At 37.2% G+C, this 72,089-nt stretch overlaps 2 protein-coding genes across 5 annotated transcripts; both read right to left on the bottom strand.

Annotated features, from left to right (window-relative positions):
- Positions 1 to 38,384: 38,384 nt before the first annotated feature.
- FBXO5 (F-box protein 5) lies at positions 38,385 to 48,100 on the bottom strand. 3 transcript variants are annotated; one of them, XM_082634380.1, is made up of 6 exons: positions 47,889 to 47,965; positions 44,836 to 44,995; positions 42,259 to 42,976; positions 40,963 to 41,053; positions 39,821 to 40,003; positions 38,385 to 39,109 (listed from the first exon to the last, which is right to left on the bottom strand). In XM_082634380.1, the coding sequence occupies exons 3-6, from the start codon at positions 42,939 to 42,941 to the stop codon at positions 38,858 to 38,860; spliced, it is 1,209 nt and encodes a 402-aa protein (XP_082490506.1). In that variant the 5' UTR covers positions 42,942 to 42,976; positions 44,836 to 44,995; positions 47,889 to 47,965; the 3' UTR covers positions 38,385 to 38,857. The 3 variants fall into 3 exon arrangements, with proteins under 3 accessions (XP_082490506.1, XP_082490505.1, XP_082490507.1); XM_082634379.1 differs by lacking the exon at positions 44,836 to 44,995 and having other exon boundaries at positions 47,889 to 48,094; XM_082634381.1 differs by lacking the exons at positions 39,821 to 40,003; positions 44,836 to 44,995 and having other exon boundaries at positions 47,889 to 48,100.
- Positions 48,101 to 52,995: 4,895 nt separating this feature from the next.
- MTRF1L (mitochondrial translation release factor 1 like) lies at positions 52,996 to 65,163 on the bottom strand. 2 transcript variants are annotated; one of them, XM_082634050.1, is made up of 7 exons: positions 64,827 to 65,118; positions 62,155 to 62,234; positions 60,129 to 60,312; positions 59,500 to 59,663; positions 57,852 to 57,969; positions 56,532 to 56,668; positions 52,996 to 55,764 (listed from the first exon to the last, which is right to left on the bottom strand). In XM_082634050.1, the coding sequence occupies exons 1-7, from the start codon at positions 65,077 to 65,079 to the stop codon at positions 55,564 to 55,566; spliced, it is 1,137 nt and encodes a 378-aa protein (XP_082490176.1). In that variant the 5' UTR covers positions 65,080 to 65,118; the 3' UTR covers positions 52,996 to 55,563. The 2 variants fall into 2 exon arrangements, with proteins under 2 accessions (XP_082490176.1, XP_082490177.1); XM_082634051.1 differs by lacking the exon at positions 52,996 to 55,764 and having other exon boundaries at positions 56,649 to 56,763; positions 64,827 to 65,163.
- Positions 65,164 to 72,089: the final 6,926 nt, after the last annotated feature.

Genomic DNA, 72,089 nt, shown 5'->3' with positions numbered 1-72,089 from the left:
CGTGAGCCATGGCCGCTGAGCCTGCGCGTCCAGAGCCTGTGCTCTGCAACAGGAGAGGCCACAACAGTGAGAGGCCCGCGTACCACAAAAAAAAAAAAAAAAAAAGATAATTTTATAACATAGGATAAGGGTCATCAAGCTGTTCCTGGGGCCAAATTTCTGCGGAGTAGCCAGCTATGCATTATGACAACACATTAATGGGAACTCTGGTTCCCCTGAAAAAAACCTTTTCCATGGCCCTCTAGAATCACAAGAGGAAACTTAAAACCTTGTTTAGTACTATTGTGGTCAGTACAAGGTTATTTTACAGTTTTGCCTTGTTTTATTTGTCAGTATTAAAATCAAGAACAGTCCTTGAAATACGTGCTTCTAATTCCTCTTATTTGTGTAGAAATACTGAGTACAAGAGAAAGAACTTCCAAAAACAGCAAGAGAAACCCTACAAAACAGTATTGTAAAGTAGGGGCAATGGGAGAATAACGTGCTCAGATGTCAAAGACCTAATAAGTAGTAGAAAAAATTCTCACCTTTAAAGGAAAAATGAGACACTATATCAGTGATTATGGGGGGCTGAAGGAAGGGGGAAATGCCTCAGAACCATCTGGGTAGTTTTACAAAACCACACCATAGGCATGCGTGTGCAAGCACGCATGAACCATGAATCAGATATCTTACTAGAGTGACACGTTCCCATGATTGTGCATCAGGGCCATGATGAACCACTATTATTGATGGGAATATATCTTATCCCTCAAGTGTGCTAGGGATGATAAAGACATTTAAATGATCATAAAGAGTGCAAGTAATAGAAGAAATTAAGGCAAACAGGGATGCTTGTGGAATATGCTAACATAGTGGGAGAATTAGTCCTTATCTACCTGAGAGTAGGGTGTAAGAAAGATGATACCCTAGTACTTAACCTCTAAATGTGCTACATGGAAAAATCTCCTTGAGCCAATTTAAAAGGAGCGCAAGAACAAGTCCTCAAAGTAAATTTCATATAATCATTTGTGAAAATACAGTCTCCAAATTACAGAAATTATAAATTTTTGGAATCAGTAAGAGAGATGATCAGAAAAAAAGTGAGAACAGAGAATTAGGAGAGGAAACAAACATTGTGCTTATGAGACACTGGAATATGCAATCTATTTAGTGTCTGAAGACATTTTATTTTATTTATTGCTGGAGAAAATACTGTGTATATTACTTTATAGCAAAGTTCTACATGATTGAATTATATAATAGAAGTAGGCATTAATTATTACGCACAAATGTTACTATTTCTCATTTGAGTTTGGTCATTTCCAGTTAGAAACTGCATAATGTCTGCTATCAGGACTAATCTTTATTCACTGATAGAAACAGTGAACTAGAGGAATTTTTCATTCTAGCCTATTTATACTATGGGCTTATTCCTTTACCCTCTGAAATATTCAAACTTGTATATTTTATTAGGTCCTGTTTCTTCAAAGTGAAAACAAACGTTCAAACACCAAAATTGTTAACAAACAGCATACTCATCTTTGGTCTTTGTTTACTGAAATCACCTGCATATATTTTTGTAATTGCCAACATTGTTTTTTGTTTTTTTCCCAACATTACATTTTTTTAAAAATAATTATTTATTTAATTTATTTTTTTGGCTGCGTCAGGTCTTAGTTGCGGCATGTGGGATCTTCATTGAGGCATGCGGGATCTTTCATTGCGGCATGAGCTCTTTGTTGCGGTGCGTGGGCTTCTCTCTAGTTGTGGTGTGTGGGTTTTTTTTCTACTCTAGTTGTGGCACACGGGTTCCAGGGTACATGGACTCTGTAGTTGCGGTGCATGGGCTCTCTCGTTGAGATGCACGAGCTCAGTAGTTGTGGCGCGAGGGCTTAGTTACCCCATGGCATGTGGGATCTTAGTTCCCCGCCCACAGATTGAACCCGTGTCCCCTGCATTGGAAGGCAAATTCTTTACCACTGGACCACCAGGGAAGTGCTCTCCAACATTGGTTTTGATTTTATTTTCTCAACTACTGTTTTCTTTTGGCCCCTTGAAGAAATTATTTAGGAGAATGGGTGACTTCATGATTAAATTTTTGCAGACCCTTTGATAACATATGATTATGGTAGAACCTAGCCTCCAGTTATCTTCTGAACCAGCAGCCTTCCCAAATTTGCACAAACACAGCCCTCAGTGACCTTTGGAATGCTGAAACTGCATGAATCATTACTATAGGAAAATTGGACTAAGGCATCTGTGCAGTCCAACGTTCAGAGGATGGATTCCATCTTGGTGCATACATAAGCAGTGAAGTTATGTATAGATCCAGCTATTTTATCAAGTCAAGTAAAATTTTCCTACGATTTAGTAGTTATGGTAAGTATACGACTTTATTTGAAACTCTATGTAGCTTACAAAGATCAAGAGGGTGACTTATTCAAAATTGCCTGTATAAAAAAAAAAAAAAACTAGTGTCCAAAATCTATTGTAGTTTTGCCACTCAAAATGAAGGTTCATATGATATATTGCACTTCACACAGAAGACTACTTCAAGATTGCTTTTCCATGCTTGCTATTTTAACCTCCATTACTAATAATGAATGACCTTTTCTAGATGCCATCTGTCCATTTGCATGCGAAGACAGATATTCCCTGACCTTTCATGAGAAATAACTGACTTAATTTGAATCATACTGAAGTTGGTAAAATAGGTTGGCTTTAAACAGATGAAGATGTTTTTCTGAAGAAAGTATGAAAAAAATGACTCCAATACTGGAGTATAGTTTATCCCATCTAAAGTAACAGTATAATATTATTTGTTTCTAAATAGTAGAGGAGTAATCTAAAGTTTTCCCAAATTATTGACGTATCAACTGATAAAAGATGTAATATGAATACCTTAAGACAGGGGTCCCCACCCCCTGGGCCGTGGACTGGTAGTGGTCTGTGGCCTGTTAAGAACCGGGCCACACAGCAGGAGGTGAGTGGCAGGCGAGAGAGCGAAGCTTCATCTGCCGCTCCCCATCTCTCCCCATTGCTCACATTACCACCTGAAATATCCACCACCCTTCCCATGGAAAAATTGTCTTCCACGAAGCAGGTCCCTGGTGCCAAAAATGTTGGGACCGCTGCCTTAAAAAGTCAGTTCAGAAATTGTATGTAGTTCTCTCTACGTATAAATCTCATCCCCCACGAATCATCTCAGATATCACCTATGTAACAGCTTTGCAAATTTCAAAGCATCCTTAGCATTTCCAGGGAGCTCTGTCCTCTATCTCTAAACCAAACTTGTTGCATTTTGTTTGTACTGATAGAATGGCATATTTAGGATCTGTGTCAGCAGCAAACACTGGAACCCTAAAACCTGGAGGGTGAAAGTTGTATCGGATCTATCACTTTACAGGTACTAGCATAGTACCTGGATATAGTAGGTAGTCTATATATTTTTTAAATAAATCAAAGTATATTAAATTTATGACAGCATTAGATACAATTGCTTACTTTTTACATGACATCCACTAATGATGAAGTTGAAGTTTTGAAATCTTAAATTTAGAAAATTATTCTAATGGATCTTTTATTGAATACAATATGGAGAATTTTATGAGAGTTTTTCATCAGTGTTCAAGTAGGAGAAAAGTCATGTGCCTGAGGAAAATGCCATTGAGAAGCTTCTTAAAAGCTTTGGATTTCTGAGTTGCTTTTCCCTTAGACTTCCCAGAATCCTTATGCCAATGAAATGTACACTCCACTAGTATCATCAGAGCTAATAGAACATTGTGCTGGAATTGATTTGTCAAGTACGTTCTAAACTGCCCTAAGTTTCAGTTATGTTAGGGGAAAAAAATGACTTCACAGAACACTGTGGACTATGGAGTAAAATTCAGAAGATTACTTCGCTCAATGAAATGTGAATTTTATGATTGTCCCTTTCCCTGAGCTTATCCTTGCTTATGACGCGTTGTATATCCCGATGTTGTATTCATGAGACTGTCAGCTGGTAACTCTTGCATGAGTTGTTTGCATCAAGTACAATGACAAAAGCGCTTTCATTGTCTTTTTGTTAAAAAGCTGATGCAAAGGCAATAAATCAAGCAAATCACTGCATTAGCATCATCAGTCCAAATTGTTCATATGTGGATGGAATAAATTCTTTCCTTATTCCAAATATTTTCCAAATATTTAATTCTGGATAGTAAAATAAAATTTGAATATTTTCAACCTCTTTTTCTTTTATTCTTATTCTTTCATTTTGACCAGGCTTAGGAAAGCAGAAAAGCAATTTTCTAATTTTACTTCAAATAGTCCCTCAGGACTCATTTCTCCAACAAAACTGTCCAAATCACTGTTAAACCTATAGCTAACAGAAACAAAGACAAAATTAGTGAGCGAAACAATAGCCAAACCTATAACACAATTTTTTTTTTTATTTTTAGGTACTTCCTTATTAAGTTCTGTTTGTGACATATTGATCTAGAAATTAAATCTATTTAGAAAGAAGCTTGAGATTTTACCTTGATTATTGGACTAATTAGATGTAAGGTAATACAATGGAAATTATTATAAACAGGGCCTCTGGAGACAATAAACATAACTTTGTAAGGATTTCTTACTTTGTGAGGGAGGTAAGGATGCCACAGTTGAGAGGAAAAAACTCCCCTCTCTGTTCTCTTTCTACTAGCAAATATATATATATATATATTTTTTATATATATTTATATGTATATATATATATTTATATGTATATATATATATATTTATATGTATATATATATATGTATATATATATATACACGGTATATGTGTGTATGTGTGTGTGTGTGTATATATATATATATATATATATATATATATATATATACAGTAAGAAGTAATGGTGAATAAAAGGAAGGGCTAAATGAAGGAATGATTACTTTAGCTTAATGGATTTGCATAATCTTCCTATAGGGTTAAAACTGTTAAATAAGTTGCTTCTTAAGAAACTGATTGGATAAACTTGTTTAATGTTAGACTTTCCTATGTAGTATTTTAACATATCTCAGAAACGCTGACTTTAAATCTGAATTCAACTGTGTTAATAAACATCATATTTATAAGTCACTACGTGGGAACCTTAAGTTGTCACATCCCATTCAATTTCTCTTTTTTTCTTCTGTTACCAAATGGAAAGACAGAACCTATGCCAAGATAATCTAGGCCAAAAAGAAGTTCTCTCTAGGAAACAAAGCTGAAGAGGGGAAAAATAGAGTTTCCAAACGAGCATCTGATTAAATGAAAGCAGCCAGTGCAAACAGAAGTACAGAGGATAACATAATGGTTATTTTGAACCAGGGAGTATTGACCACAGGGAGAAAAAGGATTTACTCTTATCTGCCAAAGTCTAAAGTTTTCTAGGTAACCGTATACCCAGTTTTAGCAAAGTGACTTTCAGATCTCGCAGAACTATATAATTTATCTTTTGGCTGAAGTTAATCAAATAAACTAGGAGGTCTTTGAGGACCAGGTTGACCCTGACCTGGATGTATTCATTCTCCATAGCTCGTTCAATGAGGAAACTATTTCCGTCTTAGGCAGCCTTAAAAATAACAGAAGGAACATTTTCACAAGAACCTATACATTCGGTGGGGGGGGGGGGGATAACCATTTTCAGATGGCTTTTCTCTCCAACACTTGACTACACTCATTATGTTTTGACGTTACTTTCAAGCTGGCCAGCATTTATAGGGACAAGGAAAGGAGGGCTAAAGGGACTGGTCACAAACACCACTGATTAGGAGGGAAGGATAGTATATAAAAATAAAGTGAGATTAACATATCTAGATTAAGGGATTAGGGATATCCAAGTCTGATCTGGAGGATCACAAGAAAAATTGTCCTGAGTTAGTGTCAAAATGTACAGGGAAGCACCTCACCGACTACAGCTAATGATGACATCTGGAAAAACCATGCCCTGAATAATCTGACCCCAAAAAAGGTGAATAACTTTAAAAAAAAAAGTTGTTCCTTTTTTAGTGTCATCTATGCATTATTAGTGATTCACCCTTAAATGACTCAGTTTAAGATGAATAGTGTTTGGATTCAATTATGTGAACTATAATGTATTCAACTACAATTATCCACCTATTTATCTTAGTTTGTGGTTAATCTCCTAAAACCTCACTTAGGCATGATCATAAATGTTTAATCATTCATAATAAATTGTTTATTTTTAATTTTTTAAGGTTTTATGAAAGCTGTATAGGCACATATTTAGTCAAACAGTTCTATAAAGTTATTCAAGCACATATTTTAAGGAGTCAAACAGTTCTTCATGACTTACCCCCCCCAAAAAAAACCCTAAAACATAAAAACCCCATAACTTCCTTACACCCCTCACCTCCATCACATCTTCCAGGCAACAATTTTAATTCTTTTGATTGCTTACCTCTGTATAACCTCCTTTGACTGCCACTCCCTGAGTTTTCAGTTTTAGGTGTAATCTATGGATTTGTCACTATGGAAGCTGAGAACTTACTTCTTTTTCTCCACCACTACCTACCCCATAGGCATGGTTCTTTTTCTTTCCATTCTCCCAATATTGTACATCAACGCTGTAATTGGTTAAATACTTAGTACCAAGCCATGTAGCATACTATGGTGACTTGTACATTTTTCTCCCAGGAGTCTTTTATTATTTGTCTCCTTGGTTTACTATGTACCTATAATTAGCAATAATTCACCTTCCATTTGTCCCCTATTGTGTAACCTGTCTCATTAAGTTGAAACATATTAGATATACTCTATTAGATTCAACTTTGAAAGTCAAGTTTCCTGAAGCTTCCTGACTTAGTCCCATGACAACTGCTTGCCCTCTGGGTCTGTTGCACAAATCATCATCCTGAGAGCTTCTGGACCATAATCCTGGGGACTCCATGAATGTCTCTTGTGCATTTCATGTCTTGTTTTCTTCTGCTTTAAATGTCCTCTCATCTTAGTGGAATGTATCTTTCAGTAGCTTCCAGATAAGGGATGCATGGACCTTGATTCATTGTTGTCTTGCTTCAAGTATTTCTAATGAGAAATTCAATTACATTTTGCTTCTTGATCCTTTTAAGTGTTTTTCTTCTTGGAAGTAATTAGAATCTTCTTGTTCCAAATGTTCTGAAATTCCACAATGATATATGTATGTGGTTCTGTTTCATTTATTTTACAGTGCATCTCTGTGGACATTTTCAATATGGAAACTTAGGTCATTCAGCTCTAGGAAATTTTCTTGAACTATGTTTGAAAATTTCTTCCTTTTGTTTTTTCTGTTCACTCTTCCTAGTTTTGTTTTACAGTTATGATTAATCATCTAGTTTTCATATCCATTTGCTCCTAGTTTATATATCTGGTTTTTTTAAATCTATTTTGTGGGATTTTACTTTATCTTTTAAAATGGTTTACTGTTTTCATTTCTGCTATTATATATTTAATTCCCATGGGCTCTTTCTCATTCTCTGACTACTCTTTGTATAGTATTCTGTTCTTATTTCATGGATATATTATCTGCCTTTTTGTTTTTTTCACCTTCTTTCATCATTTTTTTTCCCAACTCTCTTAGTTTATGGTTTGTTTTTATTGTTGATGTTGGTTTGGGCTAGCTGATGTGGTTTTATTATTGTTTATCTGTTCTTGTCTTTTATATAGGATGTCTTAAGATGTCTGATGAGTCTGGATCATCAGGTCATATATAAAAGTAGAATAAAAAGACCTGATTGGGAGTTTTGCACAAGAATGGGACTTTGACTTGTGAACTTCACTCTGAGTTCTGTGCTGTGGTGGAGGGGAGTCTTGAGGGGAATCAGGACTCCCTGCAATACAACTACTTCATGGAGACCATCATGGTTTCTACAGCCAAGGGGACACTAACACTGTAAGGCAGGAGAGAAAGGGATGCTTCTACTGGCAAAGGACTTCTTGGCAGAATTTAGGATTTGATTTGCTCAGTTTCATCAGAATCTGCTTGCATTTTATCACCCCAAATTTGTGGTATTCCAACCTTTTACAGTCAATGACCTAATTTTAACTTAAGAAACCCAATGAGAGTGGGGATTCATTTTGCATTATTCTTCAGCCAAGTGCAGGATTAGACCGTGTGTTTGCCTTTCAGAATTATCCATCCTGCAGCTTTAGGAAACAGGAATTTCTTTTAGGGAAGACATAGAAGTCCTGGCCTTTTACTAAGCCCTTGATCCTGAACACAAATTTTCTTTCTCCAAATTGGTTCTTCTTAGAAACCACCAACAAAACACTGTACTTCTTATGTTCACTAAAAAGTTCTATGGCAACAAGTACATGGTCAACCAAAACCTTATCTTCTATAAGCATTTGATCATAGATGACTCAAGGTGATAATTGAAGTAACTCTTACCCCTTAATGCCACAATCTTGAAAGAGGGATGTAAACAGTTTTGGGGGAAGGTGAACTCAATTAATTAGAGCCTCTTTCAAGTGGTATACTTTAAGGGATAATAGAGAAAGTGGGTGTATGGGAGATGACAGCAAAGATTGCAGGACTTTTGCTTCCTGGTTAAAATATTTATGACATTTATTTTTAAAACTCTTAGGGCTTCCCTGGTGACACATGGTTGAGAGTCCACCTGCCAATGCAGGGGACACGGGTTCATGCCCTGGTCTGGGAAGATCCCACATGCCGCGGAGCGGCTGGGCCGGTGAGCTATGGACACTGAGCCTGCGTCTCCGGAGCCTGTGCTCTGCAATGGGAGAGGCCACAACAGTGAGAGGCCCATGTACCACAAAAAAACAAAGAAAAAAAAAACTCTTAAAAGCATTCACATTTATATGAGTTTATATGTGGGTCATGTAGTCCTTATACAATTAATAATAATGCTTGAGTTAATATAAGAAGTGCATTTAAATTCTGAACAAATTTTGCCAAATTTTTATGAACTGCTGTATAGGTTACTCATTATTTCCAAAGACAATTTAAATTTCTTTTTACTAATGTTGCAACAACTTATTATTCTTCTGAAAATATTACTTCTGCTTGATTTAAACTTTGATTTTTTTCACTTGTTTTATCATTTCATATGTCTTATCTGTCAAAATTCTAGGAAGGACAAATTAACCTATTGATTTTTTTTCTGCTCCACCCCTGCCCACCACATTCTCCCATAATGTCTTCCAAAATCGTTTCTGTTTTTTAATTAATTAATTAATTTATTTATTTGTTTTTTGGCTGTGCACAGGCTTTCTCTAGTTGCAGTGAGCAGGAACTACTCTTTGCTGCAGTGTGCAGGCTTCTCATTGCAGTGGCCTCTCTTGTTGCTGAGCATGGGCTGTAGGTGCTCAGGCTCAGTAGTTGTGGCTCATGGGCTTAGTTGCTGCATGGCATGTGGGATCTTTACAGACCAGGGCTCGAACCCGTGTCCCCTGCATTGGCAGGTAGATTCTTAACCACTGTGCCACCAGGGAAGCCCCCAAAATAGGTTTTGAAGACAGTAAAATTATTTAGTTAAACACATCTGTAATAAAGTCATTGAGATGTGTTTATGAGTTTGAATCAAATACTGAAGTTTTCTATTCTGGCTAAACTAATATTTGGTGAGATGGGCAATAAGATCTGCATTTATTATAACCATCAAATAGCTTAATATTAAAATTTAAATTTGTTATTAATTAATTAGCTTTAATTAAGTTTGTTTAATTTTTTCTTCAGGAAAATAAAATGCAGAATTATCCACACCAGAACCATAATGGAATTCATTCAGTATCTATTACCACACTCTGTGTTTCCACTTGAAAGATCATTTAGAAGCTATGATAGATTGCTTTTCTGTTGATAATTTGCTTTTTAATCCATCTGTACTAAAATTAAAACTCAATGAGTTTTTAAGTTGTAGGTGACTATTAAAATATTTGTTCAGCTCTAGAGAGATTTTTTTTTGGTTTATTATTATGTATGGCTTCGGTTGGGATTATTATCCCTCGTGCTAAGGCCTTCACTGAACTTGCTTGCTGTTGTGTACTAAGGGCCTATAGACATGCCTGCACCAGATTCATCACTCAATACTTGTGAAAAAAAGAAGGTCAGAAGGTATTTCCCTTTTACGCAGATTTTTCTCAGAATATGGTAAACTCTTGCCAACCTAAGACTGTGTTTTCATAGAGTGTTTTTAAGTTTATCAATGTATTTCCAAATGCACTTTTTAAATATAAGTTTTACAGTAACTTTTTTTTTGATAAGCCTGGGAAGAGAACCAGGGGTGTGAGCTGGATGGTTGCCATTACTATTGTCAACTGGCTGGGACAGGAATTCACCCATCACCACTGGGGGGACAGAGCCAAACATGGGCGTCAGTTTGCAGGCACACTTTCCCCTGGTTTGTGCCTGGGTCATACCCCCTCCAGTATTCCTCTTTCAAAACTGACCACCCCCCTCTCTTGTCAGAATCTTTAGCACAGTCAACACCACCGCTTAGGCTGCAGTCCTAGTGATCTCTCCCTCCTTTTACCCTGGAAGACAATCTTTCTCTTGTGATAGTTGCCTACATCTGAGCTCATCCATTGAGTGTTGCCTTTATTAGTATAACTCAAATTTGTGCAGGGACCTCACTGCTCCTTCTAAGACCGCTTGCATTATAGTATCTGTGGTGATTTATACCTAAGAATACCTACATTTTAAATATATTAATATATATTGCAACCAGGACTTTTATGCCTGGAACTGTGCTGGGTACTTCATATGTATTTTCTCATACCAAACCATGTGGGGTACTCTGTACCTTAAAAGTAGTAATTAATCCTATATTTATTGAAAGAGGAAGGTGTTCAGAATTTTTTATTAAGTGAAAAATTCAAGTTTAATTCAGTATATGAAGTTGGATTTTCCCCCCAAATTTCTTGAGATATAACTGCCATATAAGATTGTGTAAGTATAAGGTATACAGAGGTATGATTTGATACCTGTCTATATTGCAGAATGATTACCACAGTAAGGTTAGTTAACACCTCCATCACCTCATATAATTACCTTTTTTTAAACCTATGCTCTTAACAACTTTGAAGTATAGAATATAGTATTGTTAACTATAGTCACCATGCTGTACATTATATCCCCTGGACTTATTCATCTTATACCTGGAAGGTTATGCCCTTTGATGAACATTTCCCCATTGATCACACACACACACACACACACACACACACAAATCCTGCCCACGGCCCCTGGCAACCACCATTCTGCTATCTATTTCTATGCGTTCAGCTTTTTGTAGATTCCACACATAAGTGAGATCATGCAGTATTTATTTTTCTGTCTGACTTATTTCACTTAGCATAATGTTCTCAAGGTTGATCCATGTTGTTACAAATGGCAGAATTTTCTTTTTATGGCTGAACAATATTCCGTTGCATCTATACCACATTTTCTTTATCTACTCATCCATCAATGGACACTTAGGTTGTTTCCGTGTCTTGGCTATTGTGAATAATGCTGCAATGAATGGGAGAGTGCAGAAATTTCTTCAAGATAGTGATTTTATGTTTTTCAGAAATACGCCCAGTGTGAGATTGCTATATCGTAACGTAGTTCTATTTTCAATTTATTGAGTAAAATCCATAATATTTTCCATAGTGGCTGCACCAATTTATATTCCCACCAACAGTGCACAAGGGCTCTCTTTTCTCCACATCCTCACCAACAGTTATCTTTTATCTTTTTTGATAATAACTATTCTAACAGGCATAAGGTGATATCTCATTGTGGTTTTGGTTTTTATTTACCTGATGATTAATGATGTTGAGCATATTTCACATACCTGTTGTCCATTTGTATGTCTCCTTTGGAAAAAATGTCTATTCAGGTCCTCTGCCCATTTTCTAATCAGATTATTTGTGGTTTTGATTTTTTGTTGTTGTTCTGTTTTGTTTGCTATTGAGTCATACAAGTCCCTTATACATTTTGGATATTAACCCCTTATCAGATATGAGGTTTGCAAGTCTTTTCTCTCATTCCATAGGTTTCCTTTTCATTTTATTGACTGTTTCTTTCTCTGCACAGGCTTTTAGTTTGGTATTGGCCCACTTGGGTTTTCTTGCTCTTGTTGCTTGTGCTTTTGGTGTCATATCCAAAAACACAAGATCACCAGCATCAATATCAAGGAGCTTCCCCCTTGTTTTCTTCTAGGAGTTTTACAGTTTCAGGTCTTACATTTAATTCTTTAACCCTGTTGAGTGAAATATCTTTGCAACAGGAAACTAATGGCACCATGAAACAGGGAAGGCAGCAAAGGCCTGTGGGCTTTGTGCTGCTGCCTTTACTGGATGCTACTGGTCTTTGTTCCCTAACCCAATGGGTCAATGAACATGAACATTGTTCTGGCACAGTGCTGCTAAAAAAAATTATGGAAAAATATAAATGTCCTGAATAAATTGTGCCAGTAACTCCTAAAACCCCTGAGGAGGTTCACCAACTCGTTGATAAATGCAAAACCCCTGTGGAGGCTTCCCGGGCGTTGCTTAGTGCTTAGTCATACCAACGTGTTAAGGCTCAGGCATTTTGCTCCAGAGGCCTAGGGGCTTCTCCAAAGACCCTATACATATGGCACTAGTGGGGGCAAACCTCCATCCTGGGATCGTCAACCAGGACATCCAGGGAAGATGTGGCCAATTATGAAGTGGACTTACAGGGACATCCATCGCAAACTTTCTTGGTAACAACACATAGGGTCAAGGAAATGGGAGAAAATCAGGAAGCAGAAACTGAGATAAACTTCCCACCTGGCTCTGCATTCCCAGTTGAGTTCTTGGCCATGTCTTGCTCTGCGTACTAGAGTCTCTGGACCAAACATGAGTTTACCTGAGTTTAACCACGGGGTTTTGGACTACATGCCTTCCCCCAGCAGCAGCACAATATATTTTCCTGGAGTGCCAACTTTTGACATCCTATTTGGCTCTTTTAGAAACCAAGGTCCTAACCAGACCGCACCCGGTACTGTTCTGTACCCAAGTTCCTAAAATGCCCTGGGTTAGACATGCCTCATGACAGTTCAGCACAGTCACTGATACCTCTTTTGTAAATGGAAATGGTACCTTCAGGGGAGGGTGAAACCTGACCTCAAAGCCTTTTCCAGATTACTGAAGGATGTGGCTTCCAACATGATCAGTCCCTTGCCTGAGAACCTTGTGGAACTGGTAGCAGTGCCTCCACTTCCTCCTCCTCTGGCTACTTGGGAAGTCCCTTGGGACCAACTGTCTGAGATGGACAGGGAGTTGCCATCCTTCATCAGTGGCAGTGCCACCACTGTAAAGGATACAGCTCACGGGAGGGTCACGGCATTTTACCCAGCCTCAGGCACGTCTCTATTGAGAAGGGTACTCCCAGCTCAGCCTAATTGGCAGAACTCATAGCTGTTCACCTATCCCTTAAGGAGGCCATAAAAAAGGGGTCTTTCTCAGACCCACATTTTAATAGGCTCCTGGGCTTTTGCTAACATCCTTGTGGTTCCACCTGGCCATTGCCTTCATTTTCAGAAATGAATAATTAAAACACAGACCAAATACCAATGCAGATGATATCTAGGCTGTCCATCACTCTGCTCTTCCAGGATACTTTTTTAAATGCTATGCTGAATCTTACATTCTACTGGCATTCCATCTATCTGCATTACACAACAATAAAATTTATGAATAGCTGAAAAAGAACCCCGAAGTCTTCTTTATTTGCATCACAGTTAAAATATGTAATTAGAACTCAGTGATCTGATACTACAATGAAGCTACATGGGAAATGACAAAATCCAGATGTGTGACTCCAAATGCTATCTTGGGGGTAAATAAGTCTGTCTTCAAGATTGTGGCAGAAATTATGAAGAATAAGTACAGCCCTGTTAATAACTATTTTACTCCCTTCAGCAGCTGCTCTTTAGAACTGCATGCTTCATGTTGCCAAAAGACAACAGGCACTGGAGTGGAGATAAACAATTCTATGTACATTTATTTTTCCTAGCACACAGAGTTAGGAAAAATGACCCAGAAAATCCTGGAATTAGCTATTTTTATTGTTTAAATGTTAATAAAATTATTGTCATAATTATTATATATGTTATTGTAAAAAATTTAGAAAACAAGGGATATTTTTTAAATTGTCCATAATCCCAGCAACAACTGACCACCACACTTTCTGTATTTTTTGCTACTCTTCTATGTATAATTCAAAACGTTTAAAAAAAATACTTCTTTGCACAAGTAACCTGATTCCAGGAAAAAAGTGGGTTTCTTACAACTTCTTGACATTCTTTGCTACTGTGACTAAAGTAGCATGATCTTTGGGGAATTCAGCACTTATCTGAGGCAGTTGTAGTTGTGATGTACCTTATCGGGGTGATTACTTATCTACATAATTCCTCATTTTCTCTTCTCTTGCCTTTACAGGAAAGAAAAGGTTAATAATGTACATTCTAAAGTGATTTTTAATGGTAAATACCACAACTTCTTCTTTTCCTCCTTTTATTTTACCTCTTTTCTAGTGGTTCTCAAATATGATGCCATGGCGTCATTTAAAAGGGCAAAGTGAACTTATTTACAAAACAGAAATAAAGTCACAGATGTAGAAAACAAACTTATGGTTACCAGGGGGGAAAGCGGGAGCCAGAGGTATAAATTGGCAGACTGGGATTGACAAATACACATTATTATATATAAAATAGATAACTAATAAGGACCTACTGTATAGCATGGGGAACTCTACTCAATACTCTGTAACGACGTATATGGGAAAAGAATCTAAAAAGGAGCAGATGTATGTATATGTATAACTTATACACTTGGCTGTACAGCAGAAACTAATGCAACATTGTAAATTAACTCTAATAAAAATCTTTTTAAAATGAATAAAAGGGCAAAGCATGTAAATTGTTACTATTAAGGGTTAAATTATGAATGCTTATAAATGACTCACATTTCAATAAGTGAAAGTGGATAAACTACACTTTCCATCAACTTAAGATTCTATGGTCCTTTCTGAATAGTACTGACAGGAGGGCTGGAGTTGAAAGGGACACAGTGGATTTGAACATATCCTTGGACAGACCCATGTCCTCCACCAGGAGTAACATCTCAGAGGGGAGACTGGCACACCTTCCCATTTGGTCTTTGTTAGGGCAAATACAAATTAAAAATAAAAGGCTGAAAATAAGGGAAGAGACTTCCCCTTCTCCCTATTTTTTCAGCATTTACTTTAGAAAACTTGTCATTGTAAATCTTTTTCTATCCTTTTGAGATGTACATAAATCCTTTTCAAAGGCTAAATAAGCCTCTGTCCAGTTTTATAGCCCAGGGATGTTTTCCTTTAGGACCTCTTCAAAATATAATCATCAAGGAAGATAATGCTCCCATCTCAGTTGCTGTGAGAAAGAAAAAGCCTAACTTCCCGTGGGATCCTCACTCCAAGTTGCAAAACTATGTCCTGTCATAAAGATCAGAGAAATGTATTTTTTTCTTTGGATGGAGCAATTAGCAAACACAGGTGTCCACCTCATCAAGTGAATTTAGGATGAGCTATGTGCCAAATGGTACTGTCAGCTCCTCTCACCTGAGGACTAGTTATTGTTTATCTTAAGATCATGTATGGAATGTGTTATATCTGCCTGACCGTGTAAAAGGATACAATTTCTTCCTGTCTTTGCAATCTCTTTAGTGGATTGTGTGTGATGTGCATCACGTTCTGATTTAATGCTTATTCGATAATTCAACTGCTTTCTTTCTCTCCTACCTTCATGGAGAGAACCAAGTGTTATTGGCTGAAGTATGTCCCCCTAAAATTTACATGTTGAAGTCCCAGCCCTCAGGACTTCAGGATGTGCCTGTATTTGGATATAGGGTCTTTAAAGTGGTAATTAATATAGAATAAGAACATTAGGATGGGCTGTAATCCAATTTGACTGGTGTCTTTATAAGAAGAGGAAATTTGGACACAGACACACACAGAGACAAGACCATGTAAAGACACAGGAAGAAGATAGCCATCTACAATCCAAGGAGAAAAGCCTCAGAAAGCACCAACCCTGCTGAAGCCTTGATCTCAAATTTCAGCCTCCAAGAACTGTGCGACAATAAATCTCTGTTGTTTAAGCTGCCCAGTCTTTGTTACAGCAGGCTTAACAAACTAATATAGCAGAATTTGTTTTTAATTCTATCTCCCCGACACCTGCCCATCTTACTTCCTTCTCTTATTTTTGCCTGCCACAAATATTTCCTGAACTCATAGTGTTTGTATACAGCATGTTCTGAGTTAGTTCTAGAGATGCAAAGATGAATAAAACACAGCTTTTCTCTCACAGAACTAAAGACTATAGGAAGGGGGGAGGAAATAAAGGAAGACCTGTGGCGTGTAATGGGTGAAGCTTCAATCTTCATTCATGTTGTTTTCCACCATATCTTCAGTGCCCAGCTCCCGACATAATCCAGAGTAGACACTGAATAAATATTGGTTGAATGTATGAGGGGATATGCAGAGAAGGAGCCTCCAAATTGGACTTGTGGGTCAGAAAGGACTTTTAAGAGAAGTCAGAAAGAGAAAGATAAATACCGTATGCTAACATATATATATGGAATTTAAGGGGGAAAAATGTCATAAAGAACCTATGGGTAAAACAGGAATAAAGACACAGACCTACTTGAGAATGGACTTGAGGATATGGGGAAGGGTAAGGATAAGCTGTGACAAAGCGAGAGAGAGGCATGGACATATACACACTACCAAACGTAAGGTAGATAACTAGTGGGAAGCAGCCACATAGCACAGGGAGATCAGCTCAGTGCTTTGTGACTGCCTGGAGGAATGGGATAGGGAGGGTGGGAGGGAGGGAAACGCAAGAGGGAAGGGATATGGGAACAGATGTATATGTATAACTGATTCACTTTGTTATAAAGCAGAAACTAATACACCATTGTGAAGCAATTATACTCCAATAAAGTTGTAAAAAAAAAAAAAAGAGAGAGAAGGCGATAGTTAAGCTGAGTTTTAAAAGATAACTAGGAGTAAACTTTTTCCAAGTGGGAAAAAAAGTTCAGGCTGAGGGAATGATATGTTTTAACCACAATATGTACGAATTGGCAGAATACAATGAAGGAATTTTATGTTGCAATTACAGCAAAGAATACTAGTGTCAGAATGAAAAAGAAATGATTGACGATGACTCTCTTCTTGACTAGTCCTTGACCATGAGCTCTGTCCTTGGCCCTGTTAGCCAGGTTTTAGCAAGAATTCTGTTGAGTCAGTTTAGTGAAGACCCCCACCCTTGGTGTATCATCACCTTCCATATCTGATCCAATTTCTCATCTCCATCCTCAATATTTTCTCACCCTGGCCTGCCTTCAGCAAGATTCCAGTAGAGTCTGTTTAGCAAGAATCCCTGTAACAGACTTAGTTTCCTCAGTAATTTTCCATCCACTGACCCCGCCACCCTGCTCCTTGGCCATCAATCCCTTCTTGTCCTTGTATTTGGAGTTCAGCCCTGTCTCTCTCCCCTACTCCAATACCTTCATTGTTGTATTAAATAATGGCTTCCTTACCATCTTTATGAGTGTCATGAATAATTTATCTTTAACAAAGTTAAGGAAAAAAAGATTTCAGAACAAGTTTGGCCTATTACGATTTTCCATATTATAAACTTGTACCACTAGATGCATTTTTATTTAAAACAATTATAGCTTCCTTGCAAATTGAATCTTCTAGCATTATGATAGATTATGATATGACTTGCATTATCTCAAGTAATTTTTTGCCTTAAAATTTATTTTGGCGGATTTTAATAAAGCAATATCAGATTTTTATTTTACAGTAGAATGTGTCTTGGATTTTTTAATTTATTTTGAATACCTGAAGCTTTTGTATACACAATTTTGGACATGTGTTTCAGTGAATTTGTTTCAGGTTGTTTCTAATCTTTTCTTCCCCACTAGATAATACCTGCCTTGAATGAGGAACTGTGACTTACTGCACAAGGCCTTCAAAAGATTTTCAAAAAAAACTTATGATATACATTTCTTGTTAAATTACTACAATATTTTAAGTTTGAATACTTTCATATATCAAAAAAGAAAAATTTGCTTTTATGAAATGAAAAACTGGTATCATGATATTATCAATTCATCACAATTTTCAAGACTTTGAAAAGATAAATCATTCATCATAGCATTAAAAAAAATTAAGGTTGGAACACAGAAACTGAAGTTTTAAGGTACAGTAGTGTGGTCTATATTAAAAGTCACAGACTAAAAGTAAGCTACTAAGACTATACAAGTTAAGACCATTGAAAAGAAAAGTAACAATCGAGACTTGTTTACACATAAAAGTTTACTTAATAGATGTTCGTTTTCATAATAAAACCATTCAACACTCACTAAAGGCTTGCTCCATAATTTTTATTGAAAATTACTCCTCAAAGTTTTGTAAAATTTGTTTAAGCTATTTTGATCAATTAGTTATTAAATGATGTAGACACTGAATATTATTTGAATATAAAAACATGCATGCAAATTCTCTTAAAATGGCAATGGAAAATTTAGTTATTACCACTGCTTAATCGGACCAGGGAGAATTAAGTTACAAGTCACAATTTCTTATCCAATGGCTCTATGGGGTTGGGGGAAAAGTAAAGGATACTGACAGGAGGTCAAATCAGAGGGCAGAGATCACTGCCTGTTCATCTCCATAGTCACAAATAGATCTGATGGGTGTCTGACTCTTCAAATACTTAATTTAATTACTTGAGTTTAAGTGATTCATGAGATACATCAAGCAGTATTTCAACCAGCTCATGCACCATGAGATATAGATTAGTCATTAAATAGCTCTGCAGAATATCTCTTCCTCTATGCCATATCAAATTCTTAACCTTAGATTTGTCATTAGATTATCCTTCCTGCTTCTCCGATCATAAGGACAACTGTTAACCTTTACTGAAAACTAAAAATAGCATAACTTTTTAAAAAAGAGAGAGATCAATAAGATGTGATATGAGGCTGTAAATTTTTGAATGAAAGCAAGAAAGCGTCAAGTTTTAAAATGCTTATTTCTTTAGATAGATAGATATAACTCAATTTGGACCATCTATAATTTATAAATGATAGGTTATTCCATTTTAATTAATATTTAATATTATCAGTGCATTACAGTTCCCAAAATTTTCTGTCAGTGCACTCAGGATTCCTCTCCCATAAGCAGTATGGTGTAGTGAAAAGGCCCCTGCCGATGCAGGGGACACGGGTTCGTGCCCCGGTCTGGGAGGATCCCACATGCCGCGGAGCGGCTGGGCCCGTGAGCCATGACCGCTGAGCCTGCACGTCCGGAGCCTGTGCTCTGCAACGGGAGAGGCCACAACAGTGAGAGGCCCACGTACCGCAAAAAAAAAAAGATAAAGTCTCTAAAGTGCCTATGACACATGACAATACATTTAATCATTATTTCACCTTAGTTTTTAGAAGGGGTCAACAAAATGAGAAGAAATACCATGCTCAAGATTATGCTGCACATATTCATTTTTGGATTATCAATACTCTATTTGAAGCTGTGTAGTTATATACACTGATTATATATATATATATATACATATAATATATATATATATACATATAATGTATATAATCTTATTACTATCTTATTAAATATATATATTTAATCTTAGTACTTTCCACTTTTAAATTTTAGAAATATGATAAGAAAAATACATAAATATTAAGCACAGTCTAAAGACTGGGCTTATAAAAATAGCTTAAAATTCCTTTAATTTGGGGGGAGTTAAATTATACAATAATAATTACAGTTATAAATGAGCATGTGAAACTAGCAATGGTTTATGTGAGATTATTTTTCTAACCCAAGCTTTTTTTAGCAACCTTTATAAATCATGAAATATTCATTTGATTAACATCATTGTATGAGGGGAAAAAAGTAGTTGACTGGTATTTGAGCACGTAGACGAACGTAAAAGAAATCACTGACTTTATCAGGATCTATCATGCAGTAGTTTTATTCAAGCTTATCTGAGTTAAAAAATAGAATGAAAAAAATAGGAATTAACCTGCAAGAAACTTGAATTATTTAGGCTAAAGAATACACGACTTAATAGTAAAACTCAATATATACTTCAGTATATTATACTTCAGTATAATATATACTTCAGTATAATATATACTTCAGTATATTATATTATTATCCCTAGGTGAATTACCATATATCTAAGGAAGACAGGAAATAGGAAAGGCATTTCAATAGAAGTTTATGAAAGTATGGTAGATATTTTAGTTATTGCTACAAGTTAATCAATGTAAAGATTACTGAAATTGGTTCCTTGTAATAAAAAATAATAATAATTTATTGTTATATATATAAATGAGCCAAAGACAGCCTCTGTGGATTGGCACCTAGGTTTCTTTTTAACTGTAGAGTGAGACCTGTTAGTTCAGAAGCTCATGAGCATCGAACTCAAACTTTTATGCACCCAATTATTTTTAAAACAGCACAAAAAAGCAGATTTTTCAGCTATTTAGAGCCTTCCTACTTTGTCTATCCTGCAAAACCTCACCAGCCATCTGCTGGCCGTTGATAAGATTGAGACTTGTGGTTATAAAACCCCAAGTTGCTGTGGCCTTTCTGACCCAGGGACTCTCCACGGTGCGGCTGAGCCACATCACCTAGAAGCCTAAGTTTCTTCTCTGATCCCCCCACCTCCCCCAGGAGCTCCCTTGCCCTCCTCCCTTCTGGATGGTGGCCCCCTTTGTGAGCCTCTGGACAGCCTCCTGCTGTGCGGCACTTTCCCCTCTCGTGCAATCTTCTCCAAGCACTGCCCAATAAAGTTTGTTATGTGGTAATATCTTTTTCCTTTGATTAGTACCCAAATCTCTTCAACCGTGGCACCATTATCAGTCTAAAGCTGTCAAAAGCTTACTTTAAAGGAATCTACTTTCTGCTTTTAGTGGCCTGCCTTTAAGGCTGGTGAAGAGTTTTAGGAGCCAGCCTCTGAAGAAGGAATTGGTAGTGCTGCTTGGAGAAATGACTGCTGAGCATTTATAAGAAGGCAGTACAAGTAATATGTGCCACCCTGGAAGCAGAGACCCCTGGTGTGGGACAGAAGTGGTTAGCACTAGTCTGTCCAACTGGGATATGGAATATGCTTTGTACTTGTCTGTAACGTCTAGGTTAGACTCTCATAGCAGACCAGAAAAGAAAAAAAACTCTCAGCCTGGCTACCTCTTCTTATTTCCTGCAGGAATGTCTTCATGGAGGTATAATAGAAAATTGTATTATCAGCTATTGTCAAGTACTGATGTAAGAAAAATACACTACTTTAAAAATTCTGTATATTTGTATATATTTGTATTTGTATAACCACATAAGCAGTGTCAGTTTTGTTTTGCATTGCACTCATATGGAGACAACCATGATAAATTTAGTGCCATAAAAATAAGATAATTCTCCTAAGAAAGTCTTATGATTCTGCTTATTAGCTGAGAGCTCATTGATAGTTGTTTTTTTCTTAGTTCAGGTTTTATTTTATTTTATTTTTTTGGTCATATCTGCTTCCACCCAATTCAGGACTCTTGTTCTTGTATCAGAATTGCAATGATTTTGTGGTCTTATTGCATTTGTCTTTTCTTAACTGCATTAGAGCACTTTGCTCAGATCACCACTGTAGCACTGACCACATGTATTATAGTTAATTGCTAGCCTCCACTAGGCAGTGATTTTCTTGGGTACAGAGAACGCATTACATCCATTTCAGTATTCCCATCACACAAATAATATCATCACATTGCATATGTGCCAGGCACACAGATAACACCAACACATTTTTAGTGATTTGCTTCATTGAATTATTGTGAGCTACCTCAAATCCTTTTGGCAACCGGCAAAGTAAACCATAAATAGTAATTTTAAGTCAGATATCAGAAAGAGTGTCAGTGCCTCTTGACATTGGAATAGAATAAATATTGGACTGTCATTCTTCTAGGAAAGGATAATTTTCTATGATATTTTTATAAATAAGAATTTCATAAAGGATATTAAACATTGTCAGTACAGATTCAGTCTCTCAACAAAATATGCTGAACATATAGTATGTGTAAATCACTATTGTAAGCACTGGGGGGGAAATGGTGAAGATGGTAGAAGCTCAAGGAATAGTGAGGAAGAAAAATTTATCATATCAGAGTTCTATCAATTGGCCCCAGCTTTCCTGTACTTCTTGGGAGTATGATAACATAGAAGAATGGTAGTGAATATGAACATGTCCTTAGTCTGTCCTTTAACAGAATCTCTTTAAACACCAAAAGGAAGTTGAAATAAGTGTCATCTACGTAAATGTAGGCAAAGGTGGAATAGAAGCTCAAATCTATTTCCTATAATGTTCCTTGAAAAGAAAAACTCATTTTGATAGCCATTAGCCCATGGCAAAAGGCAAAGTTAAGGGCTGGGTTGTGTAGAAAGCCTTTATTTGGGCACCATATTTGACTTGCTCCAGAGAGTTGTAGAAAGGTAGTGGGAATTCAGAATTCCAGGGCTCTAGTCTGGAGTCCCTCTGTGACTTCAGGACAGTCACCTTTTCCTGGTATTTTAGGTGAAGCTCTAGTTAGAGTGAAAGTGATGTAATAAATCCTAATATTTGCTAACCTACTTCTTTCTCTACCTTACCAAATATTAAATGATTATTTTCCATCTATGTTTCCCTATATAGGAAATATGGATTCAGTAATATTAAGCTAGTAAACAAATTTACACTGAAAATAGAACAAGTACAGTAATTTTAGTTAACTTAATGGCTATTATAATTCAGAAAATTAAATTTGATGCTGAAATAATATTCTTTCTTCTTTTAAAGCAATGGACAATAGATAGGGAATGCCATCTTGGAATAGTATTTAGATGGGAAGAGGTTTAAATAGGCTCACAAGATAGCCAGATTCCTGTGGCCTTTTCAGACATACTTTAATAGATTAAGACTCACATTGTTTTTAGGCTATTAAATTTAGTTTAAGGGACTTCCCTGGTGGTCCAGTGGCTAAGATTCCATGCTCCCAATGCAGGGGGCCCTGGTTCCATCACTGATCAGGGAATTAGATCCCACATGCTGTAACTAAGACCCGGTGCAGCCAAATAAATATTTTTTTAAAAATTTAGTTTAAAAGTTAAGTGATTCTATTCCCAAATTTAAAATAAGTCCTTTTCTATGGAAGACAGCACTTTTTTTTTTTTAAACAGCATTTTGGTTACATTGTCAAATCATAGGGATGAAACAAACTGAAAACCCTACGATTCTAATTCTCTGACTTCTTTACTACCATCCAGTAGCTTCCCAGTGGACTTGAGTAAAATCCAAACTCCTAACTGTAGCCACAAATCTTGCAGGGACTCAGCCTCAGCCCCTTGTCTTCCTGTCCTCTCCCTGTCCTGTTCTCTGGGCACTTGGGCCTTCTTGTCTACCAGGAGTATCCTGAGTTCAGGCCCAACTGAGTGCCTCTGTACTTGCTATTTACCCTGTCTCTCAAGCTTTTCTCCTAGATTTTGTATGGCTGTTTCCTTCTCATCACTAAAATTTCAGCATCAACTTTGCCGCCTCCAAAGAGACTTCCCTAACTCCCAATTAAAATGATAAATTCCCAACTTGGCCACTATCTTTCCTATTGCCTTATTTTGTAGTCTTCATAGCACTTCTTAGTATTTGAAATTTTTATTGTATTAGTTTATTTATTTACTGTCTATTTCCTCTAGTATAACATAAGGTCTAAGAGACCAGAAATCTTGTCTATTTTGTACATTGGTTGCTATTTAATAAATACTTGTTGAATGAATGAATGAATATGATTCCATTCTGCTTTAAAATATCTCCAAAGAAGGATCACATTTTAACTGTCTAGTTGAACTAACTGTAAAGAGTGTCTTTCCCTTTTAGCTATTCAAAAATACTTATCTTTGGGCTTCCCTGGTGGCGCAGTGGTTGAGAGTCCGCCTGCTGATGCAGGGGACACGGGTTCGTGCCCCGGTCCAGGAAGATCCCACATGCCGCGGAGCGGCTAGGCCCGTGAGCCATGGCCACTGAGCCTGTGCGTCCGGAGCCTGTGCTCTGCAGCAGGAGAGGCCACAACAGTGAGAGGCCCGTGTACCGCAAAAAAACAAAACAAAAACAAACAAAAAAAACCTTATCTTTTAGCTAGTACTGATTTTTCCTTGTTCTGTTCTTCTTAGAAAATATATCACATATTTGAATTTTTTTCCCAGACAAGAGATTTTAGTTCCTTTAGGCTTTTCTGTTGGGTCTTATGCATTAATATTCTACCAATGTGGACGTCTGGTTCTCCCCTGAAACCTACTCAAGTTTTCTACATTGCTGTGAATTTTTGAAGCTTGGAAAAGTAGCCATTATATGAATAATGTTCTGGTCAGTGTTGAATGCATATGAATTATCATTTAATTCACAAAAGGGGTGGATTGATGGCTAACAGCAATTTGTTTCCTTTATCTTTCCCTAATGAAAATTAAAATCTTATTACTACAGTACCCATGCATGTAGAAAAATTAAAGTTATATTCTTTGCAGTAATAATTTCCTATTTTCATCATTTTTGAAAAGAAATAAAGATGGCTTAATGATTCCAGACTTTTAAAATGTAGCTAAATAACCTTTAAAAATGTGAGTAATCATAAACAAATGTTTTCTTCAGATCCTAATTGGCAATTAATCCATTTTTGTCCTTCCTTCTTTGTCATGCATTTCAATAATATTACAATTTGTTGAGTGGCCTCTGATATCTGGGCTGCACAAATCCAATCAGTGGCATTTCACATTATAGAGTTGCTCGTGATGTGCCAGATTCTACCTCACCTTTGAAGCACAGTCTCTTTAAGAATCCAAAAAAGATCAGGTCCCACTTAACACATCCGGTTAGAAAGTTATTTGTTCTGCATGTAGAAAGAATATTGTCACGTAGTAATAAGATCTCGGATATTAGCCATATTCCTTCTGATTTTAAGTAGACTATTTATAAAAGAATGTTTTTTGAGAATGCTAGCTCATTCATCCTGCTATTTTGCCAAAAATGAAAATCTGTCCTGCTTTTAATTCTTTTATCAAAGTCTTTACTGTGTAACACTTTTTCAGTGACCAGAATCTGAAGATTTATGAATATAAAAACGTATAAGGCACCTCTCCCTTTGCCACGAAGGAAAAAAATCTTTCAAGTATGCAAAAAAAAATGACAGTCACTGAGGTATCTTAATATCTAAATATTATTTAATGACATCTTACTGGTTTCATTGCTTTTTTCCTCTTGTTTGCATGGAGAGTGTTTGTGCACAGGATTTCTGAGTAGAATCAAATGAGAAAAGAGAATGGTCTCCAAACCCAATCTCCCTGGTTCTATTTATTTGGACTACCACTGCCAGGTTTACCTTCTTTGTACACGGCCATCAACATTAATCTGTCTCTCATACTCTCTGTGGCTACCTAAACCATTTGGTTGGTTTCCAGATTCTTTCATAATTTGGTCTTGTTCTATTCAATTTAATTTTCCAGTAAACTCCCAAGACATTCTCCAGTGATGTGCTTTGTCCAAAAATTGTCGTTCCTATGAACACACCTTACTGCTTCTTGCTCTCTTGTTCTCATTCATACTCTGCCCTCTCTTGCCTAGACAATGTTCCTTTTCCTCATCATCACAGTGTCCTTCCTTAAAATTGCAGGCCAAATTATATCTCTTCCCTTGAAACCTTCCCTAACCTCCAGCCTTCCCGCTCCTGACAACCCAACACCCTCTACCCAGATCATGTCTCCATTGGTCTTCCTTTTCTTGGAATCTCAGAATAGTTCAAAATTCAGCATTTAAATTCATGCACACTGTTTTTTATGTCATACATATTACTCATATTGCTCAAATTTGGCTCTAAGCTCCTAAAAACCAAAACACCAAGTCAAACTTTTTAATGAAAGAAATTTTGTGAATGATTTCTTTATTACTATGTTATTCCTAGTTTACTAACAATTTTTAATAGTATTGGACTATATACAGATATGATTAAATACTAAAAAGAAAAAAAATCTACCGAGATATTCCAGTGTTATCACTCTGGGTCATAATTTTTTAAAGTAATTACAAAGATGTGTTTTTACTATAATAAATTATATTTTGGTGCCTATAAACTTTTGAAAAGATGTGAGAAGGTACTACATATTCTATAGAAGTTATGCAAATTTACATATAAAAATACATATAAATAATATACCATTAAAATGATATCTATAGATGTATACATGTATTATATATATATATATGCACATATGTCTGTATATGGTATATGGTATACTAGGCAGAGATGTTTTTACAATATATTTCCATGTAACTGAAACTTATATTGCTGAAGATTTCCTTGCCTTTTCATAGACAGAAGTTTTATAACCTAACATGAGACATCTGTCACAGAGAAAGACAGTTCCATAAGATTTAGCTTGGCTATTCACCTCCACCTTGGATTTAGGAAACACATTTTGATGATTCATATATACAGCATAAAGGTATCATTGACAATAAAATGACTTCAGGCTATATAAACCCATAAATAAAGGGAAATCAAAACTTTCATACAAGTAATCCATGCAAGAAATCATTTTGTAAATTTGAAGGCACCTATCCTATATTGGCATGATGGTTACAAGTCCCTAAAAAGAAAAAATACATAAGTTTGCAGTTTCCATTTTTTAACACATTCAGAGTTCCCCTTCCCTTCCTTCCAAGACACATGTTTCGGAGTTTTATGGTGCCCAGCATTAATTTTCTTCCAGTTCCTTGCTTTCTGAAACATGCCCAATAAGAAGCTATTAATCAGTTAGTGGAATCAATCATTTGTTTTCCGCAATTAACCATATTGACTAGAACAGGGATTCTCAGTCCTTAATGTGCATATAAATCACTTGGGGATTTTATTAAACTTTGGAATCGGATTCAGTAGGTCCGAGCGAAGATTGGCGTTTCTAACAAGCTTTCAGTTGCTGATGCAGCTGGGCAGTCTACACAGGAGGCTCCAGAATCCTTAGCCATAGGTATTTGTTTCTGTTCAGTCTCACACATAGGCATTCAACAAACACGTATTGAACATGAACTCTGAACCAGCCATTGTGCCCTCCAAAGAGTAAATTTAAGGGCAAGCAGGCTTTTTCAAAGTTTTTTTCTTTATATTTGGCGTATTACATTTCCATTATGGGAAATAGGGTGCAAAATGCCCCAGGGAAAAATGTGAATGGGGAATACTGGCTAGACTTGCTTGAGAGTAATTAATTCCCTCATTTAGGTTAATTTTTGGCTAAGCACCATTTAAATCCTGGGGGCCACCATCCTCATAAGTTTTACTAAAGTGAATGTCTTATATTCTACCCAGTAACTGTAAAAATGTAGCCTGACAGTTCAGTTATGAGGATCAACCAAAGGTTCATTTTCTTCATCCCTTCAACTCTTTCAACTTTTTTCCTAAGTAGGAAAACCCCATGGAAAGAAGATAGTTTTTGAAATCAAACACGTTTGGGTTTAGATACAACATATTCTGCTTACTTGTGTGATCCTAGGCAATTTACTTCAATTGTCTGAGCCTCTGTTTTCTTACCTGTAAACATGGGTTAATAAAAATTATCTTACATTCATTTAAAGCATACTCTTGAACACCTCTGATGTACTGGGCACTGTTCTAGTTCTTGGGATGGGAGAATGGACAAATGAACATATACTTCCTCCTCATGTGTCCACTGGGTGCATATAATGCTTATAAATAGGATCTGACTGTCAAAAATGGTATAATGGTATAATTAGCATTCCTTAGTAGCTTTCAACTCCTTGGTGTTTTCTAGTTAACTCCTAGGTAAGTATTGGGTTGGCCAAAAAGTTCGTTTGGGTTTTTGGTAACAGCTTATGCAAAAACCCGAATGAACTTTTTAGCCAACCCAATAGAACTGCCATTTTCACAAACTTTCATAGCAGTTCTCACTTACTCATGCTTACTATAAGCCAGGCAAGGTTCTAAGTGCTTTACGTATCTATCCACACTCATTTAACCCTATGAGGCAGGTTGTTATTTTCCTTTTACAAGGATAAGAACAGCAATGCTTAGAAAGGAAATTAAAGAATTTACCAAGACCATGAGCTGGTAAATAGCAGAGCTGGGATCTGAATTCACATAGTTTGGCTTCAGAGACAAGGTCTTAACCACAACACCTTGGAGTAATAAAATTAGAACCATTCTAAATAAGTCCCCAAATTTTCACTTCATGTATTAAAACTGCCCATTCCAAACTGTATGTTAGCTAGGTTTAGTATGCCCTCTGGTGGAAAACCAAAGAAGGAGAGACAAGGAACTTGAAGTGCAACAGGAAGAGACAGGAACTAGTTCACTGACATTCTGGGCTCTAGAAAAGTTTGCAAGCTCATGAAAATGGCTGGAAAATCTACCAGGAAGAAGACATAAGAATACTGAGCAAGACTAAATAGTCAACACGATGTAGCTGTCTCACACACTGGCTACACACAGCAGAGTCTCTACAGGGGCAACTGTGTAAAGGAATCTTGTAAAATCTCAAAGAATGAATATCAGAATTACAGTTTTTACTAGAAATCATTTTAATTAAAAAAAGTATTTGTCAGAACGTCAAAAAAACATGATCATGTAGCTATTGTACACTGCCTTCTCAGGAAAGCATTGTGAGCAGGTAATGTGGTATTCCCCTCTGTAGTGCTAGAATTTTCAGAATTCATGAATTCCTAGGATGTGCCTTCTTAAGGCCCTAAGGGCTGATTCAGTGCTCCCAAGCAAAAGCTGGTGTAAAATAAAACATTATTTCTTTGCTTCTCAGACTATACACTCAAGTGGTTAAAGGCAATAAGTCTTAAATGTAAGCTGGTTGGTGGACCTTGAAGACTGCACAGCATTTTGTATGAAGTCACCAACACTGATACTTTTCCTGTGCTCAGGCAGCTGAGGAGGGGAGGGAAGTACTGGCCCCTCTTATGCTTCTCTTCACTCTTCCTCTCAGTCCCAGCAAGATAAGCACCTTTGTTCCATGGAGGCCAGGAGCCCCTCAGGAAGACTCTTACTCCTGGTAAGAAACAGTCACTCTCTACAAAGCTACAGTAATCAAGACAGTATGGTACTGGCACAAAAACAGAAAGATAGATCAATGGAACAGGATAGAAAGCCCAGAGATAAACCCACGGACATATGGTCACCTTATCTTTGATAAAGGAGGCAGGAATGTACAGTGGAGAAAGGACAGTCTCTTCAATAAGTGGTGCTGGGAAAACTGGATAGGGACATGTAAAAGTATGAGATTAGATCACTCCCTAACACCATACACAAAAATAAGCTCAAAATGGATTAAAGACCTAAATGTAAGGCCAGACATTATCAAACTCTTAGAGGAAAACATAGGCAGAACACTCTATGACATAAATCACAGCAAGATCCTTTTTGACCCACCTCCTAGAGAAATGGAAATAAAGACAAAAATAAACACATGGGACCTAATGAAACTTAAAAGCTTTTGCACAGCAAAGGAAACCATAAACAAGACCAAAAGACAACCCTCAGAATGGGAGAAAATATTTGCCAATGAAGCAACTGACAAAGGATTAATCTCCAAAATTTATAAGCAGCTCATGCAGCTCAATAACAAAAAAACAAACAACCCAATCCAAAAATGGGCAGAAGACCTAAATAGACATTTCTCCACAGAAGATATACAGACTGCCAACAAACACATGAAAGGATGCTCAACATCTTTACTCATTAGAGAAATGCAAATCAAAACTACAATGAGATATCATCTCACACCAGTCAGAATGGCCGTCATCAAAAAATCTAGAAACAGTAAATGCTGGAGAGGGTGTGGAAAAAAGGGAACACTCTTGCACTGCTGGTGGGAATGTGAATTGGTACAGCCACTATGGAGAACGGTATGGAGGTTCCTTAAAAAACTACAAATAGAACTACCATATGATCCAGCAATCCCACTACTGGACATATACCCTGAGAAAACCATAATTCAAAAAGAGACATGCACCAAAATGTTCATAGCAGCCCTATTTACAATAGCCCGGAGATGGAAACAACCTAAGTGTCCATCATCGGATGAATGGGTAAAGAAGATGTGGCACATATATACAATGGAATATTACTCAGCCATAAAAAGAAACGAAATTGAGCTATTTGTAATGAGGTGGATGGACCTAGAGTCTGTCATACAGAGTGAAGTAAGTCAGAAAGAGAAAGACAAATACTGTATGCTGACACATATATATGGAATTTAAGAAAAAAAAATGTCATGAAGAACATAGGGGTAAGACAGGAATAAAGACACAGACCTACTAGAGAATGGACTTGAGGATATGGGGAGGGGGAAGGGTAAGCTGTAAAAAAAAAAAAAAAAAAAAAAAGAAACAGTCACTCTCAACTAGGCTCTTTGGCTGAGGATTGCCCTCTCTGCTCCTTATTTGGGTCTCTCAGGAAGATGGCAGTGACATTAGAGATTGCTGTACATCCATCTTCTGAGAATCCAGGACTTTATGTACATGTTAATTTATCTAGAGAGAAAGAACATGACCTATTTTACCCTGGGACTAGAAAATTGACCCTTCAGTTGGCTGATGGACTGGCATTACTGTATCTTCTCTTTTATCTTCCTACAATCCATCTTCCACTCATTTTAGTGCTTCTAGTGCATCCTCTGGAATGAGAAAACTCATCCTTAAAAGTATAAAGTATTTTTTAGAATTTTTACTTCAAATTAAAAAAAATACTTTAAAAAATATAGTACTAGTCCTTAAAAATAACTACGTAACTGTGTTCTGAAGTTCAGTCAACAATATACATGTTGTTTTGGGTTGTCACAATCTCTAATATCACTTCAGAGTTTCCTTTCCTGCCACCCTATTCTGAAGGCTTTAAAAAATAATTTTCTACCAACTCTTCCTAGCTCTTGGCATGAAATAGAAATGGTTTTTTCTGTCATGTAAAGAAAATAGGTGATGAGCATTACTTTTCTTCACAGTAGTAAAGGAACTTCGGAGGACATCAGTGTTTCCATGCTGAATTCACACAGTCATTTGCTTGTGTACCTCTCTCTCAGCACTTATTACTTTTTCAGAAACCATATAAGCTCCTTGACCAATCCATCTCTGAATCAATCACAGGACATAGTAGAAATTTTGCACATTTGAAAAAGGGAAAGAGGAGGGAACAAGAAAAGAGGTCATTCTTATCACCATCATGATTATTTTCAATATTTCCTTTGTTCTGAGCCTCTTGTTAGAAGTCATTTTTCCTTCCATTCTATTATCATATTTTGTTTACTTCATATTTATTTCATTTTGCTTTCTATTATGGTTAATTTAGTATTTCTTTTTCTCTTTCTCTCTACCCCCTAGACTTTTTCAACTGGATTTCTTATCTGAGCCATAGAATACAGAAAATTATTTGAGTGATTATTTTCTTAATTTCTTCAAGGAAGGCTCTTAACTGGTACCATTCTAGATGCCTAAAAGAAATGTTAATGTAATAGATGCCTTAGGTCATTAAAGTTCAGTTCTTTCCTGCAGCCCTGGCTGGGAAAGGCTATGCATTTGCATTTGACATCACCCACAGTACTACACTGTACTCCATTACAGTAAGTGTTTTTTTAATAAACAAATAAATGAATGATTGTAAACTTCTAAGTGTGAGTCATTTGAAGTTTCATTCAGTTCATGCTTTAACAAAATTATTTTCTAGTAAGGTTACTTTCTTTGCTCATCTGCTGAGGACGAAAAACCTTTTAAATTCTCAAGAGTTAACATAGGTAATGGAAAATTTAACATGAGATTTTTCTAACCTTATCAAAAAGATAGAATTATTTAGGAAGGGGCCTATTTAGACTATCATAAACATCCAGATATTTCTAAGCATTCATATTTTGGCCATAATAAAAAAATTACAACACATACATTTGTTTACTATGTATCAGATATTGCATTAACACTTTACCTATATTTTCTCACTTAATTGTTATGTTAATAATATCAAGTAGGTGTTATTACCTTCTCTTTATAAATATGAAAACTGAAGCTCATAGAGGTTAAAAACTTGCTCAAGGGCTTCCCTGGTGGCGCAGTGGTTGAGAGTCCGCCTGTCGATGCGGGGAGCACGGGTTCGTGCCCCGGTCCGGGAAGATCCCACATGCCGCGGAGCGGCTGGGCCCGTGAGCCATGGCTGCTGAGCCTGCGCGTCCGGAACCTGTGGTCCGCAGCAGGAGAGGCCACAACAATCAGAGGCCCGCGTACCGCAAAAAACAAAACAAAACAAAACAAAACTCGCTCAATGTTAAATAGTAAGTAAAAGGGTTAGGATTCCAAACCAGAAATGTCTGACGTTACAAAATGTCTGCTCTTTCTATTTTGGGACACTACTATCCCACGGATGATTTAGACAAATAAAAATTCAGGTTTATCTAATATATGACTGTGTGCCTGCTTCTGTTAATGGGTTGGGTTATCTTTTGAATATTGGCAACATAGAAAGAATTACATTAATGAAATGCAGTGGATGTTTAACCATCAGTGCTTCCCTTTCATCCTAATGACCCACCACTTCTTTTCACTAACTTTGTCTATTTTATAATCCTTTTGAAACCAAATGATAAAGTGTAGCTGGACATTCTCATCTATGTCCAATATATAAAATGATATTGGACCCAAAACTAAGCCCTCATAACCAAAACAAAAAAGGCATTAGCAAAACAATATTTTACACACCTCAAATTATAGGTCCTCTATGGCCCTCAAAGCTCAGGAAGAAAGGAAAGCCTTATTCCTGAGGAAAGGGAGTAGAGAAGAATTTGTAAAGGGTCACAGCTGTTTCCGCCACTAATGTGGAGGCAAAGTCCAAGTTCAGTTGCACCCATTGACTCCCAGAGATGTCAGCCTGAACCCACACAGTCAGTTCTTTCATTCATTTCTTCCACACTTATTTAGTAAGCATTTTCTGGGTGATGGGGAGACAGGACCTGGCCTGCGCTGGTAAGAGCAGTTCCCTGTTAGTTTGGGAGTGAGGAGGGGCAGGGGTCAGATAAGGAGCAAGTTGCTGCAAAACCATGAGTGTTGGGGGCTCGGAGAAAAAGCATCCAAGTCTATTTAGATGACCTTTAATCCTTCATTTTCTAGCAAATACCCTCTTATCTCTATACCTAGAATAAACTCATTTTTAGGAAGTATGGTAGATCTTGGTACTAGGGTACCAGAGTGTGACATGTTTAGGTTATGAGGCCAGAAAATGTTCTTCTGTTATTGTTTGTTGTGTGATCTTAGACCAACGTTGTCCAATAGAGACATAATGTCAGCTGCATATGTAATTTAGCATTTTCTAGTTGCCACACTAAAAATAATGAAAAGAAACAGGTAAAATTAATTTTTGTAGTATCTTATTTAACTAAATATCCAATATATCATTATTTCAACGCATAGTCAATATAAAAATTATACATGAGATTTTGCTTCTCTTCATTCCAAGTCTTCAATAGCTGGGGTGTATTTTACATTTACAGCACATCTCTGGATTTGAATGAGCCACATTCAAGTGTTTGGCAGCCTCATGTTGCTACTGCATTGGACCGTGCAGATCTCAACTTTGAATATAAACATGGATAAAAATGTTGAAGATAAGCAAGGCTTCTGTTCTTAATACCTGAGACCAAAATGTAAATAGTTTATATTTACCTATCTTAGCTAAACACTATGTTGTGGGCTTTGTGTTATAATCTGACAGTACAAATTGAATAGAAAAGCAGTAATATTGTTTCATCCTTTTTTATATTAAATTTCAGATGAATGAACAAATTCAAAAGTATGGTGTTGTAAGAGCACCATCTTGTGGCATTGTGCTGTTTATATTGTTGAAACAGAACTTGGGGAAAGGGAACAATGCCAAGCAATCCGGATAAGATTATGATTTTAAGAGATTAAATTTCTTAAATTTTAAGTAATAGTAGAGGAACGACCATTGTCCTCTCTCATCGGCAATCTTTCAGGCAGACCCTCGAGTTGTATGAACTGGGCTTAACAAACTTCCCAGCTAGACAGAGGACATGGAAATGCTAAACTCTGGGAGTCAGATAACACTCCAGCATGAACCTTGGTAAAGGCAAGCAAGACTTTAGTTCTAATATGTGAATACAGTATTTACTCCAGTGAAATATGACAAGGAGAATGCTCACAAAAGACCAATGCATATGAACACATTGAGATTTTAGCAGAAACCCTAGAATATAATCATCATCATAAGTGATAACAGATCTACTACGGAGCTGCCAAACCTGAACTTTCTTCATTAAAGTCCTCAATGAAGTAGCCTTTGCCACTAAATGGTCACTTCAACGAATCAGAAATACCAGTTGGTCCCAGCACCGCGTTAGGGGGCCAGGAGTGACTCTGAGAAGTCAGACTGCTCACTGGCTTGACCAGAGAAGCCATGTAAAGGAAGTCATGTTGGAGACTAGCTCCCAGTAGAGACCACGTGTGACCAGGTTCAGCTCAAGTGCCCTTCTGAATGTAGGCATGTGTTCTTGTCACAACTTGAACCACCTAAGGAATCTTTTGACATAAAATTTATTTAGATTCAATCCATAAAACATATAGGGTGTCCCTGGATGCCAGAATACAAACAAAGTTTTAGGAAGCTTTAAGCCAGTACTATGATTTTCTGTAAAAAAAAAAAAAGAATCATTAAAAAAAAATACCATATGTATCACAGTCACCATGAAAATAGTAACATCTATAAGTTACTCATTATATTCCTTCTGTAGCAGACTTAAAATAGTCCATTTTGGTGATCATACTAGTCCCAAACCTATTTTGGTCTGGGAGTATGTGTTCTTTATTCAGGGACATTCTACACAGATGCAAGATGGCTTAGCCTCCTGTACTTAACATTAGTGTTGATTCCAGGCCGATAAATTATACATCTCAGAGTCCTGGGGAAGACTTGACCTTCTTAATATTAATTAGTGTAGCTAACTGAAGGGTGTGAGGAAAGACTTCTGTTCATCTTTCTCTTGTCCAAGGCTCCTAGAAAGGCGTGCCCACTTTGTATGAGTTGTCTATTATTGCATAAGGAATCTTCCTCAAACTTTGGGGCTAAAAACAAAAAAAAACAGTTATGATCTGGGGTGGGCGCAGGAATTTGGGAGCAGCTTAGTTGGGTGACTCAGTTTGTACTCAAGATGTTGACAGGGACTGAAGTCTGAAGGCTGGACTGGAGCTGGAGGACCTGCATTCAAGAAGACTCACAGACTTGGCAATTGGGAGGAAGCCATTTGGCACTTTACAGAGACCTCAGTTCCCCACAGTGTGGGCCTTTCTATAAGCTGCTCACAATGGACTTTGCCCCAGTGGGTGATGAGAGAGAGAAAGGGAGGTAGGAATCACCATGTCTTTTATAACCTAGTCTTAGAAGTGACACGCCATCACTTCTGTTGTATTCTATTAGTCATGTAGACCAAACCCGAGACAGTGTAGAAGGAGATTACACACAGTTGTAAATACCAAGAGGTTGGCAAGACTGGGGGATATTTTAAAGGCTATTCTATTCAACATTTTGCTGGAGGTTTAAGACAGTATAATATGGCAAGAAAAAGAAATAAAAGGCATATAGACTGTAATGGAAGAAATAAAACTGCCTTTACTTTCAGAAGACACAGATCATCTACATAGAAAATCCGATAACTAATTGAGTTTAGCAAGGTTGTAAGCTACAAGTTCAATCAATTACATTTCAATATATTAACAATAAATAATCAAAAATTGAAATTAAAGACACCATTTACATAGCATTAAAACATAAAACATTTAGGAATAAATCTGACATAAGATGTGCAAGACATGACGCTTAAAAGACAAAACATCGCTAAGAGAAATTTTAAAAAATGTAAATAAATGGAATAACTACGGCGTACACAGGTTGGAAAACTCATTGTTGAGATGACAATTCTCTCCTCCTAATCTAATCCAATAGACTAATAGGTTCATTGCAATCTCAATCAAAATCCCATTATGTATATTTGTAGAAATTGTCAATTATAAAATTTATGTAGAAATGCAAAGGACCTACGATAAACAACTTAGAAAATATTTTTTTGTGAAATAAAAGAAAAAAGGACTGTCACTACTTCATTTTAAGACTTATAAAGCTAGTTATCAAGGCAGTATGGTTTTGGAGTTCAAGAGACAAATAGGTCAATTAAACAGAATAGAGTCCTGAAATAGTCCCCCATGTTTATGTAAAACTGATTTTTGACCAAGATGAAAAGTCGTTTCAGTAAAGAAAGGATATGTCAACAAATGATGCTGGAACAAGCGGACACTCATTTCAGTCGATACCTCCCACTATGTTCCAAATGTAAACTTCAAGTGGATCATAGACCTAAATGTTAAATTTAAAACTATAAAGCTTCTAGAAGAAAACATAGAAGATATATATGCTCTTAGGTTAGGCAAATTTCTGAGATGTAACACCAAAAGCATGCTGTATTAAAGACAAATAATTGATAATTTATACTTGATCAAAAATAAAAACTCTTCCAAAGACACTAGGAAAATGAAAGACAGGACACACCCTGATAAAGCACTTGTACTCAGAGTATATACTCACATATCAATAACACACACACACACAAATCATTTGATAGACACTTGCCCAAGGAAAATGTATGATGGCAAATAACAATGCCAAACATCATTAGTCATTAGGGAGATGTAAATTAAAACCATGACATACTGCTACATATATATTAAAATGGCTAAAATTAAAGACAGACTATACCAAGTGCTGATGACCACATGAAATAAATGGGATGCTCCTACACTGCTGGTGAGAATGTAAAATGGTACAGCCACTTTGGAAACATTTTGGTATTTTCTTAAAAAGTTAAAACATACACTGACCATATAATCCAAAAATTCCACTACTAGATATTTACCAAGAGAAATGAAAGAACACCACTTGCAAAGACTCATATACAAATGATTACAGCACCTTCACTTCTAATAGCAAAAAACTGGGCCAAAAATTCAATGTCCAACTACCAGGGTGAACACACATATGAACAAACTGGTACATCCAGTAGTATATTGCTTATTAAGAAATAGGGATGAACTACTGGTACACACAAGATGGCTGGATCTCAAAGTAATGTTCTTTGAAAGTAGTCAAATAACACATAATTATTTCATTTATACCAAATTCTAGGAAAGGCAAACTAATCTACAGTGACAGATCAGTGATTGCCTGGGGACTAACAGGAGGGATTACGAATAAGCAGGAAAAGCCCGGTGGATGATGGTAATATTCATTACCTTCGTTCTAGCGATGATGGCTTCATGCACGCATGTCAAAACATCAAATTATACACTTTAATATTTTTGTCAATTATATTATACAACAAAGCTTAAGCAAACCTGTGTTAATTTTATTGGAGGTTCTACTCCATTAGACAAGACACACCCACAAACCCATTTGAGATAAATCCTCTACCTTAGGTTTCTGCTGAGATCAAGGGCAAAGCCCTTAAGCTTCTGTGAGGACCTACTGACTGAGAGAACCTCTGTGGCCCACCTTTAAGTCTATGCCTTTGGTAGATCTGAAATCAAACTCTTTTAATTCCTCCATATCCGTAATTGAAACCAAAATATATTCAACTTTAGAATTAAGGAATAAAAAAAAACAAGTCCTTACCCTGGGCTCTTATTAGCACAAATACTCTGATTGCAGTCAAAGACAACATTTTATTCTACATACTATTTTTAATTTTTCTAGTATAGTTTTATATATTTCTTTTGTGGCTATTTAAGCCATACAGTTTAACTGGCTTAGTGATGAATGAACTAATACACCAGTATTCCTCAGAGTGTTTTATGGTCTTCCTGTATTGAACCATCCTGAGATGCTTATTTCAAGACCCAACTACACAACTACTAGGATACTGGGTGGGGAGAAAACTGGAATAGAGCCTGGAACAGAGCCTGATAGTCTCACAAGGTCCTCAGATAAGGAGACAAAGACCCACTCAATGCCTTCACACATACCAGGCAGTGTCCTACAGCTTCTTACTTCAGCTGTTTCTAGGTTTAAAATGTTTAAATAAAAGATTCACATTATTTATTAAGTTTGTAACACTTTTATTCATAACAGGAAAAAAATTTATTTACATGTATATACAAAAGAGACATTTATTTTCTTACTCTGGCACATAAAAAAAATACAGAAATATTTACATATGTACAAAATATTAAAACATACAAACCTTACGAACAATGAAAAAGCAAGATTTCACAAAAGATACTTTTTTGGGAAATACACACACTGAAAAAGAGGTTCAAGAAAGCTGACAAAACATTTAAATTAACAGACACCAGAAGCTGATATTTCAATAGGTATTATTAATTTGGTAAAGCAAATAAAATGTCTCAAATGCTAATGGATGGTAAAGAAGATTTACATTTAAGATTGTCCAGGTAAAATTACATGGTCCTCCTTTACCATAAAATTGAGACAATTTTATTTTACCTTTGAATCACAATCATCGGAAAAAGTTTTTCTTAAAATATTTAAATTTTCTGATTTATATTGAGAATTTTGAATTTTTTCACATTAAATTATAAAATATTTTAAGAGTTTGTGTATCCTCTCTTCTCACTGGGGGAAAAAAATCCCATGTACTACACTGATTTCAACATAAAATTGAACATCACAGTACATTTTTTATTTTTTTAAGTTAAAACCTAACATTTTCTAACTAACCTTCAAGATCACTTACAACTGATTTATTAAGAGATCACAGTCGTCGTAAATTCTTCTTGCTTTTCTTAGTACCAGGCAAAGGACCCATTTTATAACTGGCTTTTAGGGGCTTGCCATTTGAACAGTCCTCAGTGGTATGATAATTACACAGGCACCTTGTGCAATAATCAAATCCACAGCCTTCTCGTTTACAGGTTGCCCGTTGTAAATAACAATCGTATTTTGCAGGTGAATTACAGCGAATACAGGCTTTGAGGCTTTCATTCTTTTTCAAAGTTCTGGCAACCTAGAAAGAAGAAAATCCATAAACAAATTTTAGTAAGGACTGAATGTAACTTAGTTAGTCAAAACAAGGGCACCTCTGTGCCTCCCCCAATACATGTATAAAGCACTAATGTCACAACTCCCACCTTTAAGGAGTTTAGTGTTCAACGACTAAGAAACCATTGTCAATTGACCCAGTGGCTATTTCCTAATGCTACAAACATACTCTTATTCATAAATGCTACTCACACAACAATGCAGAACTTAAATGTCACCTTTTCTGTGAAATCTTCCTGGAGTCACTCAGGGGTTGGTTGCTCTTTCACCTCTAGTTCTCCTTTTTTAAAAACACCTATCACATGGCATTTATCTTTATATTGCTACGAAGGTTACCATGTTTCCATATCTATGCGGTGCCTGATAAAATTGACTTCGTGCTTAGCTCTCTTCCTCAGTTATTAAAGGCAGTAATTGTGAAACGTAGTACTTAACAGTTTTATAAAAAAACTTCAAAATCAAGGTTTTTCCTTATTCTCTTAGTGTTTCCAAATTAGATCTCAACAACATTGAATTGTCATAAACAATGCCAAAAGACATTATTTTCGGCATAGAAAGACATCTCCGTGTACTTCCCTAATCTGATTAGTTGAGTTATAAATGGTTTTCTTATAATAAATCCTTTTAACAACAAATGTCCCATATGTTTCTAATTTATTAATAAACAAAAAATTACCTCAGAGAATTCACTGTGTCGACTGTAAGTAGAACCTTTCTGATCACCTGGATCAGGTAACTTGGTTCGAGCGTCTTTTTTGGGGAGAGTCTGGGTGGCTGACTTTTGCACGGATACTAATGGGGTTCTGAATAAAACATATTCTCTGGTTGAAGCATGTGGTGAAAACTTTATGTTCTTTTCCTAATTTAAAAAAAAAAAGGTTTTAATAGGATTAAAAAAAAATTCTCCTATATTCTCAACAATCAGGAATTTTTATTATGTTTGTACATGTTGTACATGTAAAAGGGGCAAATGAGAATATAAAGGATTTATTCCTGCATCCAAATTACCTGCATGTGCTTAAACACAGCCACCCACAACTATTCACACATTTAAGGCCTACCAACTAAGCTGTTGAGCGAAACTGCAAATCAGAAATTGTGAGAAAGCGCTTTACACCCTTAGTATGTAGCATTTAATACATGATTTATAAAGCACTACCACCAGAACAAAAGGTCATTCTCCCCATCCACCAGTAGATGGCAACAGTCACTGTTTAAGGGTCCCCTCAGTGCTATGAATGGATCCAAAACAATCTTTTGGAATAGAAAAGTTTCTGTTAACACCAGCTTATACATAAAGAAACTGAACTTGGAGAATTTAAGCAATGCTTGTCTAAAGCTACATAGCTAGTAAGCAGCAGCACCAAAATTTGGACCTAAGTCTGCCAACTCCTAGGCCTGAAATTTTAATCATGTGTCGATCTTTATTCTCAGAAACATCTCCAAAGTTACTAAGTATTTCGTAAAGTAAATGAATTCCTTTCCTGCATTAAGAATCTTCAATATGTAGATAATTACTGTTTATTTGTTAACAGCTAAACTACAAATGGCAACCAAGATTAGCTATATGGTCAACTCTCACTGAGATCTGAGTAGTTTTCCCTTTATCTTCGGACATTTCCTTTCATGGAGAACCCAAGAAATAAACGACTGGGGTGGGATCCCATCCCCTTTATCTTTGAATTATTTTAATGAGTTACGAATGTAAAGGATTTCCAGATCATCTGTTATCCTTGCTATTTCCCCCTCCAATTTCAAAGGTAAAGAAAGAGCACTAGCTGTCATATTTTAAAATTAAAACAACTGCAAAAGACTTACAGTAATTCTTTGTATTGCTTTACTGTACAATTGCAATGCCCCCTTATCATCTTCTAGGATCTTCTTCCAAGTTGTGCTCACTTTAGACACACTGGAAAAGTAAATGATTATAAAGGAAACAATTAAAGCACCACAAAGAGCTAAGATGACTATACGACAGAAACGTTAACAGTGCAAAAAAGAAATTTCTATTAGCAGTGCTTCTCAAACCCGGCTATACATTAGAATTGCTTGAGGCATGCACTTAAGATTTAAGGATGGCCCATGTCTAGTCACTTGCGTTTAACTGATCTAAAATGGGGGCCAGGGAGCTGTATTTTTTTAAAAGCTCTCCATCAAGTAATTGTAAGTGGATCCAGGCTAAAGAACCACTACACTTCGTACTTCATTTTCTCACAATATCCACAAATATCAAATAAGAAGCCCCACTATATATATGGCACCATCTTGGTTATTTATTAACATTAGACAAATTTCAAAGAACTTGAGGACACACTGCTATTAGTAGAAATTAATTTAAAAAATCCATTTTGCTGACAAAAATGTTGTGAGGTTGATTATTCCTCAAGAAGCTAGCCAATAATAAAAATCAGTCCTTACTTATGTCTGTTGTTTCACCTATCTTTCATGGAGCAGTGTAAAGTAACACAAAGAGTACCTCTAAAAAATTTTTCAAAAAGCCAAAAATGAACCCAGTTGAGCTGGAAGCAATCTAATCCAATAGTCTGGATAATCATCTTAATTCTCAGTTACCTCATCCTAACAGGTTTTCTTTGGTGGAATGCGAAAGGGTGGTCAGTATAAGGTTTCTAAGAAATAGTAATAATCAGACCCATTTGTGAGTTTCTGTATTTTCATCACTCTCAAATTTGAAAATGGCCTAAAAAGAACAGAAATTATTTCATACTTTCAAGTGTGACAAAAATCATAATGCCTATTGGACCTATACACCAGACCTAGGCTCTTGTTTTACAGTTAAGACTAAAACATGGTGCTTACGTATGAACAATTTCAGAACCAAAAGGAACAAAGATCCCAATCTCACAGAAATAGTTTTCTAATAGCATAAATATGAAATTTGAAATAACTGGATTAAATGCATACTTTGAAAATTATCTTTCTTTCCTCCTAGTGACACATAAGTAGTAAAATACCAGCAACCAGACAAAAGTCATCACTTCAATTAAAAACAGTGCAAGACGACCCTACTATGTCTTTGCATGAGCTGGTGGTACTGAGCCATCTAACAAAAATGTTCATGGATTATATTAATGACCACAAAGCAACAATACTTACTTGATTAAGTCCATATCACTGAGCTGTGTCAAAATATTTGCTAAGAGATGTCTGAGTCCCCTTCGAAAGAGTTCACTGAGAATATCTACACAGTCTAGGCCCATTTTCCTGCCAATTATATTCTGTAGTCTAAAATTTCCACTGGATATAAATTCCTTCAGCTTCTCCCAATCTATTTTAGGATTTCGTTTACAATTTTTTTTTAATGTTGAACAAACCACTTTTTCAAAATGAAGAGCCGGCAGCAAGTTTTTGTTGGGATATTGGTCTGGGCTTTGTGTCCGTAGCAGGCAAGATTGTGGACTGTCACTGAAATTTTCCACCAGGGGAAGGCTACTGTCTTCACGTTCACTGAGGCCACTTTGCTGGGAAAATGAAGAGTAGCCACTGTCTTCATAAGGTCCACTGGTCTCTAGTTCTTCTATGTCATTTGAACTATTAAGTGTTTGCTGTACATGTAGATTTTCCTTATTATGCAAGGGCTTGCTCTCAGTTTCAAGTTCTACAATCCTGGGGCTCACAATCGGTGACCCAATATCTGATAACCTTTCATAGTCTTTAATGAAGTCTTTATAAGAACCTTCCAAATTCGCAGTAGTGTAGGAACCTTGTCTTCTACTGTCATCAGGCTTTACCGGTTTAATTCCAGAATGAACATGGTTATAGTTAAAATCACACTTCATTTTGACAGAGACAGTGGAACTTTCTTCTTTACAACCTACAAAAAGAACATAACATATTTACTTCCTAATGGCAAAATTTCCACATATCCCTACTTCTAAATTTGGGATATAGAGACTTAATTACTTTGCATTCTCTCAGCACTGTGTACTGCCTATGTAGCTGTGAAATTATCCAAGTTTAATATGAGAAAACATTACTTATAAAAGTATATACATCTTATTCTTGAGGGGGTACCTTCAGTACAGACTTTTAAATCTGTCTGACTCTACCATCTGACTTTCAGAGTCATATCTGAGTAGAAAGTAGTGACAAAAGGGACTATTTAATAAATATCTGTGCTTATGGAACAAGTAAGGAAATGTGATGCCCCATGAGTGGGGTATGAGATAAGAAATATCCTTATAGAAATCAAATACTTCTAGAGAAACATGGTCAAGACAATGGAGGAGGGGAATGCCAAAATAGTTTTGATAAAAAGTAGCAAAAAAATTTGTATATTTAAATGTTAGTTTAGCAATTATTATACGCCTTACAATAATGAATCAAGAAATCTATAGGTAGCTTGGAGAAAGGACTGAAAAGGCAAGAAATTTAATCATTTGAAGGTTAACCATACTACTGAGTTTTGGGGCCAGATAATTTTGCTGGGGGCTGTCCTGTGCACTATAGGATGTTTAGCAACTTTTAGCCATTTGATGCCATTAGCAGCCGCTATTACCCAGTCAGGACAGTAAAAAATGTCTCCAGTAACCACTTATTGGAGTGTGGGGAAGCCAGCAGAGGCCAAATTTCCCCCATTCCTTAGGTGAGAACCACTGCTTTAAAGGATGATTAGGATTTCTGTCAGGTAGTAGAGACTGGGAAGGGATGGGTTCAAGAAAATTGCTTAGCATTTCTGAAGGCAGAGTATATGGATGGTGTGTGCTTCTAATGTACTCCCCCATCTACTATACCCCCTGCAAACCAAGCACAGGTAGGTAAAAATTTACCCTATAAGTAAATGTAGGTACACCGGTACAGCATCTGTTCATATTAATTTTACTGTTTTTACTTAGAACCTCTAAGTACTAAAGGACACCTTGATAGCAAGTAACCTTGTAGGTAGAGACTCTCTTTTAATTAAGTTTAAACTAAGAGTTCAGGGGCATAAAAGTAAATAAACCCCCAATTAACCCTACCTCTAGAACAAATTATTCTGAGTGGTTCTCTTCTACTCAGAAGAGTAAAAAATTCCAAGAGATTTTTATTTTTGCCTCAAGTAAAGAATTAAGTATGATTTACACAAGACTACATTTTATCTGACAGGATAAAAAAGAAGCCACCAACAAAGACACACCTTTTACTTTGTTTAGTTGCCTAAAGGGAAGAGGCCTGAAACTGTATGTCAGAAACTAAAAATTCTTTTCAAAAGCATTCTTCCTCTGCTGTCTTTAGAACTTAGTTACTGGGAGACTATCCTATAGAACCCCTTTCATTCAACATTGTTCTTTAGATATGGACAGTTCTTTAAATTTAGAGCTAATAATGATTCAACTATCTTACTAAGTGTTTAGAAGTTAATTTCCAGTGTGTTTCCAAACACTTGATTCTCACAACCTTTTGAGGTAGAATGGAGAGGCATTATTATTTACAGTTAAGAACACTGAAGCTTATCTAAGTAACTTGCCTAAGATTTGACAGGTAGTTAAGAGGGACAGATTATTCTTCTTCACTGTAAATTCACTGTTCCTTCCACTATCTCACCTGGGAAGTAAGATGAAGAGCATTAAAAAAAGCATAAAAGTATAGACTTATGGACTTTGGGTTATAATTTAATACTACATTATTTACACTGTTGCTCAAATTTTTCCAGCTTTTGCCATTCTAAGTTCATGTTCATTTGACATTCCTTACTTTTTGGCACTAAACAAGATGCTCCAGGATCATCTTGTATTTTTCCTGTTCCAGCCAGAAAATCTGTTATTTCTCCAAGGAACTTTGGTTCCTTTCATTGGTTCCAAAATCTGGATGCTGGTTGTAGATTTAGAGTGTGAAGTTTATACTGCAAAATAAACTGAATACCATCTTTTATTTAAAAAAGGAAGCTGAGAGACTGTAAAAAGCTAATTCCATGTCTTTTAACTAGTTCAGTGCTTCCCCATGACCAAGCCAAATGCCCCTAAACAATATGGGAAATATAATTGATCTGATATTATCCTGGAAGGAAAAAAAAGTATCACACGGTTCTGTGACCTCTTGACTCAGATAGATGAGGGGTAAGTCTAGTTCTGCCACTTCATTCATTTATGCAATGCCTCTTTAGTGACAGGGTGTGGAGTAGAAAAGAAACTAGTCATGCAAGATCTTTTGGAGGTGAAATCCTAACATCTGAAAGCCTTGTGAAAAACCCAACAGAGGTGGACACTGGAAGGACAAGTGTTGAGCTTTCAAGGAGGAAGGCCTGCAGGGCTGTGACTTAGTGAGCTAGGGGAAGAACTGATTGAAAATTAAAGCTGGAGAGGTACAGAATGCTCTATGGGATTTTAAGGGTAGACTGGCTTTTATTTAGTGTGTAAAAAAGAGCCTTTGAGGGGTTCTAAGTAGAGACATTTGGTTTACGTTAAAAAAAAAAAAAAAAAAAGATTGGCAACTGTGGAAAATGGATTGTAGGAAGATTCAAGTGAAAGCAGGGAGGCTAGTTGGAGGTGCCTATCACAGGGGTTCAGAGAGTTGGGTACCTGAGACTAGGATGGCCGCAGCGGAAACAAAGATTACCGGATAGATGTGAGATCTTTTTAGAAGGGTAAAGTCAACAGAGGTTGGGGATGTACTGTAATAGATGTGGATGATGAAGAAAAGGGGAGTAAAGAATACCCTGAGTTTTAAATCTTGAGCATCTCAGGTACAAAAAACAAACAACAAGACACTTCCTCATTTATAAAATGCAGGTAAGAAAACCAACCAAACTGGATTAAATGTATGGAAGGGTCCCTGTCACTTACAGTTTAATAAATAGAACTTATTTTCACCATATTAGTTTTGTAAGCCAAATCCCTTCATATTCTTCATACTGTAAATCACGAACATTTTAAAAGTAGCAAAATGCATTCTACACAGATCTATGCACTTCAGATTATTATATACTTTCCCTAGGAATCATATCCGACTTCAAATGAAAATCCTTGCTCAGCCTTTTGACTAGTTTTGTGACCTAGCACACTGAATTAGTCTTTCAGTTTCTTGAAAATGTAAATACTGTCTACAAAGAGTTGATAACATTCTTAAAACCTCTTAGTTACCCACTCAACAATCCAATCACGAGAAAGTGGTAATGATAGTTAACCGTACAAAGTTTGACCTTCCATTTGACCTTCCAATGTAGATGTGACACGTCATATTACAATAATTAAAAAGATTACAGTGCTTGGAATCAGAAATCTTTACTGCTATCCCAATGCTAAATAATCAAGTTCTACAATCTCCAATACCTGTAAGATAACCAGCATGGGCCCAACACTAATCAGGCATGGCTATTCCTTCAAAATTTAAGAGCCCCAAGGCCTGCCGCCATCAACTGCAAATCAGCCATAACCCCTGAGAAAATTTTAGAAAAGCCTACTTTCAGAAGTAATGGAATGCAATAGATTTTTAATTTCATTTCCTCAAATTTGTAAATATGGAAAAAAAAAATCCAGGGACCAGTAAATATTCTCGTGAGGGGCAAGGTAGTAAAGACAACTGGAATGAAGCAACCAAAGAGATCCCTTCTTAGAGCCACCAAGCTTCAGAATTTCAGAGGGGCTCAAGATTCAGGGTTTTCTAGAAACAGACTTAACCTGTTCAAATATTTTTTAAGTTTTCCACATTCCTTTTCTAAAGAAGGGGGCACTTTTCAGTGATGACCAAATATACAATATCAAGTTGCTAATTTCTAAAATTCTTGGTCAGTTCTGAGGTGAAATGCATGCATCTGGATCTCTTTTGGAAGACAGCAACAAAGAGGAGAAAGAAGTCAGCGTTTGTGTGCCTTCCATTCCACCCAAGAGTTGGAATAAAAGACTGGTTCCTCAGGAGCGCGGGGGAAAAAGATAACTGATTCTTCACTTCTCAAATCTGCTTCCCAAATGCTTCAAGACCGTCTCAATTTGGACAAATTCAGGGTTCTGTATTAAAAAGTGCCTTTCTTCCTCCCTCCTTCTGACTCCAGGCCTTGAGACTGAGTCACTGGGTAAAGGGAAAAAAGGAGAAACTGAACATTTTTGGTTGGACGTCCCAGCAGAGCCTGGCCCGATGAGGGGGGCCCTGCATTTGGCGGGATTGGGAGGGGACCCTGGAAATCCCGAGGGGTCGGCGGGGTGGCCCTCAGGGCGCGGGCCGGCGGAGGAGGCGGGAGATAACAGCGAGCACGATCTCCCGCGCCCGCCAGGAAGGCTGAGGTGACGAAAACCGGGGGAACTGACTTCCGACCCGGGGGTGCGGGGCATACGGGGAAACGGGGCATAGAAGCGAGGGTCGGGCCCCTGGTCGGACGCTGCGGGCCAACGGCTCGCGGGGCCTGTCAGAGCCGCAGCCCCGGGGTGGGGGAGGGGAAGGAGGGGCGTCTGGCGCCCGGGCCGGCGGGGTGGAGGTCCCTGGCCCTGCGCGAGGAGAGAGGGCCACCGGGGAGGCCGCGACCCGCACCTCCTCGGGAGCCGGCGCCCAGCTACGCGTGCATGGCGGGATCCGGGCCCGCCGTCCCGCCTCTGCACCTCTGCTTCCCCTCCCCGGACCTCTGCCTTCTCCCTCCCGGTCCCGGGACCCCCCGCCGCCGCCGCCGCCGCTGCTGGCCGCCCGAGGCCCAGCGACGGGCCCCACGGCCGGATTCGGGCGCGCGTCGGGTCCGGGGCGCTGTCCCCCGTCTTCCCCCCCAACCACTGGGCACCCCTCCTGGAAGGCGCACCCCGCTCGCACTCTCTCCTCTCACTCACCGTCCGAGGGGCGAGGGCGCCCGGCGGCTGTCAGAACGCCGTAGCTGCAGCGGCAGGAACCGGAGGGCGGCCGTGGGGAGCAGCTGCAGGGGCACCGGCTCATGCCACAGCAAGTGGGGTCCGCCTCAGGTGAGGGAGCTGCGCCCGCGGCAGAGAAACGGGTCACCCGCTTCTCAGAGCTCTAGCTTCTAAAAGGCGCCAGCTGGTACTTTTAAAATCTTTGAATTTGGTGCCCAAATCCGCACGGCCCAATGGGGCGCGCCGCTCGCACGCGCGCTCCAATGGGAAGGCGGCGGGAGGGGGTGTCCTCACCCATGCCCAATTGGAGGCTGCTGAGGCGGGGCCGAGCCGCCAGACCCAACCTCCTTCTTCCCCGGCGGCTCCGCGCGTCCGGAAAGATGCTGAGGCCGGGGGCGGGACCTCGGAGCGCAGGGAGGCCTCTACCGGGCCGCACGTGGAGGGAGCCTACCACGCATGCGCGCTCCCGCCACGCTTCCCTTTGCCGTCTGGAGAACGGGCCTCCTGCGGGTCCTAATTTCATCCTGAAGGCAGCTTCGGCTTCTGTCTGAAGATCTCCGATGGGTAGAAAGGGCGGCCGACTTTCTCCGGTCATCTCGCAAGCGGGAGTTTGGTGAGTGGCGACTGTGGTCGTTCCGGAATGCAGACTTTCCGGAAGAGAAGCCCTCCCCCAGCCCTACTTAGCCCGCCTCTCTAGGATTTAGGCGCGCTCCTCTCTCCTCCTAGCTTCGCCCCACCCCCGGCTCAGCGCTTTCGCGCAGGCGCTTGTGGCGGGCGGTAGCTGTGCTGTTGGCGGGTTGGCGCTTGCGCGCTGGGGTCCCCCGCGTTTCTGTTTGGGGGGCGGGGAGCGTGGGGCCGCGGTGGGTGGGGCCGCGCCCCTCCCGGCACGTGGAGCTGGTCCTGCTGACGTGGTTGGGGGGAGACCTGGGCCCGCATCTCCCTGGAGCCTTCCAGAGCGGGTGAGGCTGGGACAGTCACTTCTTGTAAGCGTGTTTGTTTTTATTTTCAACCACTGTTCCCCAGCCACCACTGCTGTGTCACGGACGTTTGAAACTACTGTACTCGCCCGGGTTTCGTTTCTTTTCAAGGGCCATGCGCACACAGTAGTCCTCGCTCTAGAATGAATGAATGAATGAATCAGTCATCCTGCCCTGGGAGTTCCCATTCCCACACCCTGGGACCGAAGGCTCCTGGCCTGATTTTCTAGTAATGGAGGAAACAGAGGAAGTATTAATTGTTAAGTCTTCTATGACAAGTTGTACCGTATAATTTGTCGTGTTGAACTTTTCACTCTTTGAATGTGTGCTTTAAGTGGTGACGTTGCAGTCCCCCGACCCAGCTTTTGGTCACAACACATTGAAGCTACAGGAGGTAAGCTCCCCAAAGTCCGAATCCCTGTCTTTGGCAGTTTTCCCTCTTTCCTTTGCTTTTCGGCAAAAGACTATTAACTCTCGGGGAGAGTTAATAGTTGGCTTGTGGTAAGCGGTCAAATTGTTGGCAAGTCCTGCGTGAAGCAGGGCCGGGATCAGGATGAATCATGCAAGTGCTGAGTGGATCCTGTCTTTAGGTAAAATTTTCGATAGTTCATGTTTTTTTGCGTTAATTTTTATTTTTCAGAATGTTGCATTAAATTAGTATTTTTCTGGGTTGCTGAAATTTTTGACATCCCCTTAAATTTTTGCACCTGAGTCATGTCTCTCACCTGGCCCTGGTGCTACGTCCTGCAGACATAGGGTTGAAAAGACAAAAAGTCCTGTTCTTCAGGGAGTTTACTTTCTAATGGGAAAGAAATTCGCAATTAACAATTTCATTGAATGAAAGAGGAATATAAAACAACATAAGGGGGTAGAGAAAGAGCAGTAGGGGCAGGGTTAAGGACTTCGGGTGGTCAGGAAGGTTTCTGAGGCTTTGGACCAAGATCGGAATGTTGAACTGGCAATGCAGAGATCTGCATAGTAAGCAGAGGAAAGAGACTGAAGGCACATAGCTTGTTCCAGGGCTAGAAGGAAGTCTAGAGCCTACAGAGCAAAAGACTGTAGGAGGTGAGGTCAGATAGGTAGAAGCCAGATCCTGTAGGACTTGGTTAACTGTTGGAGGAATGTTAGCAAGGAAGTGATAGTTGAATGAATATTAAAGCTATGGTAGCTTTTTTATCTACTAGGCACTTTGTAATATTAGCCTTTAATTCTCCCAATAACCTTAGGGTTTTCATTTTCTGATTGTGCTTAAAAGTGTAAGTTCATTCCCACAGAACCACCAGTCTTAGGATAAGTCCATGTATTTTCCTCTTTCCTCTGTGTTATACTGAGGAGTAATAATATTTGTGGGAGGCCTGATTGCTTATAAGTACGTTTTCATATTACTTTCCCATTTGACCTCAGAGATCATCTTTATTCACCTTTTTTATTTTTGGATGCAAATATGTGAAATTTGAGGGGAGGGGGGTTCTCATTAAATTAATTGACTGGACTATAACCTTTGAATCTTAACCACAGCTTAAAAGGTATACTCCAGCAGTTATTTTTAAAATTTATTTTCAGAAAAAGGCTAAGATATTGGAAAAACTAAAATTACTATCGTATTATAAGGTAATACAAAGAGTGAAGCATGTTTTATTGCATGCTGGAATAGTTTGTTAGAGTCTTTTTCTTTAGGCTTATTAAGTTACTTAATGTTGATTTTAACTATTAGAGCTTTAATTATGTTGAAATATTCTTCTTAACTGAGAGTTAACTTTTTCAGCAGGTTCATGAGCACCTGTTAGTTTCATTTTTAGTGAGAAATTTAGAAAGGGCTATTCTGAATTTTACTAGATGTCAACAGATATATGTACCTCTTTTTTTCTACAAATCAGTATCAATCAGAATTGTTGAGTTTTTAGGTGCAAATGAAGTGCAGAGAGAATTGCCCTTATTCTCACCAAATCCTTATTGCAGATCTACAGCATGCAAGACATCCTGGAAATGTCTGGAAATAATTGGGACGTGGTACCTGCCCCTTTGCTTCCTATCTGGGCCAGCCACCTAATAGACGTAGATGCTCAGTAAATAATCTTTGAATAAAAAGCATCATGAGTACAGGGGGGAGGAGATAAGGTGTACAAAATACAGCTGTGAACACTGGATGAATCAAATATGTCTAGTTACTGTGGGAATTTTTATAGAACAGCAGAGTTACTGCTGTATGCCAGGATAAGAGATTACTCTGTAGGACAGGGTTTCTCAACCTCAGCACTACTGACATTTTGGGCCAGATAATTCTTTGCTGTGGAGGCTATGCTGTGCATCGTAGGGTGTGTAGCAGCAGCCTTAACCTCTAACTCCCCCTGCCCCCCGCCCCAAGTTGTGATAACTGTCTCCAAACATAGCGACATATCCCCTGGGGAGTGAGGCTGCCTCTAGATGTGAACCTTTGCTGTTGGGGATGTCTTTTAAGGGAATGGGGAGGAGAGTGGTCTTCCCTGGCATAGGAACGAAATGGTGGCAAGCTTAAGTGCAGGAGGATTTATCAAGAAAAATTAATTTGATGTGACATAAAGGGGTGGTGTGTAAAGTGGGCTAATATGAAAGGATGCTGGGTAGGGATATGGATGTGCTGCGTGCATACTTCAGAGTTGGAGTTTTATTTGGGAGGCAGTGGGAATCTATTAAGTTGTTGAGTAGAAGGGTGACAAGATCAGAGCCTTGCATTTTAGGAAGATGAATCTAGCAGTTATGTGTGTGACCTGAATTAGAATTAGGAAGCAGGGGACTTATTAAAGTAGTCCGGGAGAAGCAATTGTGGACCATAGTGGTGGTAACGGAATCAGTGAAGTTTAGGGTATTTAGAAGAGTAGGCGTTAGCAGTAAACTGCATATGAAGAAGAGGAATCGAAGATGACTGCAATTTAATTTTGAGAGAGGGAGAATGGTAGTGCCGTGAAAGAAACTGAGATCACCCAACGAGAAACGGTTTCTAGAGGAATACAACGTTTCATTTTAGACATAGTGATTATCTATTTATACATCGTGAAAATTTCCACTCTGGCTGAATGAGGTTTGATTAACTGATGTTGTAGGCTGTTTTGAAATGAAGTTCGGTTTTGGTTCTTCCTGAACAATACACCAGATTTCTAGACAAATGATTTTAGATCTAACTGCCTTTTAGACATCTTTTTAGTGCCATGAAGTTAGGTGTTGAAGAGACAAGAATGAAGAAAACAGTTTTGTCCATTAATGAAATGATGTGAAAGGGTTAATAATACATTCCATTTCCTGACCACCCTTTCCGTTTTCCTTATTAAGCACACAAACCTGAGATAGGAGTAACCCAGTGAGTTTATTGCCTTGCCATAAATGTTTTCATACTGTTGAGTAAAGTGCTGTGGTATAGTAATGAAGAGCAGTTGTTTCTGCATTAGGTGCAAAGGTTCCCTTTGGGTTGGACCTTGAAGTCTGTGGAGGTCATTATGTGTTTTAGGAAGAGAGGGCAGGGAAAACAAAGGCAGGTGGAGCGACAATGGGTGCTTTATAATTTAGAGAGCTGTGTAGATGCATAGTTTGTGCAAACAGATACAGTTTAGGGTCCTTAAAACGTTAGACGTAGGGTTCTAGTAAGCTTCACACCAAAATTCTGTTGCTCTACTCTTACCTTTTCCTGGGTTCCAGAAATTACATTTGATCATACAGGAATAACTAACTTAGATTAGTGAGTGAAGTGGAAGCCAGTGTCAGTTCACAGACCAGAATTTGTCAACTACTCCGCAGGTGTTCGTAAGGCACATAGCGATACATATCTTAAAGTTATATTGTTAACATTACCGAAGTATTATGATAATTTTTTTCTAACCAGCTGTGATGTTCTAATGGGCAGGAAGTTTGAAAACTGATGGAAGGTGATTTCCCACCTTCATTAGTACAGCTCTCACACTTTCTTTTCCTGTGGTGCAGAGAGGGAGGGAGTGGAGAGGGATGGGGACAGAATTGAGTAGACTTTTGGCTCTCCCTTGTTCACAGAATGAAATACAACATTCGAGACCTTCCATAATCTCAGTGCAGCTTTTCTAATTATTACCTGTTAGAGGAGGTAAAGAGAAATTGAGTAACAGTATATTGTAATATTTAATAACCAGTAGCTATGTCCCTTTCATTTCTCAAAAAGGAAACCAAAAGACCCAAGGGGAAAGTGGTAAATCTGGGAGACACAGGCTTGCATTGGGCCTTGTGCTCAGTGATGATGACTGCTGAATGACTGCTGAATGAACGCGTCTTGCTGTATTCTTGAGTTGCTTAGGTCACTAAAAGGGGCATTCATCAGCTGTTCCTGTGAAGGCAGAACAGAATGGCTTTCCTGAGCAGAACATTACAGGGGAGAGGGATACTCTTCAAATTAAAATTCTCTGATGTATTTGATAACCTTTGGCCAGCTTAAATTCTTAACTGTCTTTAATGGTTTTTCTACACCTCCCTTTTAGAGCAATAAGGTGAGAAATTATCAATATAAAATTACTCTGAAATTTAGCACATGTTGGGGCTTTAAAGGAAATTTGGCTAATAAATGTTGACCTAAAGAGGAAACAACTGCCTGACGATAATGTAGTTTTGAATTTATGTAGTACATGTTTATAAAAATTAAGACTGTTGACTCAAACACATGAAAAAATGTGCAATTTTGAGAGTTAACTAAATGTCTCCTAATACTTCAACATTTCAGTCATATAACCTTAATAGTGAAATCACTTTTCTCTTGAAATCCTTATTGTAACTACCATAAATTTGACATTTATTCATTATCCACTAGGTAGATCTCTTCACAATTGTAGTTCAGTTTACCTCATGTTTTCAAAATATTCTCGAGCCGGCACTTCTAGCTTTTCTCACTTTTTTTATGGGGTAACTGACATGTCCTGTTTCTTTTCCTTTTTTGTAGTTAAACAGCTTGAATTTATAACTGCTTTTTGCAGTGAAGCACACATCATGGGAGAACCATGGAGGGGTCTATTTATCAAGCACACTACTTTATTTGCTGTTGCTCTCAACACCAAAAAGTCTTTTACCAGCTGTGCAGCCTCAAGCAGACATTCCTATGCTCTCCTTCCCTCTCAGGCTCAATTCTCTGAAGTCATGGCTTATCAGAAAAAAAGCTAATCATAACCAGGATTGCCAGGGAAAAGAAGAACAACTTCTTTTAGATCTTATGATAGAAAAAAGACTATATTGATTTAGCTTTAAGCTCACTTTCAACAAATTCTTAATTCACAAGGGCGAAGTCATTTTTTAACGAATCTAATACATCTTAGCATATCAGAGCATTCAGGCTGGCTTACTTAACTGTATATTTTAATGACAAAAATGCCAAGTCACAGGAAAGGGAAGGACTATGCAAAACTAACCTAGTCTTAAGCTCTTAACTTCCAGTTTGCAGGAACTACTGTGACTTGAGGAACAAATGATGTGACCCATAATAGTCTCGCCTTCTCAAATGAAAATTCAGTGCAGTGTCATGAAAAAAAGGGGGCAGCGGTTGGCAGGGCTATTCTAGAATAAGGGAAATTTAAGCAATATAATCACATATTCCCACCTGTGATTCTTAACTGGATCCTGCCTGTGATTCTTAACTGGATCCTGGTTTGAAGAAGCCAGCTAAAACATTTCGGGGAGAACTGGGGAAGACTTGAATTGGGTGTTTGAAGATGTTAGGGAATTACTGTGAATTGTGTTAGGTGTGATGATAGTACATGATTAAATAGAACAGTGTCGTTTTTTCTTTTTTTACATACAAGCTGAAATATTTAAGGGTGAAGTATAACATATTTATAACTTCCAACACTAAGCAAATATGAAAACATCAATTACTGAAACTAGGCAATGAGTATGGTTGTGCCAGTTACCAATTTACTCCCTTACTTTGTGATATTGGAGCTGGACCTATAAACATTTCTCCTTTGCCAGCTGGTACCATGTTAAGCTTTGTCAGTAGGGGAGGTAGACAGACAGTGCAGGAGGAAGGGGCTTCTTTTGTTTCTGTTTCTATGCACAGCTGCCAGGGGTGCTCTTGGGACACTGATGGTTAATTTTATGTGTCACGTTGGCTGGGCCACAGGGTGCCTAGGCTTCTAGTCAACGTTACTCTCCAACAGGCCTGACTCTCCACCTGGAGGGGAAGGGAAGCCTGTCCAAGGGTATTCTTTCCTTGGGGACTCTCTCTCAGTCCTAGAGTAGTAATCTTTTATCTCCTAATAACTAATCCCATCGTTGGTTAAGAATTTTTTATATCAAAATTATCCCTGTTCAAATTAAAGATATGGTTGCTGTCTCCTGACTAGAACCTTGACTAATAACAATAATTACTGTCATATTTCTACTGTTTTATGTTTGAAGTTTTCCTTAAGAGCTAAGCCAAATTTCTCATCATTCATTAAATATTTTACATAAAACAAAAGACTGTTTTCCTTTCTTGTAAGTAAGAGTTCAAAATGTACAACCAGAGTCATGATTATATTGTCATACTTTTTACTAATAAATTGAGAGACGATTCATATAAATTACCTATGTATTAAAAACATGTTACTCCCAACTGTGTTAACTCATGTGTTTCAAGAGAATACTGGTACGTACACAATGTGACTTACTATAATAGAATTTTCATAAGCTATACAAGTCTTTGATAACAAATCAACTTAAACTTTGTTGGAAATAATTTCTACCAAAGATTCATAATTAGCATAATCCTTCAATGACTGTACAAGTTCATCCAGTAGGTACTCTCCTTGCATAAAAGTTTCAAGATCATGAAGTGACTTGTTTATTCTGTGATCTGTGACCCGGTTCTGTGGAAAATTGTATGTTCTTATTTTCTCTGACCTTCCTTTAGTGCCAATCTATATATTAAAAGAAAAAAGATATGAAATACAGTTAAATTCAGGGCAACTAAACCTACAAATTTAACTTACCTGGAGATTAAGCTCTTGGTTTATAATTTACAACAATGTTAAGAAGCAAGTTTTAAACATTCTGAATCCTCAAATAACATGGGAACTTGATAGAGAAAAAAGAATATAGGCTTTAAAGTCAGACAGGTTAGTACTTGAATTTTGAATCCTCTCTCTGCCATTTAATACTTTATGACTTCAGGTAATTTATTTCAACTCTATAGCTTTCCCCATTTGTAAAATACAGACAGTACCTACTGCATAGTGATGGTGCATACACACAGCCTGGCACACAGCTGATACTCAGATGCCAGCTAAACATATAACCTCTGTGAATTAATCTGGTTATCATCAGTGATGACAAAGTTATAATAAGGAGTTAACAGAAGGGGTCTGTATTTATAAAGTCAAATGCCAAACAGGAAATAAGTTGTTTCCTTTGCAACTTTCTTCCATAATTTTCAAAGGATTCAAAATGAATGGGAATTCCATATTTCTTTTTAAAATAACTTGGGTGAATGAGAAAGACACTTCTGAATATAAAAAACAGGGCAGAGGTGTAAGATTGCTATAAAACAAGTATAGCCCTTGGTTGAGCTACTTGAATTATACTCTAATTTTGACAAATACATTGAAATGATTTTAATACATACAAAAACTTGTTTATCTAAAAATATTTTTATCCTTTAGAAGCATTTTTAAGATTTCAGTTTTACCTGAATCTTTCTAGCATTGTATCGTTTACTTGTTTCTTCTTCTACATGCAGGCTGTATAGTTTTGCACGTAACTTTTTCATAGCCATCTCTCTGTTTTTCAGTTGAGATCTCTCTTGTTGGCATTCGGAAACAACACCTGAATAGTGTTATGAGAATTAAAGAGTTTTAATAGAAAAATCTTCATTTATTATCAAGGAATACTCCTTTTCCTTCTCATTCTTTTTCTTCTTCCTTTATAAAGGGAAAAAATAAGATTCTAATATAAAAAAGGAAGACTGTAAACTTAACAAGTAACTTTTACAGTTATCGGAAAACTGAAAATTTGAGTTATAGCTCAAAGTATTTCCATATTGAAGGCATACATACTAAACAATAAGCATTAGTCATTTAAAATGGATTATTTTCTGGTACCTTCAGCTAGTCACCATAATTTTTTTTAAAGTAATAACTACTCATTATACAAACTGAATTATAAAAGTTAATCTTATTACCAGAGTTAGTCGCTATTAATATTTTTGAGTATTTCCATCCACTTTTTTTTCTATTCCTGTTTATATATTATGTATTACATAAGACATCATCTTCAAGTTTAACGTGAGGATTTCCCCATATTAAAAAAGAAGAAAATGAACCCAGCACTCCTATCAGCCACTCCCAGTCAACAGGAATTATGACTGAGCTCATTTACAGTAGGCGGTTCTTGTATTCTTTCTAGACAACGGAGGTCTGTTACCATATGCTCTTTATCACATGTAAATCAACAGTAAAAACGTTTAATAACAGTGTATTGTACACTAATAGTATTTTGAAGGCTTAAGGAATATTGAGTTATAGCTCCATTGCCTTACTGTCCAGAATTAAGACAGAACCCCTGGATGTCTGCAGATGGACTTAATGGAAAGAAGCCCCTGAAATTACCTGCAAAACTTTGCATATAAGCATGTTTTTCTGGGTAGCAGGTCCAAGCTTTCATTTTCTCAAAGGAATCCATCTCCTCCTCCCTCCAAAAAAGGGTAAGAACTAGTGATTTAGACCATTTTTTGATAAAGGAGAACCCATGATATTACTTCATTGTGAGGATTTTTTTTAATTAATGATATAGTCACTAACATGGAAATTACCTGGGCTTAGATCCCTCCCTCTTTCTGGTTTTGTAATTATCCTGCAGAGTTTCAGCTAAGGATTCAAGATAAATCAAGTATTAAATGACAACTGTATTCCTCTGATAACTGACGATCTGTGTCAGTGGAAAATTAATCAAGTCATTCAGAATTCGATTTCTTTCTTCATTGTTTTATGTTGAAGAAATAAGTACATACCTGTCGGAAGATGAACTATCCGGACAGCACTGTCTGTGGTATTTACATGCTGCCCCCCAGCTCCACTGGCTCGCTTAGTATCAATCCTCAAATCTTTAGGATTAATTACCAGATTAATCTATATGTAAGAGAAAAGTTGGGATTTAAAAAAATTACATGTATGATCTGTTCAAAGGGAAGAGCTATCTATTTATAAATATAAATACATGTCATGTATACAATTTATGTAAGGTTTAATTTTAAGAACAGAAAGTAGTTGGAAGGATACCATTTTTTAAACTTTTCTTATTGGAAGAGCGCATTATCAAAACATAATGTAAAACAAAAACAAACCCTCCCTAATCCTCAAAAACTGGACTTCTCTGTAATTACCCTTTTCTTACCAATAGCAGAATTCAGCTACTAATAGAAATGTGAATATAATAGCTAAAATGATTTGAGTGCAAAAAGACTTTAGCAGAGGGGAAAAAAAATGACACTAGCTTAAGAACTATAGGAAGGTTTTATTTTGTTTAATTTTAAATAAAGGAGGATTTAAACATATTTAGAGGCAGAGAAGAGACAAACGGAAATGTCAAAGGCCAAGAAGTCAAGATAGACTCAATTCATAAATACACTGGGACCTGACATCAGGATAATGCTCTGTCCTGCGAGTCACCATCCAAAGCGCTGTATTTAAAAAGCTCTTTCATGAACCATTACAGCCCAGTCTGTGAGATGTCCACAACCCCAGGAGCAGGAATCCTATCATTCGTAGGCCCTCCATGTCTCCCTGGGTGGCTCCTTCTTACCGTTGCTGGAAGAATGAAATGAGATGACATATGGACCTCAGTCTTCAGTCTCCATCTTTTTCTGAAAACTCCTTACATCTCCAAGATGCTTAAGCCAAAGTGACTATATCTAGGTGTGGCTCCTCCCATCTATCCCATTTCACTCTCTCCCTTAACTGTTCTGTTGCTCATCTAGGCTTCACACAAAACTCAGACATGAAGAAAGGAACTCCATTAACCTTATTAGAGAGAAACCCTCAAACTTCCTTCTCAAATCATTCATACTCCATTCGGAAAAACAAGTTATATATTTCCTATCACTTTTCAGCAGAAGGGATATAAGCAAAATAGAACTTCCCAACTAAGCTCCCTTAAAAATATTATACAGTCTGAGAATTTATCTGTGAAAATAAAGTGTACTCATTATGAACCTGTAGCAATATATTTCCATTTTAATATGATTGGGTTATAAAGTAGCAATTGTGTTAAGTAAGAGTTATCCTTTGTCAAAACAGGATTCTTGCTATTAATGTTCTGGGAACAAGTCACACAAAGCAGAAGTCTTTATAAAGGTAATCACTCTTGAGCTCTATTTAATATTGTTTCTCCTATACATGGTCTCAAAATATCTACTTGAAGCTTAGTGCTGGAGAAAAAATAATAAATAGGCAATGTAAGATTAGATCACTTATATATTCTTAATTCTTACCATCTACTGTTAAAATCATACTTTTTGGACTGTGAGAATGTATTTGTAAAAAAACCTCAAAATACATGATGCAAAAGAGACACTCAATTCAGTAAAGTGAGTGTTACTCTGGGGTCAAGGCACTGTGCTGGTCCCAGGATTCCAAGGAGAGGGGCCTGTGGTGCCTCACCTCGGTGGGTTGGGGTAAGATCGCCACAGTCATGGTGCTGGTGTGGATGCGGCCTTGCTTCTCTGTCCTGGGCACTCTCTGTACTCTGTGCACACCTCCTTCAAATTTCATGTGCTTATAGGCTTCTGAACCCCCAATGCTGGCAGACGCATGTCTAAGGCCACCTTGAAAACATTGGGAAAAGGGAATTATTTTATTTTTCCTACCATTTATAAACAACTGACCATCACTTCTACCATCTTGAAATATATTTAAAAGAGCTACGAAATAAGCATATTGATTATAAAACATACTGAAAACCTTTAACAAGTCTGATATTCACTTAATATCTTTATTTCATATAACTATTAAACATAAAGCATTTATGGTGTTAACTGTTCAGTAACACCTCTAAAGGACCACTTTTAAAAGACTTAGTTATTCAGTGGTTAGTACGGAATGACTAACGTTTTATAGGCCATTTCAAACTTGATATATTTGCATTCAAAATTATTAAGTAAATGATAAGCATAAAACTACTTAAGCATCCTTATAAATTATAAAGCCTAGTCATGATCTTTCCAACCCTTTCCTAAAATATATGTAGATAGATAAATTAAATCTATACTTTTTCAAAACAGTTTACTGACCTATTTCACTTGGAAAATATTCCAGGGTTTCAAAATGCCATCTTTTAAATGCAGCATACTGCTGATACATATCAAATATCTCTGAGGTAAACAACATTGCCTCCTGACCCCCAACTCCTGCAGTTACCTCCAGGACCAAATCATTTTCATCCGTTTCTTCTGAGGGAACCAAAAGTAAGATAATCTGCAAATACAAAAATATCACCCCTCCTATAATTAAGATTTAAAACTTAAAAAAAAACCCTCAATGATTAGATGTAGGGTTTTAAATATTTAAAGTTTCCCTAAGCAAATCATTTAATATTGCTGATTACTGTTCAATTATCTTGCCAATTAGAACCGTATAATGCATAATTTCCAAAAATATTAATGTTATAACTACATTATAAATGCTATATATGGTTCAGCTAAAACTTGAGGTGTTTTTATTTCTTTTTGGTGTTCATGTATACATATCTGTTCTCTACCCAGTTAATAAGTGCTTGCTGTGAGTAGTACACTGTATTGTGTACAGCATACAAAAGAAGATTCTAGCTCTATCCCTGGAAATTTATAGCCTAGTATGGCAGGAAAAAAACACTCAAATTGTGTATTTTTTCTAAGCTTCTTTAACATGGAAGAGAAACTTGCAATTTTGGAACTGGAGAGGCCTTTAGAGAAGATCTGGTCCAATTCCCTCATTTTACAAGTAAAAGAAAATGAGATTAATAGAAGTGAGATGACTCCTTAAGGAGCCGCGTTAAGGAGCCGCGCGTTATTACTGTCCAACAGGCACCAGAACTCAGATCCCTGTGCCTAACTCAGTCTTCCTTTCATTACAATTCTATGTTTCACACTGCAGTATGTACTTATTAAGGAGATACAGAAAAAAGACTTCTTAGATGAGGTGAATTAAGAAAAAAAAGCTGCCAACATTTATTGGTTCTTTAATATTGACAGGCACTCTGCTAAGCACTCTACGTACTTTAATTCTTAAAATATCCCGGGCGGGTTCTATTAACAGCTCCACCTTAAGAAGTTTAACGAAGTTTAACTCTAGTTGCCCAGTATCCTACAACTAGAAAGTGGAAGAGCTAGAATTTGAACCCAAGGCTACCTGAGCTCTGAAATATCACTTTGTGTTGGTCAGGAGCTATACTTGCTTTCCTACTTTTCCATCTCTCTGGCCTGTGCCAATAGAATGTGACCACTCAAATCCTGAACTAACATGACAAAATTTTCATCTGTTAATTACTAGCCAATGAACAGAAACCATTAGTACGTATGTCCTTCTACGTCACAAAAAATTTAGAAAATGGGTAGAAGGCAAGCTACATGAAACTTTTCACTCTATAGTGGAACTTTTCTTCTAGACTGGTGGTGGGGACATAAATTTTTGGTAAGTTCTACACTTGGATAAAGAGAATCTCTAAATTAAGCCCCTCCTTTCCAGGATCCTTCCTCACCGTATCATGTTATTTCACTTATATTTCCAGAGATAACTGCTGTAAACCTTTAAGCTGTACTTTACAGAATTAATGAAGAGTGGATCTAATTTCATGATCCTTCGTCTAACTCCATATGTTCTGCAGTTCTCCTAGATATAAAGCAAAAGCAATGCAATTCCATTTTAAAAATCCTAAGGGCCTATTCTAGGCTGGCACTGTAATAGTGCCAGAGACACAAAGATAAGGAAATATTCCTGCGTCCTCCTACCATCTCTCTGTAACCTCTTCTCATCGTCCATCCCCATCCTCACCTCTCTTAAAAACAAAAGGAAAATATACTACCAACATTTCACTGCCTTTCTGGCAAATCCTATTAATGTGACAGTCATCTTTCTTTCAGAGTTCTATCAATACAATCCTTTTAGTATGATAAGAAACAGGACCATGGGGAGTATGCTTTTTCCTTCTTTAAAAACCAGTTTATAATTATAAATACTAGCAAGCTGCTTAGTTCTTGACTTGCTTTTATAAACTTCTAATAAAATACATTAGAAGTAATAGCATGCACGGATGCTTTATTCCTTGCACAAATACCATACCTGATGCTTCAATTGAGCTATTTCTTTCTGACATGAAGTTATTTCGCTCTCTGCAAGTTTCCTTAAGTCTTCATTTTCATCTAAGAAAAAAAGGCAGCAGGTTAAGTTTTCCTTAATTAGTAATAAGTTGCTAACAGAATTCAAGGAATAGTTTTATGGTTATTGTAGCTTAAGGGAAAAATAACAATTATCCTGTCCTTTTAATAACTGTTATTAATTTAAAGCATTTTATGCATTAGTTTTCAAAAGCAGGTAGGTTAAAAAAAAATTTTTTTAAGTTTTTCCTGATGACAAAAGTGTATGTTCAAAATAAAAAGAATCTCTATAGAAAAATATGAAGCTACAAAGCTTTTCTATAATTCTGCCTCCCCAAAATATTTGTATTAACAAATATGCTTTTAGTTTTCCAACTCAGACTCTACAATAACAAATGAATACACTGAGCTAGTTAGAAAGACCGGAAGGGGAAGAGAAGGTACCACCAGTTAGACCAAAACTGAGTTAAAAAGTAGGAAGTTATTTATTGTCTTACTAGTAAATGCTTCATTATATGAAAGTGTCCACCTAAATAAACATTTAGACCCAGCCTAATATTGACAGAATATTTACATGAAGCAGTCTTCTCTCTCAGGCTTTACCTAAATCTTATTTCATCTTTCAGTTTTAATTTTTACCATACAAAATATACCTCCTCATTCCTCTACCCTATGGACAACATGCAGCCTTTAGAAAGGAGACAGGTGGATATTTTCTTAGCTATTACAATTTTCTGTCTCTGTTGAAAGAACAAACTCTATCAGCTGGAATGTTTATTCATTTATTAACAGCCAGTTATGCTGGGAGCTGGGGGTAATATGTTAAGATCTGCCCTCAAGGCAGGATTTTAGATCATTTTACTTTCTTTATATTATTCTAGGGGAGAAAAACTCACAAAAAATAACCTAAAACATTATGTGATTAAATACTAAAATAACAGCATGCTGAAGGATTTTTTGTTTTGGGGATGGGCAGAAAAAGGAAAGAATTAAGGAGAGAGAATGACAACAGCAAAACTGAGATAGGCGAGTATAGAGTGTTGGTGGAATGGCAGGGAATTCTTTTGGCAAGAATTTGGTGAAGTGTAAAATGTGCTTAATTAGAAAAAGGAAAAATGAATTCTAGCCCTAGTTCAACCACCAACGTTCTCTTAGGGCAACACACCCAACTTCTGAGTCTCAGTAATCTCAAGAATAAAATGAAAGATCTGAGCTGGATGATCTCTAAGGGGCCTTTCAGCTCTGAAATGCAGTGTAAGGCTAAGGAGATTGGAACTAGAGTGTGGAAGTAATCTAATTTAAATACTACATTTTATTTAATCCAGTATACCCAAAACACTGCCAATTTCAACATGTAATCAATATAAAAAAAATATATTTTTTAATATTAAGGCTTTGTGGCTGCTACTTGGACTTTAAGCTTGGCTTAAGGAATGAAACTGATTTAATTTTTTCCCAAAGGATACTATGTCTCAACTATACAATTGCATTAGTCTCCCATTTTCCATGGCATCTTCAGTCCTATTCCAGGCTGCTTCTAAACTGCCACCAATCAAGATTCGTAAGCAAGAACGCTATTCCTATCGTTCACTCCCAATCTGAAAGCTTCTGCTGGCTGGCTTCTGCCAACAGGATGAAATCAAACTTTGTAGGTTAGTACTTGAGCCCCCTTACAAAATGGTTCCAACCTCCCCTTCCTTGGTTAACACAGAGTTCAGTGATTAAGAGCATGAGATTTGGGGTCAGTCCTATCCAAGCTCCATTCCTTACAAGCAGTGTCACCCGAGTTGAGTTATTTTATCTTTATGTCTCAGGTTCCTCTTCTGTTGAATGAGGCTAACAGAACCTACTTCATAATTTATTACGTGAATTGTACGAGTTATTAGATAAAGGAAGCTAAGCAAAGCCTGGAGTATGGCAAAGGATCAATAAAGGTTAAATTATTATTAAATCATCTAAGGGTGGGCCTTTATCCCTGTACAAGTCTTTCCCAACAAGTTCTCCTTGCTCTCCTAGGTCGTTATTGATATATGTTTTACTTATCATCTGTATTATAATTAATTTTCTTGCCCCTAATAGATTGTGACCCTCTCTAGGGCCTTTCCAAAGTGTGCGCCACAGACCAGCAACTAGGCATCCCCAGAAGCTTGTGCAAATGCAGAAACATAGGCCCCATCCAGATTCGAATGGACACGAATCACTTGGGAAATCTGTTAAAACCGCATGTTTCTAGGTCTCAGATTCCGAGTCTGGGTTTACTTAGCAAGAACCTCTCCTGTCACTTTTGCGGGTGGTCCCTGTACCACACTTACAAACACTGCTCTCGAGCCCATAACAGGACTAGTGCCTTATTTGTCTGGCGAGCTAATCTCCTGCTATTAAATACGCAACCAATAAAGGTCAACTTAAGTTTTGTAAACGGGCGCAGAGCACCGTCAAGGGAGCCCAAGGAGAGGATATGGGACCCGAACTCACAGAAAGATGCCTTGACCTCTGATGCAATCCAAAAGGGCTGCAACTGGGGAAAGACTTCAGACTCGGAGAGAGTGTGGACATCTGAGCAGCGGCTTAGTGGTAAGGGCAAGTGAAGAGTCAAGAATCTGCTCTGAATTCCGCTCCCCTAGGCCCGGCCCTTACCGTGTAGCAGGTGCCCGGTCTCCTGCAGCTCCTGTTCCTTCTCGTTCAGAAGCTTGGCCACCGCCACCAGCTCAGGCCGCCTGACCTGCAACTGGACTTCAGACCCTACCTGGCGCTCGAGGAAGGTCCGTAGGGGTCCGCCGCGGGCGAATAGCTCCTCCAGTGGAAGGCTACCGCAGCTTACGTGTCGGCGGGCCGGGCCAGCAGCTTGCCGGGCCCACCGAAAAGCACTCCGAAGAAACCTTGACCGCATAGCTACAGCCGGACGTCCGAAGCGGACAAGAGCCGGAAGTTCCGGACGGAGCAAATCTCGCGACACCGCGCAGCTTGGCAATAGGGGCGAGACCTAGCCAAGCACCGCCCGGCGCACGCGCCGGTTTAAAAGGGCCTCCCGGAAGCCTGGCTGGGAACTTATGGCCAATTATTATTAAACGCCGTATTATTCGCGGAGGCCGGAAGTTGATGGGCAGAGCCGAAAGCGATAGGGGAGGGTCCGAGAGACCTCGGGCACCTCCTCTAAAGGCTAGGTCAGACACGCCTCCTTGAACGAGTGGGGGCGGAGTGTTAGACCGGAAGGAGAAAGCAATAGGTTGTCTTTACGTTTTCTGACGTCGAAGATTTGTCTCCCAGGCCCTCAGTGAGGTTTTAAAGTACGGAAATGGAGGGCAGTCTACTGTCCGCTAGAGGGGCTGAGGTCACAGCACGGATGTCCTCTCTCGTGCCAGCCTGGACTGTCGTCTCCAAGAGCGAATTGTAGGATGGTTATCAGTGTGTACGTGTGTTTACTCTTCCAATTTTCCTGCTCATGTTTCTCTTTTCGACGGTGGTTAAGGTTCGTATTAACAAAGACGTGACAAGTAGACTCGAAGGCAACCACGGAGTGATTTAGCAGTCTGCTTTCCTGCCCTTTATCTGCCACTTAATTTACCTGCTTTTAAACGGCTTCCTTCCACACTGAGTCTCATGCCCATTCTCACTTATTCCTTGTTACTCAGCACTTTTTAAGGTGGTTGAGCCATTCCGTGTTGCAACCAATCACAGCCCAGCAAAGCCTTCAGAGCCCCGCGTCCGGTAGCCCCGCCCCCCAAAACCACCAGCCTACACCCCCAAACTTGAGAGTGGATTAGTGCCAGGAATACTGAAGTTTACGGGTATAATGCTTTTGCATTTTTCAAAAGACCTTTTCATAGCCCACCAGAGGAATGTATATGAGGGAATAATACAATCTAGACAGGCCTGAGGATGCAAGGGCTGAACGTTCAATCTGGGAACTCCCACTACCTAGCTGGTTTGAGCAGGATTTACTAAGTGGTGGTGTAACAGTACAGAGACCTAATATACCCAAAATCTTCTTACTTATTCTTGTAAAAAAATGGTAAAATACAGGAGCCCTTGACAAGGTTAAGTCATCCTTAAGTCATCTAATCAGAATTGTTGAGGTTAAGTATAAATTCTTATAAAATGAGCTTGCATCATTTCTTTGCCCTCTACATACAAATGCAAAGTGAAGTAGAATGAGCTGACTCTCCAAATAATATAGAACAAAAATAGGTTTTGCTACTTAGAAGCTTCAACTAACTCAAATCTTCTTTCACTTTGAATGTGTATTAAAGCCACACTACTTTATAAAATTGTTTTGCTTTAAAATAGTGATCCAAACCCAATTTAAAAAATTCTAATCCGAGTATAGAACAGGACTGGTTAGGTTGTCTGCATCTCTTTTACGAATAGTTTTTTTCCAAGTCTAAACTCAACTTTGAATATTAGTTTAAGCATAGAAATTGTGGGAGCTACTTGAACTCAATATAAATCTCTCAGCTGAATTCTCAAAACGAGTTATTTCAAGAGTATATTATTTATAAAAGATGCAAAAATGTAACAAGTGATAACCTTATAGAACAATGTAAAGAATCCTGCCAGCAATTATTTTCCCTCAGATGTGTAAGCAATTTAAGCAACATAATTAAGTGCACCTTTACTCCTATAGTGTTACACCAATGAGGAAACAGTAACTTTTCTAAGGATACATTGGTGAATTCTTTATTCAAAACATTTTTAAAAAGTCAGTGTAATGCATGTGCATTTTACAATAATATCCTTAGGTTTCCACAATATAGTCAAATGAAAACAGCTTTAGTTTTACTTTGAAAACTCAAAGAAATATACACTGTTCGAGATTTCTGAATTTTTTTTCCATTATGGTCATGCTCAAATTCTATTACATGTTGAAAATTCTAGCATTTTCAGTTAGTCTGTTATTGTACATAGGTAAAATAATAAAATAGATTCAAGGAAGGGGGCATAAAAACCCAAAACGACTTAAGTTGGTGGAAAAATAATCTGGATTATCTATTCAATTTATAAGTACCTACAGTTATTCTGGCACTGCAAAATAACCAAACATGGCGTCTCAAGTTATATTCATGCATCCAAAATTTCTTTATGGTCCACTAATAAATATTGGTGAAGTCCAAGATATGGATATAGATTATTAAGTACAAAGAACATGGTAGAAAAAATTACACACGTTCAATATAAATTTTACAGAACCAAACACATTGAAATACTTTTTAATATTTAGCAAACACCCTAAAATCATATACAAGATACACTGTATTTATGACATAGTTTAAAGCAAGGGGGAAAAATCAAGCCTTTTACATTATTCCAGTATTCAGTGTTCATTGTTCAGTGGAAGGCAATATAGAAAAGTACTCAGCAAAATCATCATCAATTTAGATTACCTTTCATGACAGTAAAACTAAAATCTTCACTCTCCAAGGGATGCAGAGGATTAAGGTAATCATACAGGTAGTTCAAGGGAAAAAGTTAACTTTCACCTCCTTTAATTGAATGTTCAAGCTAACACCATTTTGGAGTTTTACTTTCCCATATCAATTTCCAGTTCATTATATTTTCTTCATAGTATTGGTTAGCAGTCATTTAATGGAACCTAGTAGCAATGCTGAGGAATCTGCTCAGAATACTTTTATCTCAGTGTAAATGTCCAGTAAATTTACGTCCAGTATACCCTCTTAAAAAAATGTACCACTTTACAGTGGAAAAACCTAACAGACACTACCTCAGCCAGGTGATGAAGTTCAACATCAACAAAAATAAGTCGTAATGATGGTATGTACCTTTGATATGGTGTGATATGAATGGCACTTCTGCCGTCTTTCTTCCAAAAACTGGTAACACTGGTAATCGTGGGAAAAAGATCAGACAAATTCCAGTTGAGGGCCATCTTACAAAATACTAGACCTGTACTTCTCAATACTACCAAGGTTATCAAAAACAAGAAAAGTTTGAGAAAATGTCACAGCTAAGAGGATACATGGTGACTAAATGTAATGTGGCACCTTGAATCCTGGAACAGAAAAAAGACATTAGTTTAAGGGAATCTAAAGTGTAGACTTAATAATGCATTGATATTGTTTCATTAATTGTGACAAACGTTTCATGGGTGTGTCATATATGGGTTCTATCTATACTATCCTTGCAATTTTTCTGTAAATCTAAAACTATTCTAAAATAAAAGGTTTAATGAAAACTTTTATGAACATACAACTGCCTTTTATTCTTTTATTTTCATATTTTCATGATAAAATTATTTTAAAAATCATACTACCTTAGTAGTAAGAAGAATGCTTTCTATTCCATGCCAGTATCAATGTTTTCTACAGGCCAATCTCTTTTAATTTAGTTTTACCTCTAACCACCACATATTTATTTGGCAAATTAACTGATATTTATATTCTTCCTATCCTTGGGAATGTTTTATTTCCTGTGGAAATAAAATTTTCAAATGATTTCTCTTATTTAAACTTTGATTTAAACCTACAATATTATACATATACTCACACATATGCATATGCACATCTAAATATATCTTTGTGTGTGTCATTGAAAGAAACATACTTCTTGTTTGTAGCTTCAGTGTGATGTTGGTGAACTGAGAACAGTGATTTTGAATCACATTATTGAACAAAGCAATAACATATTCATATATTCCTCTGTCTTAAAATAAGCTTGGTTGTATTTTTTAATGAATAATTAAATCATATTTTTAAAGTATAGTTTGAAAAAAATCAGGGGAAAGTGCATTAAAATGGCATTTAATACATACATTCTTGAAAATGGGAATTATTATTGAGCTGGAGAACTTTAATAAAATAATAATATTATATGTAAAACTTCACTCTTTCCATGTTTATTTCATTCCCATGGCCATCCTGTAAATTATTATATTCCTCATTTGAAGGTAAAGAAACAGGGTCAGAGAGGATAAGTGATTTACCCAAAGTCACATGAGACAGAAACGTAACTTGAAACCAAATCTATAATTAAAGCCTGGTATCTGGAAACAAAACTTATCGCTCTGTGCACTGTTGTGTGTTGCAAGGATACTACTAAGAGTGCTGCAGAGAAGATCTGAAGCAAGTTTTTGGTATCAGTTTCATTGGTAAATATTTGAAGTTGCAGCAAGTAAGGAATAACTAAATTTGCAGATTGAGTATTGTTTTCTCAGGAGAACAAACATTTTATATTGGTCAGAAATTTTTAAAAAACTGAAAAGAGCATGCAAATATAAGTGCCTGAAAACTATGAAAATTAAGGTCATAAACTGTCAACATAAATACATAGGCAAAAAAAATTGTGGAAATATCTTTACCACTTTTCAGAATAATTTGCCAATGTATCTAATGCAAAGTTTTCAAACTCAAGTTTGACAGGGTTCTATCTATAGACATTTTGGATCTAAGGAATTTTAGGTGGCTTATTTTCCTATTTTCTGATTTTATGTTAAATTTCTTCCTTGTATATTTCTTCCTCAACACATCTGGTATATTGCATTTTTTTGCAAATGTAGTTTGTTACAATTACAATATGATATTTTTTCACTGTAAGTTAAAAGAGTATAGAAAAAATGGATAAATTCAAAAAATAAAAATCAGGTATTATTTTAAATCAGCTTAAAGTGTATTTTTTTGCCCCTAATAAATAAATACTATTTACTTATTTCTATAGTCTTTTTGCAAAACTGAACTATCAGGTAAATATATGATACACATTTCATTCCACAAGTAAGAATCTAGGCAGCATTAAAGGATACGAATAAACACCCCATGCACCATGACCAAATATCAGAACTGGTCATCCTATGTACATATTTTAAAATTTTTAAAAATGACCAGATTATGGTCTTGATTTTTGCACTTCATAGTGTTGATATCAAAATTGTGTTTTGCTATTGTTCTCTTGCCAGTGCACCTGCTGTGCTTAGAGCTGCCCTATAACACTGTCGGGACATCTGTATTACCTTTAGGTAACATAATAATAGTTATCCAGAGTAAAGAAGCATCATGCATTCATTATTAGTGTGATCTATGTTCAAGATCCATCTCTGAAGAAATCTCTCCAATTTATATAAATATATGTATACATATTCATATATAATCTATATCCTCTACTTTTCATTATAGACACATCTGAAGTTAGGCATTATTTAAAGAGCATTAACCTCTTTCTGTGTGCATTAGCAGATTCTAACAGTATACAAAGATATCTTGGCAATGTAAAATATAAAGTGTACCTTCTAAAGTGCTAATTTTTCCCCTGGGAGGAATTTACTCACTAGGAAAAATCAAACTCTACCAAAACAAATATTGTGCTCTTGGAATGGTAGCATAGACACCAGTTGAGGGCTTTTTTTGTTTGTTTATTATAGCTCTGTAATTAAAACTGAAGGAATTATACCATACTTTAAAAATTGGTAGAGTTGCAAATACACAGACATACTCTTACATGGAAACTTTAAACATTTTGAAATTAAAAGAGAAGCACTCCCCTCCCCTGAAAATAGGAATTTAGCACGGAAATCTCACATAGCATGGTTACCAACATCTGATGTGTAAATCTACTCTAGAATCATTCTCAACACAACTTCCTAATCAGATTTCAAAAGGATATACTAGCTTCAAAATCTGTATTCTACAAATGCCCAGAGTTAGAGATTAGGACTCTTTATAAGGGCCCTTATCTTTTACATTTGGTAAAATATTAAAGGTATTGTCAAACAGACAATTCATCTAATAGTCCAAAGTATCTTATAAAGATAACTTATGACTAGCAAGTCACCATCATATATAGTAACAACAAGAATATAAAGTCTACATTTAAAAAGATTGATGCATGCAGTGTATCATAGTATATTACATATTTTCTAGTCATGTGCCTCAAACACAGCAACAAGTATGATATTACAACATATATGTGTATACAGCATAGTAGCATAACAATACTAATCAAGAAAAAAATTAGATAATTTAGTAACAATAAACTTCACAATAGAAGTGATGATTCTTTTAGCTTTTTCTTCACTCATTAGGAAAAAAATACGACTTTTTGTAAACATCTTCATAGCTATCTTTTTCACCATATTACTGAAAACTATTGTTCAAATAGTAAATATCTAATTGACATGGATAAAGCATGTCTTAACACACTAACACTTTCAGACAGAAACACGCATTTGTTAAAAGAAATAATTATTATAAATATTTTCTATCTTGTATTTTAACTACATTTTCATAAATAATGTATTTAAAAGTGCTGAATATAGTAGGATAGTCAGCAACGCCAGTGTAAACAGAACGTTTTGTTTTCTACTCTGCAAACTTTTGTTTTTAAATCCCATTTTGTCAAACACTGCAACAGTTAAAGTATTTGCATAGGGAATAGATAATAGCCCTTTTAATCATATCTCCTGAATTCTGTATAAGTTAGAAAATCAAATTCACTTAAAAAAGCAATTCTTGAAATGTTTTAAGTTTATGGAAAAAGAAAATTACGATGTCAATCTTTCAAGTAAAATAAATGTTAAAAAGAAAACTCCAAACTTGTTTTTTTAAAAAAACTTTAATAAATTAAAAAAATGAGAGGTAGTTAAAAAAATGACAAAGGAAACTTATAATTTTAATATCCTTAATATAAGGCCAGTATTCTTAGTGGATATAAATATTTTTAAAACTTTCATTTTAGGTTACTCAATATTTATTAAGTTTAAGATTAAAAAAATAGCCTCCAGGGGATATTAATATTCAAATGTAACACCTTGATATAAATATGACACTGACTTTTGTGTGTGTGTGCGCGAGATAGGATACTGTTTTCTTGAATGTCAAAAGTACGTGCCAATGTCAGGCAAGTATTTTTTGTCTTAAAGATTTAGTAGTACATATAAAAAATAATACGGCAGCT

Source organism: Mesoplodon mirus (genome assembly GCF_964341445.2).
Source record: "Mesoplodon mirus genome assembly, chromosome: 10".
NCBI lineage: Eukaryota > Metazoa > Chordata > Mammalia > Artiodactyla > Ziphiidae > Mesoplodon > Mesoplodon mirus.
This window is presented reverse-complemented; position numbering and strand designations above follow the sequence as displayed.

What these genes read in the sequence shown, in the direction of transcription:
- MTRF1L (XM_082634050.1), bottom strand. Translation starts at nt 65,079, where the DNA reads ATGCGGTCAAGGTTTCTTCGGAGTGCTTTTCGGTGGGCCCGGCAAGCT. An exon ending in ATATTTTCCAAGTGAAATAG is followed by an intron (nt 59,664 to 60,128) that starts GTCAGTAAACTG and finishes AATGTTTTCAAG; the next exon opens with GTGGCCTTAGACATGCGTCT. An exon ending in TCTTACCCCAACCCACCGAG is followed by an intron (nt 57,970 to 59,499) that starts GTGAGGCACCAC and finishes TCTTACATATAG; the next exon opens with ATTAATCTGGTAATTAATCC.
- FBXO5 (XM_082634379.1), bottom strand. Translation starts at nt 47,991, where the DNA reads ATGAGCCGGTGCCCCTGCAGCTGCTCCCCACGGCCGCCCTCCGGTTCC. An exon ending in GCGCCCTCGCCCCTCGGACG is followed by an intron (nt 42,977 to 47,888) that starts GTGAGTGAGAGG and finishes TTCTTTTTGTAG; the next exon opens with GTTGTAAAGAAGAAAGTTCC. An exon ending in AAGCAATACAAAGAATTACT is followed by an intron (nt 40,004 to 40,962) that starts GTAAGTCTTTTG and finishes TTTTTAAATTAG; the next exon opens with GAAAAGAACATAAAGTTTTC.